The 72,089-nt window shown below is 42.4% G+C and overlaps 1 protein-coding gene across 1 annotated transcript; it reads right to left on the bottom strand.

Annotated features, from left to right (window-relative positions):
* Positions 1–22,341: 22,341 nt before the first annotated feature.
* Positions 22,342–57,973, bottom strand: LOC148036245 (uncharacterized). The gene is made up of 12 exons (XM_087678902.1): positions 57,913–57,973; positions 57,678–57,809; positions 54,805–54,813; positions 53,680–53,867; positions 53,398–53,602; positions 52,956–53,204; positions 52,352–52,596; positions 45,950–46,249; positions 44,661–44,897; positions 23,156–23,400; positions 22,583–22,862; positions 22,342–22,359 (listed from the first exon to the last, which is right to left on the bottom strand). Exons 1-12 carry the CDS (start codon positions 57,971–57,973, stop codon positions 22,342–22,344), a joined length of 2,169 nt encoding a protein of 722 aa, XP_087535028.1.
* Between the last annotated feature and the right edge of the window lie 14,116 nt (positions 57,974–72,089).

The following is a 72,089-nucleotide window of genomic DNA, read 5'->3' on the forward strand; positions in this document are numbered from 1 at the left end:
CCTTCGCTTGGGCCAAAGGATCAATTGGAGTCTGAGAAAGAGGACGATTGAGCAGAAGAGTCAGGAACTTGCTTCTTCTTTCTCCAAGCTACTAACTCTTTACACTCCTTTTGCAAGTGTCCCTTCTTACCACAGTGATAACACTAGGCCTTCGAATTCTTCTTCTTGTCACCCCTCTCTAAAGCTGCAAGAGCCTCACTAGAACCTGTAGAATGAGACACAAGCTTGCCCTGTAGACACAAAGATGCCTCATGCTCAAGCAACATGGAGGACATATGGGTAAAGCTCACAAGTGTTGCGGATGTCTATGCCCTCAAGGCATTGGCCACTCCAAACTCTGAGGGGAGCTTGTAGAGTACCGTCCCTACAAGATGTGCCTTTGGAAGGGAAGACTGCATGTGTTGAAGCTAGTTCAATACCTATGTAGCACAGAGTAAAAAAGACTGAATAATGTCCTTAGGCTCGAACTTCACATGTTGGAGCTGTTCATAAAGTGTCATTGCACACATGGTGGAAGGTTCAAGGTGCCTCGTACAACATGTGAAGCTTTGACCATACTTTTGGAGATGTCTTACAGGAGGTAACCACCAATAGAACGTCTTTAGAAATACATCGAAGGAGAGAAAAATAGACACATGCATCATCCATATCCCATGTAAGTACAACTTCCTCATGATTATGGTAACCAGCCTTCCTTCCGTGGATGGGTGGTAAATTCCTGATTACAACTTAATTACAACAGCAATCAATTAGTGCAAATCTGAAAATACAAATTTACCTACTATTGGTGCCCCTTTCGATATTTCTTTAGCTTTATTGAAGAAGAAGTTAATTTACAATGGGATTCTCCCAATCCCTTTCGGTATTCCAACTCCCTTTGCTGTGATGAATCATCAGCAAGTCTTTAATCCAATTCGCCCCTTGATTTGGGCAATCAATTGGCCTTCACCTGCTTTGATGGAGATAAAAAATGCCCCAAATTCAATTATTTGCTGGTACCTCCACTTGAATAGGCTAAAAACAGCTTCAGCCTTGTTGAATCCGTCTTGGAGCTTTCAATTTCTGGCACGCTTCTTGAGGATGCTGCTAAACCCCAATTTCTACTGTAAATAAGAGTTTACAATAGAGAATTTTGCAATTTCTCAGCCTCCAAGGGTCCAAATGCTGAGATCTTCGAAGCAAGGCTGTGAAATGGCTGGGAGATGAGAGGGAAAACTATAGAGAGAGAAAATTCAGAGTTTTGTCGCAAAGAATGATTGAAAATTAGTCAAATGCAAGTACTGCCCTACGACAACAACTTGTAGATGCAAAGAACTGAAGAAAATCACTCATTTACTGCTGCTGCCCTATCTCAACAGCCTGTAGATGCTATCTCTTGCTGTTGATTGGTCTTCTTCTGCCCTTAGCAGCCTTAGAAAGTCCTCCAATGGCTGCAAATCAGACCGACAGTCTCTCTTCTCCCTCTCTTGCAGGCTGAATTTATAAAAATGCATCTCCAACCTCCAAAGATGTTTTTCAGTCTTGCTCGAGCATTTTTGACAAGTGGCAGCCTTTCCAATCAGTATTTTCCATAATTAAATATAAATTTTCAATCTTTAAATACTAAAAATTAATCTAACTACCCAATAATTAAATTGGCTAGGTAACTTCCAATCCCGAGTGTCTCAGCACCATCTTTGACCATCAGATTGGCATTAGGTACCATTAAATACCACTTCTCTAGTGTCACCAACTGTCACTTATGGCCAAATGAATAACCTAGGCCAACAACCGGCACCAGATACCACCAAGTACCTATGCGGCATAACTTATAGCAACTTTTGTCTTTGACATCCAGTGATTTTTTCGGGTCCGGGGCTCGTAAATTTACTTTAATCCAAGTTGCACCTCACATTTTCAACATTTACTTAATCCACATGTTAAGTGAGGTTTCAAAAATGCATGTTCTTATGACAACCCTCCCCCTTGAAATCCTTGCAATCGTCCTCGATTGCACTGCCAAATGTATCAAAAGCAAAGTACTACACTAGAATTTCCATAGCATATCATAGTCAACACAACATTACACACTACTGTTCAACCATTCCTATGCCCAACATATGATGAAAATTACGAGACAAAATAACATAGCATAGGACTCACAAAGAATCTCAAAAACATTGCCAGATTATCAAGTGACATGTCCGTTTCTCATGAGCTCAACTCATCTAGCAAAACCAAACCATAGTACAGCGAAAACCAAGCATAAACCATGGGTAAAACATCAATGGCATCATAACATACGTTGTTGTCCATGGAACTAGATGTAAACCATTGAAAACTGAGCATAATCTGATCATAAACTGATCACCTACTGATCTGAGAACTAATCACAAACTGTTGCAAATGTGACATTTCATCTTTCTCTTCCTTTCATCTTTTTCACCCTTGCCTTTTCAAAACGCAACAATACATAATCAATCTTTGCAAAGTGCAAAGCATGTCTGTGGCAATCAGCTGCCCTCTTTTGTTTTTCTTGCGATCTCTAAAGTGCATATTTTATCTTTGTATAGGCTACATCTAAGTTTTTCACATAACGATCAGCCTCAAAGATCTTATCCTTAGTTTGCAGAATAGGTGGTACCTTCTTGCCACCCTCAACCACTTCAAATGGAGCTTTGCCCATAGAACTATGCACTGTGTTGTTGTAAGCAAACTCAACCAAGGGCAAATACTACTCCCACTATGTCTTGTGGTCTGAAACATAGCACCTCAAAAGATCTAGCATTGTGGAATTTGCTTCCTCAAACTGACCATCTATCTGCGGATGGAAGGATGATAAGAATTTCAACATGGTACCCATATTCTCAAACAAGCCCTTCCAAAATAAACTCGTCATCCGGGGGTCTCGATCACTAATGATCGACTTTGGCATACCATGATACTTAAAGATGTGCTACAAAAACAATCGTGCCTTTATGATCAGTCTTTATTTTCTTCCTCATCGGAATGAAATGGGCTTGTTTGCTAAACCTGCAAATGATAGTCCATATCCCATCATTCCCTATAGGTGTCTTAAGAAGCTCAAAAATAAAGTCCATTGCAATGCTCTGCCAAGGCCTATCTGGAATAGGCATGGGCTGCAATAAACTCGGCATATTTTGCAAATTGTTCTACATCATGCCTCAAAGCTGGCCAATAAAAGAAATGATCCACTGCCTTGATTGTGGCATCAATACCTCTGTGTCTTGCATATGGAGGAACATGACTTTCAGTGATAACTCTAGGCCTTAACTGCTTTGTGACACATAGTCATCCATGCATCATTAGAAATCCATCTCTTACCACAAAGTGTTCATACCTTTGGTCACTACAAAGCTGATCATAAACATTAGCAAAGTCCGAATCAGCAACATATTGCTCTTTCATGGCATCCAACTCAGTGTGATAAACCATGCTGACGGCTGAAATTTGTGGCTTACGCGACAGTGCATCAGCCACAACATTCCTTTTACTATCAATATGTACAATCTGAAAATGAAACATAAAGAGAAAATTTGCCCATCTTATATGCTTCTCTGACAACTTTGTCTGCATCAGAAAGTACCTCAAAGTTTGATGGTCTGTCTACACTATAAAATCAGTCCCCAACAAATAATGTTTCCACATAGATAGTGCATGAATTACAACCAAGAGCTCTTTCTCATAGACCTGCATATTCTTTTCTGTATCGTGGAGAATTCGGCTCTCATAAGCCACAACTTGGCCGTCCTGCATAAGAATAGCCCCAATGTTGTTACCACATGCATCACATTGAACTATGAATGACTTCCTTAGATCGCGCAACACAAGCACATGATCTAAAGTCATCTTTTCCTTCAACTTTTCAAATGCTGAAATTTCCACTGCTGCCCATCTAAATGGCACATCCTTCTTCTGCAGGCATGCAATGGAGATGCAATTTCAGCAAGCCCGCGTACATACTTCCTATAGTAAGAACATAAACCCAAGAAGCTGCGGATCTCATGCACATTCCTCAAAGATGGCCATGATCGTATTGCCTCAACCTTTGCAAGGTCCATGCGAATACCATCAGTTGATACAATATGCCCTAAAAAGTGAATTTCATGCAAGAAGAATTCACTTTTCCTGTCATTGATAACCAGTCTATATTCACGCAATTCATTGAATGTCCAAGTGTTTTCTATGCGCTGCCTCGTTCTTTGAATAGACAATCATGTCATCAAAGAAAGTGCCCACAAATCCTCTATGTGGCCTGAAGATACAATCCATCATCCGATTAAAAGTGGAAAGAGCATTTATAAGTCCAAAAGGCATAACATGAAACTCATACAATCCAAAAGATATTCTGAAAGTTGTCTTAGGCACATCTTCCGGTCTAATGCGAATTTGATGATACCCACTTTTCAAATCTATACGGCTAAATATGGCTGCCCCTTGCAATCTATCCATAACATCATCAATCTCAAGAATCGGAAAGCAATTCTTTATTGTGATCTTGTTCAGAGCACGATAATCAATGCATACATACCATGAACCATCCTTTTTCTACACCAAATGCACTAGAGAACAAAAAGGAGATGAGCTAGGCTAAATCAACCCTTTTTCTAACAACTCATTTACCTGACTCATAATCTCCTCCTATAGGGCTGCACTGGCTCTGTAGGTGGCGTATTAGGTGGCCTACTTCCAGGGATAAGATCTATGCCAAGATCTTCTAGCCTTTCAGGCGGTAGATGCCTTAGAAGTGATTGAGAGAAGCAATCAACATACATTTTCAGAAATGGCATGCGATCCTTCCCGAACTTAGACATGTTCCCAACATTCTCACTATCATCTTTATCCTTAGTAAAAACCAAGTACGTTGAAAGATGATTTTTCATTACTTTAGAAATGGCAGCTCTGCAGATTGCACAAGAATCAATCACTGCATGCATACGGTAACACCATGTCATACCAAGCAAAATATATCACAACCCTCAAGTGGAGCAATGAAGAACTCTTCATTGTCCATGTATCCTTGTATGTGCAACCGAAGATTTCCAATGAGCGGTGTTAAAGGGCTCTGCATGACCTTTACATGCCATTCCAACTTCGCCCATGGGTCCCATCTCATCCTCTCAATGCCTAGACGGGCGGCCATGTCAAGCTGGTGTACCATTATCAAACAAAATCAATGCATGTTGATCCCTAATTTTGCCCCATGCTCTCCACAACTCAGTAGCATCATCATTGGACTGATTCCTAATAACATCAGGCACCAATCCCACTAATGTTTTAGGCTTCTTTCCTTTAGAATCTCCCTGATTTTCTAGTTTTCCGATTTTCCAGCTTGCTGCCTATTGGGATAGTCCCTTGCAATGTGACCCTCCTATTCACAAATAAAACATTTATTTGCAGTCATCAATTCCCTATGTTGTGCCAATGCTTTCGAGCCGTTTCTTTGTTGTTTTTGCCTCTTTTCAGGCTGATATTCAGATCTGCCCCTTTTCTCAACCTTAAACAACTTTTTATTCGGCTTCTCCCCACTCTCTAGAAAGCTCGAATCCTTCCCATGCAGCAAAGCATCGGCTATAGCAACAGTCTCTATAAGCTGAGACATGCTAGATACGGTTGATTTTATGCAAAAACCCCTGATTTCTTTGGACAGCCCACAAACATTATTTTCCACTTACTCATGAAGGGGTACGGGACGATAAGAAGTAATAGGTAGCAATGCATCCCAAAACTTCTTATTATATTGCTCCAAATTCTTACGACAGTAGGTTCAAATGACTTCGAACACATCAACACCAATTCAATCTTGAGAACAACCTATGCCAAGAATCGAGCGAGAGTGGGTAGAATAGCTTGCTCCACAAAGTTCCGACATGGTGGAAGACACTTTTGACAACACAAAAGAAAGGCTATACAAGCTTTTCACTGAAGAATATCATGTGATCATGGACTTTAGACGAAAGAAGATTGAGGAGCTCGATTGAAGGATTGCTCGAGACCTCCCTCAGGGATGGGCCCCGGTATTGGAGAAAGAGATCCGGAGTATGTTCCATTTTTTCATCCTCTTTCGTCCACTCTGGTGCAAGGTACTTTAGATTCGTCTTTTATTCCTTTGTCTTTTACTTCTACTCTGCAATATATTGGTAGAAATCATAAGAAAGATAAGAGTACAATTCGTTGACTACGGAAAAGGTTCTCTTGAGGACCGATTGTTGTATGTTAACACACGTTATGGGGATTATAAGAAAAAGCCAAGTATCTCTTCCTCTGCTCTTCTTTTTAGTTTACTTCCCAAAATTAGAATGAATTTGGTATTCCTATTTCTACATTGCATGGTGCATCATCATCATCATCATTTCATTTTCAATCATTAAATGGTAAAAATGAACAAAATACATCTGCACCTTTCACACCACAAATTCAAAACCCACCACATTCTTTCACTATTTCTCCACTTCCTTTCATACTATTTACATTTCCCTTTCAAACACCTCATGTTGCAGAGCACACTACACAGGGGGGTTATGGAAACATAGGCTCTTTCCTCAGTCGGGTGGTGTTCCACCTTTTTCTTACACACTTTCGAGATCATTGCAGCTTGGGTATCCTCCCCAGTCTCTCCCAAGTGTGGATCAATTGGTACCACAACTTGCCTCTATTCCATTACCTAGTGGACCTTCTAGTCATGCTATTGTCCCCCAGCCGAGCTTTGGACAGGGCTTCCATGTCCCACTGCCTCCACCTCCACTGGTACCTTATGGAAACATTCATGTTCCAATGCCTCTGCATCAATCGTCACTCATTGGAGACTCCCAACCTATTTCTGCCTATCCACCTTTTCCCCCTCATTCTTTCTATCAAACACACTCACAACCACCATCTTACCCTCCACCTCCATCTTATCCCACTTTCCCGACACCTCATGGTTCCACCTCATCTTTTGCCAAGGATGCTTTCAATGATAAGACTCATTTAATGGGTCAAACTTTACCACTTGGTCGAACTTGATGATGCATGTCCTTGACTCCTAGAACCTATGGGATCTTGTGCAGGGGTTGGAACCCAACCTGATCCTGCACTTGTTCCATACGAGGTTATCCGCTTATGGAAGGCTAGGAATACCTCTGCTATTGTCGAGCTAATGCGGGCTTATTGCCTAAGTTTCATTCTTAGCTTTAGCATTTTGACTTAGTGTCAGAACAACGGACACACTTGATTGACCGCTATGCGGCTCGGGATAGGACCCGTCATATAAATCTTGACCATGAGCTCAAACTCTTTAAAATCACTAACTGGGATAACTTGAAAGTCAAGTTGGTTGAGTATTGGCAACTTCTTGCCGAACTCTCCACTACAGGGACTCCCAAGCCCTTTAACGATCAAGTCATATTGTTTCTGAACCAATCCCCAGGAAATACTTTAATTTTGTGGAAGGTATAGTTTCAAAGCCTACCATGCCTACTTTCTATGAATTTGAGTGTCAGCTGTTGCGTTATGCACTATTGTTCGATCAATTTCATATGAACTCTTCCTCAAAGGAGGCTCTTGTTGCTCATTCTCAGAAGGGGCAACAAGGCAAGGGCAAACAAAATCAAACCTCTACTCAAAATCAAAAACAAAATCACTCAGGAGAATCACAAGGAAATACATGTGGGGATAATCAAGTTACATGTGGGTGTACTTCCTCAAGCATAAGTCCAATGCTTTTACCTATTTTTCTGCTTGGGTGTGCTGCTGGTTCATAACCAAACTGGTCGTCGTGTTGGTTGCATGAGAAGTGATAGCGGTGGTGAGTTTATCTTTCATGAGTTTTTCGAGTTTCTACTAAAGCATGGAATCTTTCGCCAACTCACCTCTACTAACTCCCCCTCTCAAAATGGAGTCGTAGAGCGTAGGAACAGGACATTCATGGAAATGGCACGCTCTATGCTATTTGTAGCAGAACTTCTTGAGCGCCTTTGAGTCAAGGCTATTAACACTTCGGTGTACATTCTCAATCGGTGCCTGACTACGGCTCTTCCTAAGAAGACCTTGTATGAGGCATTTTTTGGCTCTCAACCTGTCATTTCCCACTTCAGAGTCTTTGAGTGTCGTGTCAACACACATATGCCTGATGATAAGATAGAAAAGCATACTCCCTAAGCTAATCTCCTTGTTTTTGTCGGATATTCCTCTAAAGCAAAAGCCTATCATTTAATCATTCCTCGAACAAACAAGGTGATCGTTAGGAGGGACGTCGTTTTTTACAAGAGGGATATCGTGCATTCCTCTGTACCAGATTCTGACCCTATTCCTCCTTCCACATCATCAGAGATTGTGCCTCCTGAGCTTGGTCTACTTCCCGATCCTGACATTCCTGCAGATTCTTCATCTCCCAAGCCTCCTCCACGAGACCCATTACCTCATTGGTACCAGCAAACCATGCAGGATTCGGGGATCCTAACACCGGATTTCACTCTGAAGGGACGTAGAAGATCTGTCCGGTTTTCTCCTTAGGCTTCATTTGCGTCACTGTTTATAGCCGATTACATCGCGCATTTTGAGTCGGATATATGGCAAGAGGCTCTTCAGCACCCTCAATGGCGAGCGGCCATGGAGAAGGAGCTAGAGAGTATTGACCGAAATGAGACTTGGACATTGGTGGATCGTCCAAGCCACAAGAAAGTCATCGAGACACAAAGTGGATTTTTGAAACCAAGCTAAAACCTGATGGGGCTTTAGATAAGTACAAGGCTTGCCTTGTCCTGCAAGGGTTTCAACAGAAGCATGGCATTGATTATGAAGAGACCTCTGCTCCTGCATGGTTGATATCTTTGCGATTGCTTCTCATGCTAGCCGCTTACCACGGTTGGCCAATATATCAAATGGATGCTAAGAGTGCCTTCCTAAATGGTTGCTTGGAGGAGGAAGTCTATGTGGAGAAATCACCGAGCTTTCCTTTAGGAAACTCGAGGGATAAGGTATTCCGCTTGCAGAAAGCTCTTTATGGGTTGAAACAAGCACCGCGATCTTGGTTCCATAGGATGGATGAGTTCTTACGCACTCATGGATACCATTCTACTCCTTATGACCCGAACTTATATGTTCGATCTACTGCAGAGGGGGTCAACTATATCCTGCTATACGTTGACGACTTACTCATCACAAGCTTAGATTCTGCTGCCCTAGCAGACATCAAGGCAAAGCTTAGTGCTACTTTTGAGATGACAGACCTTAGTTTGTTGTCTTATTTTTTGGGGATGGAGGTAGTTCGTTCTAGGGGATGCATTTTTGTGTCACAGTAGAAGTACGCACTTCAGCTAGTGGAATAACACACTTCGGATCAAACACGGCCAATGGTCACACCTCTTGATCCTACTGTCCACTTGTCGAAGGATGCCCTAGGACAGTCCCTCGATGAATATACCTATCACTCTGTTGTAGGAAAACTTCTTTGGTTAATTCATACTAGGCCAAATTTAGCTTACTCAAACAGCATACTCAATCAGTATTTCACAGCACCTAGGATGTCGCATTGGATTGCATGTCTTAGTGTGTTGCATTATTTACGGTATACTTATTCTTATGGCCTGACATATGGTTTTGGTTTATTTTTGTAGGGGTACACTGATTCTGATTGGGCAGGAGATCCCGACACCTGGCATTCCCATGGCGCCTACCTCTTTACCTTAGGCACAGCTCCCATTTCTTGGGGGTTCCACGGCCAAGGCTGAGTACCGGCTCTCTTCGATGGCACCACTGAGGCCATCTAATTGAGGATTTTACTGGTAGTACTTCATTTCCTATGCGACTCTCCCACCGTTGTCTATTGCGACAACCAAAGTGCCATTGCCCTTGCGGGCAATCTGATCATCAGACCACAGACGTGGCATGTGGGAGTCCACTTCCACTTTTTCAGAGAGCAGGTTGAGCTAGGCACTATCTGCCTAGAGTTTGTGCTTACATCTGACAATTTTGTAGATATTTTGACCAAAGCGGTCAACAGGCCAGTTTTTTAGTACCTGTTACCCAGGATCGGTTTGGATACACCATCCTCTACTTCTTCAACTTAACGGGGAGAGGGTGCTTCTCTCTTGCTTTGCCTTCCAGTTTGAGAGGGGACGACTTCTACTCTTGATAGTGACAATGATGATGCTTACAGTTTTTAGACATTCATTCCTTTATTATTTTATGGACATTTGTAACTTCATTTACACTGTCCGGATGATAGGGCACTATCCAAGTGGCACCCTTGCATTGCATCTTGCGTGAGCATGACATCTTGCATCACCCTTTGCATTACCCATGCATTGGTATTTTGTTCATGTGAACATACATTTGTGCGTATTTATCCCTTTTCCACCTTTTAGAGTGGTTGACTCTAGATCCACCATATTCGTGGCATTGCCCATGGCAGTCTCCAAGGCAGTTTTTCCTTAGCTTGCTTGCTTGTCTTTCTTGCTTCACATATTTGCTATATCTGCACCTTAGCCTTATTCTTCTTCATCAACACCCAATAATGGTAGGGATAGTGTGCTTGTTTTGTGAAGATCTTGGGTCTGACCATCCTTTATCATTCTCCCGTTTGGGGCACGGATACTCAATAGGACGAAAATTGATTCGAACCCCGCACTTAATGCTAAATCTATCAAAAAAGAAAAAAAAAGTCCATAGTTGATTCCATCCGCCTTTATAGGGCTTGGTAGGCCATTAGACACTCAACGTGCACCCTTTGTCTGATGCCTTATCCTCTCTGGGGTTATCACTTGGGCTCCCTCAGTAAGATAACCATCGCCTTTGTAGTCTTAGTATGCCACTGGGCAGTCAACGCACACCCTTTGTCTGATACTCTGGCTGCTTTGGGGTGAGACGCCTTGGGGCAAAAGATCTTTCTTGTGGCACCGTTGTTAGAAATGAGAGGAAGTGTTGAGCTAAAAATGCATTAGTTTTACTTAAACAACCCCAAAACTTGCTTAATTAATGAAGAAACCTAGTTTATTTAAAAGAAACACGGAGAGTTTCTATGTCCCATAAGCACAAACCCACTTAGGAGGGCCCAAACTTTCTATAAATACATATGTTTCCCTCCATTCACTCCCACAATCTCATTTTTGTAGATTTCAAGTGTTTCAATTTGTTGTCCACACCCCGTTCATGAAGGATATCTCAGCTAAAGCTGTCCATTGCTGTCTCCATGAGTTGGCACCTGATTACCAATCCTTTTCACGTAGTTTGGAGCTGATCCTAGCCAGGCAATTGCTGTTCCTGCACAGACCTATTGCCATACTGCTTGCCATGTCATCTACACCTTGTGTTTGGCAGTTTTCTCTCTCCTCGAGCTATTGCTAGGCTGTCCAGCATGCATTTAACAGATTTTCTCTCCTCTGCTGTAGCCCAACTTCTACAACCTGCCTTTGGCTGTTTTTTCTCTCATTAGTCTGCGTTTACTGCATATTCTCTCTCCTCACTACGGTTTACATTAGATCTAACTTCTCACTGCTGTGTTTGCTGGTGTTCGACATCCGGAGACTGCCTTGTTGCGATTCAGGATCTGTTCAGAGTACGACACTCTCTCCAGCTCATTACCCCTACCTTGATCCTTGAGATACAAGAGTTCGAGGTTCAGTATTCATTCATTGCATAGTGTGTTTGCTACATGAGCATTGTATTTTCAACAGTTATATCACTTTAGTTATTTTCTGTGTTCATTGTCTTTGAGTTACCCTAACCCTAACTGTGGTCTTTTATCAATCTATGCTTTGTCGTACGATTGTTATTTGTGCTTCTGTGTCAGAGTATTTCTTTGCACTTAGGGCCGTGTAACTTATCATTAGTAGAAGTGCATGGAGGAGCCATCTAGAGAGGATAGAAAGTGAACTAAGAGAGAAGATAGCCAAACCAACAACAAAGACTGCACAAAATGAGAGTTCACACACAGTGGAAACCAAAATCTGATCAGAAGATGAGGGGGACTGCTGCAAGAAGTGGAAAATACAGCCAAAAAATGCTAGAAACAGCAAAAACGTCCTGTACATAGTCGCCCAGCTAGTAGTCAAGGCTAGAAAACTAAAATGTAGGCTAAATTAAGCAATAAATGTAGAAAACTGATGAAAACAGGGCTGAACGCTGATGAAGGCTGAAAATGCAAATTCTTGGGCAGTAAACACAGGCTGCACTAGACAACAGACAGGCTGGAAGCAATCAGCAGCAGGTCACTTGATCAGAAGAGGTATTATAGACATGTAATCAGCCGAAACACATCAGCAATAGTATGGATCCTATAGTCCGATGCCATGTCAAAAGTGGATGCAGCAATGGAAGCGTATACGTATGCTGAAATAGACTGCTAAAGACAGAGAGAAAAGAACACTGCAAAGGAAGAGAACTTAGAAGAAGACTCGGGAAATGAAATCCGTATACCAAGACATGAGACAGAATAGAACCAATGTGCATCACTAGCTGTGAAGGAACTAACATTGGCTCCTCTCTCTAGTAGAACTTGTAGATAATAGATGAATGAATAGGAGTGTGGAGGAGGAGCTTGAATAAATAGGCAGAAAAGAATGTCATAAATGGTAGCAGGTTAGCCAGCTTTTAATGCTGGTCAGCCAGCATAAAAGGCCAAAATAGCCATCATAAAAAGCCAAATAAAATGCCTAGATACGCAGGATAATATCTTGGTGCCCTAGCCCATTGAGTCACATGCACAGAGTCAACCAGGAATTGGCATATCTTCTAACAAGATCAAACTAGAGATGGGTTTTTATAAAGTTGAATAGATCATGGTGAGTGTGGCTTTTGCACGTTGAAGATTTATGGGGTTATATTTTGCCTAAACTTATTGTGTTCTTGACAATTTAGTTGCTTTTATCCCAACTAATAAGCAATGCTAAATGATTGCAAAGGATTTTAGTAGGTTTTACATGAGGAGAGAAAAGTGGTGCCTGCAGCCTAAGCAGTAGGGTGGTGAAAAAGATAGAAAAGCATACATGAAGAGGAGGATGCTTTTTTGGGAGAGAGATGACAACTGCAAAGAAGCTGGGGACAAAGGAAGATCCCTGGGGGTTTTTAGACAGAAGTGGCATTGTTTGTCTAATGCGTTGGAAAAAGATTTGGCTTCTGGAAAGGGACAAGGTATCAAAGATGATGTGCAAGAGATTTCAGCTGTGCAGGAGGAACAATCAGGGGTCTGCAGATTGCCATTTTGGGCGACGTCTTGTATGCAGGTTGACGGGACCATTTGGAAGAGGAAAGGTGTAAGGATCCGCTCAAGAACGCTACTTTCAGAAGGGGTAGAGTGGTTTTCATAAATGCAGAGTAGCTTCAAAGAGGAAGTAAATGCTGATATAGGGCTGGCCAAGTGCTGTGGAGACGAAGCAAGCCTACATTAGAGAGATGCCACTTGTTTTGCAAGAGTGGAAACTGTTCATGGGCCAACAGTTCATCATTATTGAGCTGTATCAGGCCAAATAGTAAGGCAACTGCCTGTCACATAGTGCTGGTACAGGTGAAGTGGAAGACCTTAGGTGGCCAAACTGCAGTTTTTTGTTTTTCACCACCCCAAACAAAGATCACTGCTTGTACCACTCTCTCACCCTTTACAATTGTTGTTGCATTAAGAGATAAATTGCTTTTGCTAAGTAGTTCATCCTTTTCGAGTCTTGTCACTTGTCGAAGGAAAGGTCCTATGAAAATGAAATGTGAAAAAGTCTTTTTGTATAACGTGAATGAATTGGATTGTGTTTAGGTAGCTAACATATCCCTAGGTTTGATTTCTTGGCTATACACTCGGAGATTAGCAGGATTGATTTTGTGAAGTAGAGTGAGTGTGGGTTTTAAAGTGAAACCGTGTGGTCATCTTTGGTTCAGAATTCTCTTGTGGTGTTGACAGTGTATAATTGATGAAAAATGCTATTTATGCATTCAAATCTTATCTAGTAAGTGGGTTGAATGTTTTGGTGATTTAGAGGTGGTTGTAGAGCATCTGGCTTGTGGCCTTTAATCACACTAAACTCTGAAGAAAGAGCGAACAAACTTCAACAGGAAGGAAGAAATTTAACCTTGTTTAAGTCACAATTAAAGGAAATCAAAAAGAGCAATGTTGAGAGTTGGGCTCTCAAACCCGCCACATCGCTGCATGCCGCCATCGCGCCTCCCCCATCTCTCCTGCCGCCATAGCGCCTCCCCCCTTCTCTGACCGTCATCGCGTCCCCCTCCCTGGCCACCACTGTGCCACTCTCCCACTGCTTGGCCACCTCTACGCCTCCCCCCCCTTCCGTCTGTCTGTCACTGGGCCCCTACCGATGTACTGTCCTTCCACCGCCTGGCAGCTTGTTCACCACTAGGCCCCCTACTCCCCTCCCCCCACCTTCTACTCCCCCCCCCCCCCTCCCGAGCGACATCTCCAACTGGCTCTGGTCTCCCTCCCCCCGCACCTGGCCACCCATCTACTCCCCCTACAATAGCCCTCCCGCCTGCCCCATGCGATAGCTCCCCACCCTCCTCTGCTTGACTCACGCCTATCCCGCACCCTTGGCCCCAGCCCTGCGCAGAGTCCCCCCCCCCCTCGGCGCACTGCCTCCATCGGCAACCCCGAATGTGTTCGCGGTGTGTCAAAACAGAAGCGGTGTCCCCCCCCCCCCCCACCCCGGCCATTGATCCCCCACCCTCCAAGTTGCTCCCTCGATCTGCAGCAACTTCCCCCCCCTCAGGTAGCACCGCAACGTGATTGGTAGTCCTCGCAGAAGGTACGCGCAATGGAAACCTCTGGTCAGACACCAGCGCACTCAGCGAGTGCCCCCTAGTCAAACACCTTGCGCGTCGTCCTCTCTGAGGAGCAACTCTTAGCCGTCTGAGCTAAGGAGCTGGAGCTAAAGGAAACAACGATTTATGGTCAGGTAGTAGGACATTCCCTAGCCAGGGCCTAGCTTCGGGACTGGCTTCACTCCATGCTGCGCATCGGCACAATGCAGATCGTGGAGGCGGTTCTAATGGGCCAAGGAATCTTCATGGTCCGGCTCAGTTCGGTGGACACAGCTCGCGAGTTACTCGCCAATTCACCATATGCGTCCACGAAGGGGGTCATATACATAGTCCCTTGGTACAACAGCTTTACTGTGGAGGCGTTTGCACTCCACAACAGGTTTCTCCGGCACCCAGTCATGCGTCCACGAAGGGGGTCATATACATGGTCCCTTGGTACAGCGGCTTTACTGTGGAGGCGTTTGCACTCCACAACAGGTTTCTCCGGCACCCAGTCACTCTTCTTTTCCCCGGCCTGGCGATAGAGTATCACCAGTTGGTGGAAGACTTTGGTCGGCTCTTCGGCACTATCCTTCCCGCGTCCTTCGTGGATGCAGTGACAACCGGCAGGAGTCCCAAAGGTACGGGTGGCAATGAAAGAGGTCAAGAATATCCCACAGTTCCTAGAGATTGAGGCGGGCGGGCACTCCTTTAGGCAGCAGGTCATTGTGAGAGGGCAGCCAGGGCAGTGCCTACGCTGCCATGACTTTGGGCATCAGGCAATAGGTTGCACGCGTTTTGGAGCCAAGGTGGCTCCACTGATAGGCCTACAGGTGGATGTTGATGGCTTTACATGGGTCCATAGACGACAGAGAGGGAGACAGAGGGGGGGGGGGCACAGCCAACGTCTCAGACCTAGCCTCGGCAGGGAGTAGGAGGGTGTGTGACGCCCCCTCGGCAAGGCACTCCACAGGCCCCACCTACCCGCCCCACCTGGGAGGACCAGAGCCCCGCACATCCACCACCCGCGCCACAAACTACCTCTCCTGAGTCCCCACAGGCCCCACAGCCACCGCCCTCCACATCCCATGCGCCCCCCCCCCCCCCCCCCCAAGTGATCCTGGCCCACAGCCCCCCACTTCTAGGACCACCAACCCCCACACCCGCCATGTACTTCCGTCCATCCCACCATCCCTCGATCATCCTCCCCCCCACCACCTCCCGTACTGAGCACCCCCCCTGATCCGCACCTGGTTCAGGTGATCCCCCCCCAGACCCACCCCCCCTCCACCCACAGGACGTGATGAGCCACACATGCCTACATCCTCTTCGCACCAGCAGTCCTCCCCTTCCCATACAGCCACCAACTCATCCACCCCTATCACCTGTCGCACGTTCCCGAGACAGAGGCACCTGTTGCCACAGGAGTTCTTCCATAGTGGCCCATGGTCTTACTTGAGAGTTGCGGAGTGCGGAGTGTTCCCACTACCTCTAGAGGTGGGGATCTTCGTGGTTCGTAAGTCAAGGAGGGGCAAGGTCCATCTTCTAGCACCACCGGATGGACCAAACTACGCTTTTTTTCTTCAGTCCTTTCACTCAGAGGAGTGGACGACGACATAGATAGAGGAAGAGTTGAAGAGTCAGGTGGCAGACCACACCTCCCAGTGGATGAGAGAACAAGGACTAGCATTATTTGCACAACAGTGGCCTAGTTGCATTATGGACATTAACTGGTGGGCTGGTACCGAGGTCCCTCACCTGAGCATTATCTTTCAACCCCCTCCATAGTGGAGGGCTTCGAGGGATGTGATCGAGTGGCCCCTGGCATAGGTGGCCCATTTCTACCAGTGCACAGAGTCTCAACTCTCCGCATGGCTGATAGATGCATTGATAGTACCACCTGGAACTTCTATCACCCCTATGGTCCGGGCCGAGAGCCACCATGGGGGAATGGAGCTCGCCGTCCAGACCGGTGGCAAAGCGCACTTGTATGCCTCATAGCTCCTCCTTGTCATTAGCAGCCTACACACCGAAGGCAATCACAGGTTTCCCTATGAGCTTACACCTTGCATCCTGGTGAATAGCCTCCACTACAGTGAGGCACGTGGTTCCAGGAAATTGATTGTTCAACAGGACCTGTAGCCTGCCCTGGGCGGACGGATCGACATCTTACTTCTACAGGAGTACAAGCTCTCCCTCGCCCAGGCCCAACAGGTAAGGAAGGTACTCCCAGGCAGCTCGCACACTTATTGGGAGCACACCGTAGGTGCCCACGGTAGGAGTGGAGACGTGTACACCTCTATTGATCCGAGTCTTACCGCTTGTGTTTAAGACTACAAGACGATAGTGGCAGGGAGGGTGCTATGGATCAGATTGGATATTGGGGACTCGTGCCTTGAGTTCTTAATATCTATGCCCCTACAGAGGTTAGGGCACGCAACAGGTTCTGGGTGGAGATCGCGGAAGGACTCCCAGAGGTGGACTCCTGGATTGTTGGAGGAGACTTCAACAACCTGGAGGATTTGGAGGACCAACAAGGCAGAAGGAGAAACTACCAGGGCATGGCCGGGGAGGAGCAGGAGGCATGGGAGGTGTTTCTACTGGCAGTAGGAGCACGCTATGCCTGGAGAGACCCTGCCTTCCACAGGAGGGAGAGGTCACTGGACTTCTCTTGGGAGATACAGACGGATAGGTTGAGCCCTATTGGAGCGGCTGGACAGGTTTTATGTGGGAGAGTGGGGAGGCTCTTGAGGAGGCCAGATTGGGCAGTTGGCGGGGTACCACGTTGTCCAATCATTGCCCGGTTCTCCTGACACTAGATCCCCCAGCATCTGCCCTAGATTCATGTTCTTGCCGGATCCTTGACTTGATCTACAGGAGGGAGGAGGTGACGAGACAGATAGAGCAGATTTGGACAAGAGAGTGGGGTAGGAGGGGCCAGATCGCAGAGGAGGTCGCAGAGGCCCTAGCTGGGTCGAGCAGGATTTTCCAAGAGACAGCCATACAGGCCAGGCAGCAAAGCTGGGAGGAGGAGAGAGCACTCCGGCGGGACCTTGCAGCCATGCAAAGATTATTACAGGTGGCACCAAGGGATCCCACTCTCCAAGCACAGGAGATGCGTGTGCGAGCAGCCATTGCTAGCCTAGAGGACAAGCGCTCTGAGTTCTCTTTCCGCACCTCAGCAACTTTCTGGGTGGGAAGGGGGACACAATGTGCAGGGAGCTTTTTCAGGTGCATCGGCCTCGCACCTCAGAAGAGCAGATACGCAGCCTCCAAGATCAGTATGGGAGGATCCGTTCTAGCCCAAAAGAGGTGATGGAGATTGCCACCGACTACTATCGTCGCCTCTTCCAGCACGAGACAGCCTTAGCTAGAGGACAGCGAGGTAGATAGCAGATCTGGGATAATATCCCGTCCCTTGTCACGGAGGAGATGGGACACTCCCTCCTAGCCCCCTTCACAGAGAAGGAACTAGAGAAGGCTTTCCATACACAGGACAGGCAGTAATGCCTAGGAGAGAATGGCCTCTCTAAGGCTTTCTTCACTACCTTCTGGGAAGTGGTGAAGGACCCCCTACTGTTGGCCTTTCAGGAGATTTTTACTATCAGTGGCCTATAAGGCATTGGCAAAGATGATTGGTAGGTGACTACGCCCCTTTCTTCAAGACATCATCCATGACACACAGACAGGCTTTGTCCAGGATAGGAGCATCCTAGACAATGTATTCACCTTCTTTGAGGCGACAGAGTGGGCCTAGTACAGCGGGCAGCGACTGGCCGTACTACTCTTGGATTTTGAGAAAGCCTATGACAGGGTGGACTGGGATTTCCTAGAGGGTACCATGGTGAGGTTGGGTTTCCCGTAGGCTTGGATTTCCGGGGTCTCCACACTTTACAGATCGGCCACCAGCAGGGTTCTCATAGAAGGGAGGCGAGGGGAGGAGTTTTGGTTGGAGAGATCGGTCCGACAGGGCTGTACCTGTTCCTTCTCTTTGCAGAGGCGATGTCTCACTTCCTCAGGTCACGTGTGAGTGGTTTACATGGCCTCCGACTTCCAGTAAGAGAGAAGACGAGTTGTTAGATTCAAAGTATGCAGATGATACAGCACTTTACATAGAGGATAATGAGTTGATGCTGGAAAGAGTGAGGTTGGCTCTTGAGGTGTTCTGTTCTGCAGCGGGAGCGAAAATCAACTGGCGAGAGTCGGTTGGCTTCCTCACAGACTCGGACTCTAGCACGGAGTGGGGCGTCCACCTAAGATTTAGATGGGTGAGCAGAGGACAGACCGTCCGGTACCTAGGGTTCTAGGTGGGACTCGACATCACTCCCACCCACCAGTTTCTTCCAGTCCTTGATTCTATTTGGAGAAAGCTGACCTACAGGAGCACGGCTCGCCTCTCACTAGCCGACCGAGCCCTGGTAGTTAACCAGGTCCTCCTAGCGACGGCCTGGTACATCGCCTGGTGTTGTTTCTTCTCCTCCTCCTACGTAATGCAGCTTCGCCACCTAGTGCGGAATTTCCTTTAGTCCAGGTCAGATGGCTCCAGGGATTCCAGGGCCAAGGTGGTGTGGGCGACCATTATACGACATCGGTCAGAGGGAGGGCTTGGGATCATAGACCTAGAGTATCAGAGTATGGCCCTCCTGGGCAAGCTAGTTGTCCGCGGCCTCACACCGGGAGGGCAGACCTGGAAGGTTCTATTGCAGGAGGGTCTTCAGGACTGTAGACCGAGGCTTGGCGGTGAGTGGAGGCCGTCCCTGAGATGGATCTTCACGTCAACCCATCACAAACCCCCCCCCCCCCCCCCCCCAAGATCACCCTTCCTACACAGCTTGCTCCGTGTGTGGTAGGGTCTCCGTAAGGCCCTTATCCAGAGCCCCCCAGGCTGCCAGGAGGAGATAGACCGTCAGCCGGTGATTTGGAACCCCAAGGTTAAGGATCGGGAAGGGGCACAGATTGGCGAGCACCCCCACATCCAATGGGATGGTTGGGAGGATGGCCCGGCTCGTACCATCAGGACATGGTGGGAGGTATACAGGATGGCGGAGGAGGAGGTGCTGAAGCAAGTATCTGGTTGCCAGCGAGGAGTGGAGCTGAGGAGAAGGGAGATAGACGTAGCCATACCTCAAGAGTGGCTTGCTTCCCCGATTCGAGAGCCAATAGAGCCCAGGGAGGTATGGGCCACTAGGTTTTCACCAGCAGTCATCTCCCTACAGGTGGCAGGAAGAGTGGGTGGCGCTCCACCTGGGACCTTTTTCACAGTGCAGGAGGGGGGGCATCTGGCTCTTGGCAGAGGGCAGTAGGATGAGGGGATAGCTGTCCTTTCATGGCCCGGGTGGTTGGCCTTCAAGGAAAGACATGGCGGCTAGACCCTTTGGTCTTTTGGCAGGAGCTCAGGGAGTGGCATCTCTGGATCTGGAAAGGAAGGCCACTTGAGGAGTTGGAGTGGGATCTGGGAATGTGGCTTTGGCCGGCCACTACGGTCGCCAAGAAGCCATCAAGGTTCTTGGAGTACACCGCCAGGATTGGCAAACACATACTGATGCAGGAGGACATGGATTAGGCGCCGTCATGTAGCAGGCACTGGGCGGAGCACAGCATCACGGAGCCGTTCCGAAGGACCTTCTGGCGCCGCCACCTATGGGACAGTTGGAGGCCAAGGAGGGTATCATATTTTTTATGGCTGGTGGCACATGGAGGCTTGGCAATGGGAAGCTCGCTTGCCCAGATGCAGAAGGGAGTTTATAAGTGCTGCACACAACAGTCAATGGAAACCCCAAAGCACTGCCTTTGGTCGTGTGAGGCGGCACAGCTTTTGTGGAGAGGAGTATGCCGCATCTTGCGCCGCATAGCACCCAGCCTTGGATGTATCTCTTGGGGTGTTTTCTATTGGCAAGCGGTCAGCCAGGGCCATCACCTTCTGTATGAGGCGGGGATGCAGGACACGATATTCATGATCGAGGCAGGGTCGTGCATAGTGGTGGGTTTAGAGGCTCTACCCATCCGCCAGGTACTAGAGCCCACAGCAGACCGCTCTGAGGTATGGGACATCATAGGGAGTCTTACTGGTTGGCATATCTGAAAGGCGCGGTGTCAGGTGGCTTTCAGTGGAGAGAGACTTTTAGTATAGGCGACCCTAGCGGAGCTCTGGACCTCCATCATCCACTCCCTTCAAGGCCGATGGGATCAGATGCAGGGCGAGTCCAAGGCTCGTCAGGAGCTCCGAGGTCATTTCATGCACACTGGGGGTGGCCAAGACTTGTTCTTTGTGATGCAGGCAGGCAGCCCCTGATGGCGATACACCCCCCTCCGTGGCTTCTTGCCCCAATCCCCCCCCAAACCGCCTTGAGAGGCTTGTATATATGATGTATCTATGACTTTCACTAGCTCCAGCTTGGTTTGTTGAGCATGAGCACTTCTTTGTATTCCGGTTTTTTTCTGAAGTAATATAATTAGCCACACCTTATTTGCAAAAAAAAAAAAGGAAATAAAAAAAATCCTAGGATACTTTGAGACAAAAAGGAAATAGACTAGCATATGGCAAAGTGGATTGAGGGTATCCAAAGTGAGACACTATACATACCATCGTAAATATTTTGACAGACAGATTGTATCCATGCAAACTTTCCTCAGAGATGGACAATGGTGTGGGAACCCTGATTTTGTTGGGACTGTCAAACTGAGCTCACCGAGCTTTGAGTTTTCTTGGGTAAAAGGTGCTACCAAGTGTTAGACCACTGTAGATTACTTGGCTTGGTTCGAAGTAAGTCTTACAGATTGTGAACTGACAAGCCCACATGCTTGTAGGATATCTCGCTTGCCCTAAGAAATTGAGAAGGATCCTTGAACTTCTGCCCTCAAGGTTTAGGAGTAAGCTAAACTAAGCTTCTCAGTTGTGATTAGGAAGGATGGTTGCTAGAGCTTTCACACTCTCAACTCGGGTCCTAGGGTTGAAACAACTCACATGTCAACATCTCGGAAAGGCCCATGTGGCCTGTGAGACAGCCCAATGCATACAATAAAGTGTATCTTGACAAATTCAATCATTTTTGTGCATGATGGTGTAGGATATTTGTTTTGTTCAAGGGCTTCAACAAATTTTATCTTTCCTATTGTCCGACATTTGACTTGTGTTAGGTTTTGTTTCTTCCAATGGTGAATATGGCTTTGGCATACGTAGAGGACATGAAAGAAGCCAGAGCAAAGTGCAAGTACCTGGAAGTAATTTCTTCTAGAGCAGGTGGCTGATAGAGTTACAATCAATTTGATCTTCATGATGAGCCCAAGGTAGTGAAGGTAGGGTGTGAGATGTTGGAGGATACATGCCTCTACAGGCGAGATACTCCCAAGGGTGGGATATGTGGCCAAAAACTATCATACTTATTATTATCTTGCTTGCTTACAACCACCCTCAAGGTTTTAGGAGGTTCATGCATAAAAAATCAGAGTCATTGATTAACTTGACACTTATTTTCAAGTTGGAATGATATTTTATGAATTAGGTTAACAAGTGTTACCTATGACATCCATGCAAATGAAGCCTAAGTGTCAACATCTAATAAATTCACAGAGGAGAATTGTAGTAATGATCTCAAGCATGAGTATAGAGCTGGCCTGAGACATCTAGGCAGTTTCCAAAACCTAACAAATAAAAAATTAGACCATGAAATTCACACAGACATTTCTGCCTTGAAACCTGAAGTTAAGGCATTACTAGTGGCTCTTAGGTTTCAAAAATACCATTTTCTTAGAACCTATTTTCTCTCTATACTTCTAAAAAATATCTTAAATGACTGTCAGAACAAGTTCAGGAAAATGAAGAGACTTCTGAAATACTATCAATATAGGAAAGTTTAAAACATACCAAAAGTCCATTCTTCTGCCAGGACTCAAGGTAAGGTTTCACAGGGTAAGCTTCATCTTCTGACAGAATCTTGGTAATTCCAGCTTCAGTCACAGGAAAAACTTTTTCCTGATTTTCTGCAGCTAACAGACAAAAAGAATGTTTGGCTGCTTCCACCTCAGAGTCTGAAAAAGGCACCTGCTTATTTAGCTTGCACTGATCAGGCACAGCCGAAAAAATCCTTGAGTTCAAGTCAATATCACGGCTAAAGCTGTAGCCTTGTATCCAAGAAAGCATCTGCAAGTTGTGGGGCCAAGCATTCTATCAGTCAACAACCATACCACCATATAAGGAATAATCTCACTGCTGCTTGCACCTATTAGTTATACAAATACAATGACTTCATAATTGTGATTGTCATCAAACTTGGGACTCTGGAATCAGTATAGGTACTAGCACGCCCCTGCAGGAAACCCACAAATATTTTTTCATACCTGACTAAGTAACAAACCATATAGGAGGCAAGTGGTGATTTACAGATCGATTTAACTGTTGGATTACTTAATACCAGAAGACTTCCATTAAGGAAGGTGGTGTACCTGTTCTTTTGAGTCAGCAACATGTTCAGACCCATTCATCCTTTTTCTAGATCTTGGAATTAAGGTAGCAAGAACTTGCACCACAAAGGTCATTGATGGTCTAGATTCAGGATCAAATTGCAAACAAAGCCATGCCAAATATGACATCTTAAATAGATCTTTTAATGGTATGTCATGCTGTAAAACTGGATCAACTAGTTCATTCATAAGTCTCGTGTTGTTTTGTAGTAAAGGAAGGGCCTGCACAAAGTCATGCACCACGATAAGCATTACTTCATTTTGAAACATAAACTTGTGAGGCAGGTACTTAAATAACGATTCACACCATATTTATATGATTGAGAGTTTATTGAGGTTCTTTTAGATGAAGATTATGGTAATGGCCTCCTTTACCCATGACTCTTACCATTTTCATAGAGATATGATCACACAAGTTCTTTTGGATAAAGAGTTGTTGAAGAAATATACCTTAGCTTATGTTCATATCCTATGTATGCATCAAATAAAGGGAGACTGTGTAAAGTGACCTTAAAGTCAAAAGAGTATCTATCCACTTTGAGAGATATTTGGGGTATTGAGTGTAGAGAATGGAAGAAAAAGAGAATAAAGAATGAAGAAGAAGATGGATTAAGCCTCCATATCTTGTGCCTATTTCCCTTCCGTTGCGCATCTATCTCAAGAATTTTTAGTTGGTTTCGGAGAGTTCTATTGTCCACTTTGGATGCATTCGGGGAGCCATTGAAGATTGAAAATCATGTGTGACAGCAAGGTTTTAAGCAGTTTTGGTTTCGAATCAGGTTATGTATGGATGCTGGAAGCAAGGGGGTTTGCTTAAGCTCAGGGCTTGCTTAACCAAGGGGCTTTCTTGAACCCAAAAGCATAGGGGCAGCTTGCAAGATAAACACAGGATGTGCTTGTTGAAAGAAGTAGGGGGCGGCTTGCAAGATAAGGATAGGGCTTGCTTGTTTGAAAAAGTATGGGGTTTACTTATCAGAGATCCGGAAGAGAGGTCAGAGATAGAGGAGAGATTGAAGATTGTTTGTGTAGCTAATAGTAGAGCTTGAAGCTCTTGTTCCAATTGAGTGATACATAAGGACATGCTTGACTAGAATGGTGCCATCAAGTACATCTTGAAGGCCTCGTGAGCTCAAAATGGCTGCGTGCATTATCTTTGGATTATTAAGCTTTTACAAGCTTAATCCAAAGCCTTTGGTTACAAAGGTACATTCACACTAGACAACTAAACTAGATACTTTGAGACTTGTGTTCACACTAGATTTTAGTGAACCTGAAATTTTGAAGATTATGTTCACAGTTGTAGGGCGTGAATTGGTTAAAACTGAACGGGTTCTCAAATCTGAGCATTCACATCGTAGGAAAAGAGAACTAGTTGTTTTGAAGAGGAGAAAAGGCAGTTGCTATGCAATTTTTGGATGCCATTTTGAAAGCCAGAGGATTGTGAGAAAATTTCAGAAAAATTATTGTGTTGAGCTTTGCGTGGGCTTCATTTTCAGTACAAAATTTTGTATAAACACAATAGGGAAAATTGTGATTTTTTGACTCGTATTTTGATGCTTTTTGGGTTTTATGAGCACTTGGGCTGCCTTTTCAGCACAAGATATTGCAAAAACACAGTAGGAAAAATTGTGATTTTTAGACTTGTATTTTGATGCTTTTTGGGTGTTACGGCACCGTTTGAGCTCCATATGTAGTGTTTCTTGTTGGACAATAGATGTACATCATGTGGGCATGCTGTATTGATATTTTTCGCTGCAATTGGACACATTGTGACACTTCATTGGATTTCAGTCTACATGTATTTCTTGGTCCTATTTGCTGGTTTTTGGCCTTGAACCTAAGCGGATGATGATTGATGTATGCTTCTTGAGCAGTGATTTGGCACATTGTATATTACTAGTTTTTGAAGTTATTGTAGTCGTAATGTCTGAAATTACACAAATAATACAAATCATTGGGGACAATTGGTTGACAAAGAACAACTATAGTGTTTGGTCCTATCGCATAAATAATTTTTTTATGGGAAGAGGTCTTTGGTATCTCATTATAGGTTAGGACGCATGTCTTGAGCTTCCTAAGGAGCCAATGGAGAAAGAGAAGAAGGCCTATAAGCATTGGACAAGGAAAAACATGAAGATACTGCATCGGATCTCCATATGTATTTCGGAGACTTTGATTTTGTACATTAAAAATGCAAGTATATCTAAGGATGCATTGGAGATAATTGAGGAGATGTGTGGCACTTGTATGGATGCAAGAAAAATGGACTTCACCTTTGTATATAAGTCCTTGGATACTTATATTTTATGAGAGGTGGCTCTATGTCTAATTTTGAGGATTTGATTGCTCTATTGCTTACAGAAGGAATAAAACTTAGTCTTAATGTATTCAACAATGGCAAAAGTACTAGCGTTGACATTGCGTTTTATCATTAAAGAGGATATGGTAATTCTTTGAGGGGTAGAGGATCTTCTTATGGTTGTGGAGATACCTTTACTCAAGGTCATAGCTCTTTTGGATGCAGACATTTTATGCCTGGAGACAAGGGGGAGCCTTCTGTAGAGGCAGAGGATGATCTAGTCCTCATAGAGATGGTGCATGTCATTCTTGTGGACAATTTAGTCATTATGATAAGGGATTCTATCATAAGTAGAATGCTATGTCTAAAGGTCATGGAAGGACTCAATATGATCATTATTTGGGTAGTTATGGAGGTCTAGGTTATGTCTCTAGAGGTTGATCAGCTAGAGGATATTTATTTGCTATGAAGCATGTACTTGGCAATATGACTCATCCACCTAGAGATGAGAATTAGATTCAGGAACTACGAACCACATGACACATTATGAAGAAGGGGATTGAATGCTAATGTTTGGAGCTGAAAACAAATGTATTGACATGGCCTTGGCCGTTTATGAACAGTAAATGCATTGTTTGACACTAGCTCTTGAAGACAGGACCTCTTTGGATGATGAAATGATCATGTATTGATTTCCAATTGTGGTGGCATATGTATATGACACTTTGAGGAGTTTTTGGGCTGAGAGACACATTTTTTTTACTGTGTTTGAGCTGGCTGCAACCTGAAGGAAGGTCATTTGACTCTTGTACTTGCTGTACATGAATTACTCTATGCCCAGATTGACATGTATGGACTCCCATATGCAGAGGTAACTGTCTGAATTGCTGTAGGGGTGTTTTGAGGCATATATACTCCGTTTTTGACTGGAAAAGGATTGCAGGTCACTAAAAATTTCTGCTCACAAACTGCTTGTCTGTTTACTCTCAATTAGCGTGCATGCATGCTGAATATGCAGTGAATGCAGTTCAAGTAAACAAGTTACAATACCTAGGTGGTTTGTCACTTGTCAGGGATGTATGTGATAGGTATTTGGACTGAAATATCACTGATCTGAGCAGGGGTTGATGTTGAAAACTGTCATTGCATTGGAAGGCTGAAACTGATCAGTTAAGAAGTCTTGGTTTGCAGGTAGTCAAGAAGTGTTTGCAATATGGCAAATGCAAACAGAACCGACAACATAACCCAGATAGTGAGGAAAAAGCTTGACAGCAATAACTATGCCATATAGAAGTTCCGCAAGGAGAACTTCCTAATAGGAAAAGGATATTGGGATTTGGTAACAGGTGTTGAAGCTGAGCCCGAGCTCCCAAAGAGGAATCCTACAGCTAATCAGAGATGGGTTCCTCCTTGGTTACACCCCTGATTAGTGGCAATGAACCCCGGCATCGATTGTTGACACTTGGCATTGAGATTGACCACCATATCTTCAGTTTTGGACTGTGAAGAACAGTCTACATGCTATGTAAAACAGGGCATCCATTGTCTTGATGCTTCATGCTCCTTGGATATGCTTATTTGATGCCCGAATGGCTATGATTGATGCTGGATACTTAGGTTTGATACGAAGCAAAAAATACAAAGTGAGATACGAAGCAAGAAATGTAAAGTGAGGAGTAATGCCTAAGATTAATTAATGGGGGTGAATCTGTGTCTACTGAGTTTTTTGACTACTTGAGAGATCATGGGATCAAAAGGCAAATTATATGTCAATATACAATACAACAAGAATGGTGTGGCAAAGAGAAAAAATCACATTATTGTTGAAGTTACTAAAGCCATGACTCATATGCAACACTTAAGAGCCAATATGCTTTGATAAATCAGTTGAAAGCAAAGATTGAAGAGAGGCAATGGATGAAGAAATGAAAGCTTTGAGCAAGAATAAGACTTGGAATTTGGTTGAGTTTTCTTATGGAAAAGAAACCATTGGCTACAAGTGGGTATATAAAATCAAATGCAAGTTGACTAGCTCACTTGAAAGATATAAAGCAAGGCTCATTGCAAAAGGACATGCTTAGACCTATAGATTGGATCATGAGGAAACATTTAGTCCAATTGCAAAGATGAATACAATTAGATCAGTGATTGCCTTGGCTTTGATTTATGATTGAAATCTATATCAGATGGATGTTAAGAATGCAGTCTTAAATGGTACATTGAAAGAGGTGTACATGGAGTAGCTAGAAGGGTAATGTGCATCCAAAGTATCCACATTATGTATGTGAACTAAAGAAGTCATTGTATGGATTGAAGCAAGTACCTAGAGCCTGGTGTGATAGGATTACTAAATTTCTATGTAGCATAGGATTTTAGTAGATTATGGTTGATTGCTCTTTCTGTCAGGCATTCTAAGGATGGTATGGTTGTTTTGGTCATCTGGGTTGATCATCTCATCATTGTGGAGAATGCTAGGGTTTGCATAGAGAAAACACAAAATGTACGAACACAGTGAAACACAATAATTTAGACAGTAAAAACCTAGCATGAAAGGATTCAAAAAGAAACTTGCATACTAGATATTTCATATTGAGATGTTGTGGATTGTATTTTAAACAAAATCTTAAGTGAGTGAGCATAGAATGCAACGGAATCACTCCTTGTTGTTTCCTTCAAAGAAGGAGATGAATCATCAGCATAAGATGGGTATTCATACATTTGAGCAACCAAGGAGGGCAGTACAATGTGCAAGAGGGGGATTTCCCACACAATAGGACCCGAAGATAGAGAATAATGCACTTACAAGTGTGTGTAAGGCACAATGTTAAAGGGTGGCATTCCCACTAACGATGTACCAGGATGCAGAGTGGTATACCTTTGAGTGTCTAGAGATGGTTTAAAACCTTGACGTGCATCAAAGACAATGTGCATTAAGATGGCACCCACTATTTGAGTAATGTTATTAGTCCTATCACCAATCTAGGTCTCTATGGTAACTTATAGTCAGTACCTATATAACAAAAGAAGCAATATAGGCAACAAAATCAGACTCACACAAAAACCGATTGTACAAACCTACCACTAGGCTTGATTTTGAAGAGTGTAAACTTTAAGTTGTGTACCAAGTGGATAGTCTTTCCTCATTTTAGAAGTGCACTTGGAGTACTATGTTTGCAAGCTCATTTTGAGCTTTAGGGGGAGTGTTGAAAAAGATGTCTTAGCTCCTATGTATGCATCAAATAAAGGGAGACTGTTTGTACAATGACCTTAAAGTCAAGAGAGTATCTATCCACTTTGAGAGATACTCAGTGTGTAGAGTGTGGAGAATGGAAAAAAAAGAGAATGAAGAATGAAGAACAAGAAGATGGATTGAGTCTCCATATCTTGTGCCTATTTCCCTTCCATTATGCATGTATCTCAAGTCTTTTCAACAATGTAGTAATCGACCCCTTCATGTCTTGTTTGGTTTTGTGCAAGAGAAAGCATGCAAAATACAACATAAATGATTTTGTCCTATATAACTATAGCTTGGCTCAGCATTTTTTGCTATGGAGAAATAATAAAGTGAAAAAAAAACATATAATAATGGTTGGTCACTTAAATCACTAGGAGTAGATGAAGCAACATTTTCCTTGAAAGAAGAATATTCTATAAAGACCCAAAGAAATACAAGGGAGTTGTGAGGATACAAGTAACTTTCTATGAAACCCATCCCTATAGAGTTGCCCCGAAGAGAGTCTAGTCCATATATTGTATACCTTCTCAAAGGCAATTAGGTGCACCAAGAGATCCCGCACTATAGCACATCCCAAATCCATCCACTTGGAAAATGCAAAGATATTCTTAGAGATACTCCCACCTGGATAAACCAATTTGAGAGGTGTTAGTAAAGCTTGGTCAATGAGACTGGACTCTAAAAATAATGGCTTTGGCCATGATGTTATAGACTATCCTAGAATCATGATGGGTTTCCTTGATGTTTGGTTTGTCCCTCTGAAGATTATCGGCTGATCCTTGGACTAAATTTTCTAGTATATTCCTTTATCATTATGGTGGGAAGATTTACTGATGTAGGATCTCCTAGAATTTCTCAAAGATGACTATGGCAAGGTTGTTTATTCTTAGGAACTTCTACACCAGATAGAAGCTCTCGATCCTCTCTTGGACGATTTCATCCTTAGGGATGAACTTCAAAAGTCAACCTCAAGTAGTGCCTAAGAATGTATCTTGTATCCCTCCATTGATGACGACATCCCTTGTCCACATACAAATAGTCAATACGAGCGAAAGACTCACTCCCTTCACTTGTCAAATCTCCTTGAGACCTCTTGAACATAATAATCCTAGAAGTTCTATCTAACCTCTTCCAGAAGTCAACAAGAAAAGACAACGATATACCTTGTGTAGTCCAATGTTGAGTTGTTGCCAGTAACACTTTGATCCTTCTCCCCAATCTAGTGGTGTATCCACAAATCAAAACATCCATACGTGTTTCTCCAAATGGATGTCTCAATACCTACTCCCTAGGGTTCCACTTATGTCTCTAAAGAGACATCCTCTTATATGCCCAATGCCTCCGACCATCCATTGCCTCTGTGCACCTTAGTCGGTAGCTCAAGAAAGGCAAAGCAGTCCCACACTAAAGAAGCTACCTATGAAGAGAACCTCCCCTAGGATAAGTGGGTCCTCTCTTCGATGGTGTGGCCTCTCTCTATCTTGATTAGCTGATTGAAGAGAAGTAGCTGCCTCATCTTCTATTCAACAATCTCTAAGCTCGTATAAGAGATCCAACAAATTTGACCTCGAAACCGTTCCCAAGACTTCTAGCTTAAATGTGCTGGAAATTCTGATGGATGCTAGGTGTTGGGTGTAAAGGCCCTTTACGCTCTTCCGTGTATCTCCCGTGTATATATTAAGTATAAATACATTCTTTCATTCTTTGTGTGTACCACACTAGTACACACCTATCTGTCGACTCACTCTCACACTTTCCCACTGTTCAGTACTGTTCAGAGTAGTACAATTGAGCACCTTGACTAATGTGCTTGCCCACTCTCGACTAATGTGCCTGCCCTCTCTCTCTACTTCCATTTTCACTCATCAAACTGGTATTAGAGCTGTTAGTTACAGCATTCGCTCACAGGTCGCGACACAAAATCCAACCAACAGACAGCTTTCGACAAGTGTATCAGGTCAAGCTGAAGTGAAGAGCTGAGCAGAAGTGACCAACACAGGTCGCACAGGCAACTAGTGACACCAGCACCGACTGGCCAGACGGATGGCACGATAAGACCAGCTGGTGACCTGTTACAAGGGTCCAGTGGGACTAATGAGCAGCCAGGCATCAGACGTGTAGGCGCGACGGGCTGACAGGCTCGACAGGGGCAGGTGGCAATCGGGTGTGATGGGCTGACTGGGGTCACGCGACACGAGGGCTGCACACTGCACGGACTAACGACACAAGGGCTGCACGGACTAATGTCCGTCAAACGGGCAGGTCAACGGTCCCTTTTCTTTTTTTAGTTCAGAAAATTTCAGTTCATTTTTCCCCACTTCCAAGTGTTCATGCGAGCAAGCACAGAACACGAACCTGTGCAAATTTGCTCCTTAAAATTTGGGACTTTTCTTGGATTTGGAGTCAAACACATGATTTATGATTTTTGAACCATAAATTGCAAACAATGAGTGCACGAGTCTTGGAAATTTTGGGGATTTTCCGATTCAAGTGAAATTTTCGCTTGGTTGAGCCAATTTCTTGGAAATTCATACACTCTTGGACCCCGAAAATTGGGGCTTTTGCAGAATTCATGAAATTTCTGCAACATTTACCCGTAATTGATGCTCGGGAAGATGTATTGATGCAATTGGAGCAGATTCACTGCAAAAATTTTGGGGCTTTTCATATTGCTGATGTATTTTGAGTCGATTTGAGATTGGATATGGAAATTTGCAATAGATTCGCTGCTGAGTGGGAGTATTTTTTGAGCTTTGGATGCTTCAAATGTTGAAAAAAGGCAGCTTCTCTTGGTATATGTATTACTGAATACTCACTATGTAGTGAAACAGTGGTAAATACAGCATTTGGGTCATTGCATTTGAGTATTATTGTGATGTATTACTGAAGTGGGAGATGTCTTTAATGCAAATGTATCTGATTAGATTCATGAATATGATGTAATCAGTACTTGAGACTGAAATTGCAGCTAAACATCTGCTTCTTGGACACCTTGGAAGTACAAGAGTGTGTACTTGCTGTTACAATTCAGCAACCTTGCTATTGGCTGAAAGCATTCAGCCCCTTATTGCAGTTGTGTATTGTTGAAGATGGCTAGCAGTGCATATACATCTGACACAAAGAATCTCTTTGAGATTCGTAAATTCGATGGCAACGGTTTTGATCTTTGGAAAGATCGTATGCAGAGTATACTTTTTCTAAAGGATTGTGATGATGCTTTAGCAGAACATAAACCTGTTGCTTTGTCAGATGAGGATTGGGCTAAAATGAATAAAAAGGCCATTACTTACATTAAAATGGCCGTCACAGATGATATCTTGGTTGATATAAAGGGGCTTGATACTGCCTATGTAGTTTGGGAGAAACTCAAGGCTACTTATGAGAATATAACTCCTGTCAATCAAGTACATCTCATGCGGAAGTTGGTCAACTTGAAGCTTGAGGAGTCTAAGCCTGTCTCAGAGCATTTGAATGCTTTCACTGGTATTTTGAGTCAGTTTTACAGGATATAGGTTTGCTAGCTTTTGATCCTAAATTGAGGGCTATCTTCTTGCTCATGACCTTGCCCAATTCATGGGAAGCATTGGTTGTTTCATTGAGCAATAACCCCAACTTGACATTTGATGGTGTGCGTGGTTCTATTTTAAATGAAGAGATTAGACACAAGGCAAGTGGGGAAAACAGTGGATTAGCCTACAATGTAAGAGGAAGAACTGAAAAAAGATCTAATGCTACAAATAAAAACAAAAATTGCAGCAAAAGCAAGGAAAAAAAGCAAGATGTAACTTGTTATCAATGTGGTCGCACAGGGCATAAAATGGGTTATGGAGATGAAGGTGAAATGGGCTATAGAGTTTGGGTTCCAAGCATGAAAAAGGTGCTGCGCAGTCGGGATGTGGTATTTAGTAAGTCAAAGCTGCTGAAAAATGTCACATCTAATGACTCAGACAAAAAGAAAGTTAAATTTCAGCATGATCATTTACTTGAGCACCATCAGCCACTGAAAATTCAGTTCCTTATGATGTTGATTATGACAATCAACATATCATTATTGAGCCAGATGAAAATGGGTAGCAAGGGGATGCTGAACATCAGCTTGAGCACCAAAATCAGCATGCTGAAAATGAATTACAGCAGCTTGAAATTGTATTACAGCAACCTGAACATGCAATTCAGCAGCCAAACAAAGAGGCCATTGACATTCCCTTGGATGTGGATCCATTACCTGATACCACAGATCATTGGGTAAGAAGGTCCACACGTGTCAGAAGACCTATACAAAGATTTGATCCTTCTTTGGACTGCATTTTGCTCACAGATGAAGGTGAACCTCTTACGTATAAAGAGGCATTATTATGTGAATTTAAAAAAAAAGTGGGAGCTAGCTATGCAGGAAGAAATGAAGCCACTGCATCACAATGATACTTCAGATTTGGTTACATTGGCCAAGGATAGGAAAGCTATTCCTAAAAAATGAGTCTATAAAATCAAATGTGTGGATGGCAAACCCAATTACAAAGCCAGACTTGTGGCTAAGGGCTATACACAAAAGGAGGGCATGGATTTTCAGGAAGTGTTTTCTCCTGTTGTCAAAATGACCACTCTTCGAGTGTTATGGCATCTATGGATCTTGAACTTCATTAGATGGATATTAGAACTGCATTTCTACATGGTGATCTGGAAGAAGAGCTGTACATGAAGCAACTCGAAGGCTTTGTTATACAAGGAAAGGAGCATTTGGTATGTAAGCTTAAGAGAAGCTTGTTTGGTTTGAAACAAGCTCCTAGACAATGGTATAAAAAGTTTGATGCTTTCATGCTCTCAGATGGATTTAAAAGGAGTAGTGTAGATCACTGCTTGTATATTAAGAAGGCTGATGATGGAAGCCTTATTATACTTGTGCTTTATGTGGATGATATGCTTATTGTTGGTAAGCATAAAAGTCAGATTAATGCATTGAAAAGACAACTGAATTCAGCCTTTTCCATGAAGGATTTGGGTGCAGCTGAACATATTTTGGGCATGCGTGTAACATGAGATAGAGAGCAATAGCTCTTATTTCTCTCACAAGAAAAGTACATCAGCAAAGTACTTAATCGTTTTTCTATGGCTGATACTAAGCCTCTTGGTGTATCTTTTCCACCTTATCTTAAGCTTAACAAAGCAGATTGCCCAAAAGATAATAAGGCAGCCAATACTATGAAGGGTGTTCCTTATGCTTCAACTTGTGGTTCACTCATGTATGCTATGGTTACCACTAGACCTGACATTGCTTATGTAGTGGGAGTTGTAAGCAGGTCCATGTCAAATCCTGGCAAAGCACATTGGGAAGCAATGAAATGTATCTTACGGTACCTTAAGGGTACACAAAGAAAATGTATTTGCTATGGCAAGGGTACGTTAGATGTGCAAGGGTATTGTGATGCAAACATGGTAGGTGACTTGGATACTTGCAAGTCTACTAGCGAGTACATCTTTACCTTGTCTGGTGGGGTGGTTTCTTGGTGCTCTAGATTGCCAAAAATTGTAGCACCCTCTACCACTGAGGCTGAATATATTTCAGCCACTCAAGCTTCAAAAGAAGCAGTTTGGCTTGGTCGTTTGGTCACGGATTTTGGGCTGCCCACCAAAACACCTATACTTGGATGTGACAGCCAAAGCGCTATATGCCTGGCTAAGAATGCCATGTTTCATGCACGCACCAAACATATTGATATTCGGTATCATTTTATCATACATGTTCTGGATGATGGTCTAGTCACCCTGACTAAGATCAAATCACAGGAGAACCCTACAGACGTTCTCACTAAAAGTCTTGCAAAGGCTCAACATGAGCATTGCATTAGACTTGTGGGATTTGGTTAAAGGTTCGCTTTGGACCTTTAAGTGGGAGGTTGTTGGTTGTAAAGGCCCTTTACGCTCTTCCGTGTATCTCTCGTATATATATTACTTCACACACATGAACTCACTAGATTGCCATGGTCCTTCATTGGGAGAAACAATGACCTCTAATCTCCGCAGTAGTAGTTTCTTCCACGACTCGCCTAGAGGCTAGAATAAAGCCCCTCACAATAAGCTTCACCATGAGCACTCTACTTCGACTAACTATGTCAATGGTTCCCCAAACCACCTGTAGATCTAGGAGGAATAATGATATCCCATGCTACCTTAGCCCTCACAGTGTTGAGAAACCACTTCTTTAGTTTACACACTTCATTTAGGGTTTTGCACTGATAGCCCAAACAAGGGCTAGTGTCCACATTTTGGCCATTTTTTTCAGTGGGGCACCCACATAGTGATATGCCATCCTAGACAGCATATGCCTATAAACATGCAATCACTTCATTCATTCTTCACCACTCTCTTTAGTCATTCTTCACCACCTTTTGTCACCACCACCACTTCCTTTCTCTCACCAACCCCTCCACTGCCCTCACACCCCTTCAGGAGGACATTGTAGTTCATGGCTCGGGTGGCTGGCTTCTCCCTTCCCCTTCTACTCCAATTGCCATGTTTTATCATTAGGCCTTGCGTTTGGAGCATCTTCCACCTAGCGTCACCATCCTCTGCTTGGTGTCAGCACCCTTCTCTTTCATCCTCCACCTTCACCTGTGTTTTTCAGTTTGAAGGTCTTCTCCTTGCTTGGCATCATCATCTCTAGCTTGGTGTCAGCATCCTAGCCTCCGGCAGTAATCTCCATCACCGAGCGTTAGTGATTTCATCACTCGTCTATCACAGGGGCTGCTGGGACTTGCATCTTTGCAGCTCGGCTCCTCCTCCATCACCTGGCATCACTTGTTCGTCATAGAGGTTGCTGGAACCTGTGTTTTTGCAATCCAGCTCATCCTCCATCGTCTGTCATCATCATTATGTTAGACAGTCATTTCTTGGACAGTCATTGGACAGCAAAGTATTGCAATGCCACGTCAGTAGGATGCCATGTCAGCAGGCGCCATGTCAGCACCTGCAGTCGGTCAATTTTACTGCAGTTGGCTGGATTTAATGTAGCCGACCTGGTGCAGTTATTTCCTATTTTTCTGGCTATTTATAGCCGGTTTGTGGCACACTTCAGCATCTATTCACTTCAGATTCTGGTCTTGAGATCTGTTGGCTGAGACAGACTGTGCTCGGGCTAACAGAGATCGAGGTCATCAAGTCAGAGACATACGCAGATATTTCCTCTGCCCCCGTGTATATTTCTGCACTCTTATACAGCATACTACACTGCAGATTTTCTGCATTTACACTGTCTCCTTTTCTCTCTCTCTTCTCTCTATGTTCACTCTCTCTCAGTCTTTGTCCTACGCTTCCGCATCGCTGCACTCTGACATGGTATCAGAGCGGTGAAGATGAACTGACTAAGAGCTGAACCTATCTGAAGAGGAGATTTTAGCACGATACAAGGTTGCGTTTCCAAGATTCGAGGGCGAGCGGGAGGGCTGCGCATTGGATCAAGGCTGAAGCGAGCGTGGGCGTGCAGGAAAGGAGTCTAATCGGTGAATTTGCTGCAGGTTATTGCTGTTCAAAGGGGAGGAAGGGGTGAAGAAGGTTTGGGCAGTGGAGGAACCAGCCCTAGAAGACTGCGTTTACACAGTCAGAGGGGGCTGATTTTGCGTTTGTGCAGGTATTGCAGGTTAACATGTCTACAGAGACTGATTTGGAGTTCCAGGCGATAATGAACAGGAAGGTGCCTCCTACCAACTCTTCCATCGGATCAAAAGCTTGATGGTGACACCACATTTGGTAAGTGATGATGTTGGCCATTTTGGAGTCTTATGATTTGGCGGAACTGGTGATGGAGGAGATTCACAGGCCCTCAGTGAGGATGAGTCCAAACTCTCTTCCAATGATCGTGCGAAGTTGACCAAGGCCCAGTCTCATTGGGACAAACTGAATGCCAAGATTCGATCTTTTCTGTTTCTGTCTTGCACTACAGTCGTGATAGCTCACATCGAGCGCTTGACGGTGGCTCGAGAGATATGGCTGGAGCTCAACCAGATGTACAATCGGATGACCCTGATGAAGAGGGTTTCTTTGGAGGTGTAGATGCGGACTTTGTTCGTGAATAAGTCTTCTTTGCTTTGGGAACACATCAACAAGCTTCGGCAACTTCAAATGCAGGTTCAAAATGCGGGGAAGCCTATTTCCTCCGAAGACATGGCGATCACTTTACTGTCCCAGTTGCTGCCACGATTCAGTACCTTTTATTCTGCCCTTATTGCATCAGGGCCGGAGTCAACTCTTTGGTGGGAAGAGTTTGCTCCTATGGTCTTGGACCAAGAGGAACAATTGAAGGAACAGAATGCTTTCAAATCAGAGACTTTGGTTGGTCAAGCCTCTCAGAAGAAGGGGAAGGACCAAAAGAAGAATAAGGAGGACAACAAATCCAAGAAGGACAAGGAGAAGGAATCGACCTGCCATATTTGTGGTAAGATCGGTCACTGGAAGAAGGATTGCCCTGGCAAAGACAAGAAGAATACCAAGAAGAAGGACACAAAGGAATCTCGAGCAGTGGCTGCACCCTCATCAATTGCTTTTCTACACTTAGCAGTCATTGAGAACTCTACATCGAAGACTTCTAATGCTGCAATGATAGCTCCCCAGGCTCGAGAGTGAATTGTGGACAGTGGTGCCTCACGGCACATGACTCCTTCCAATGGTGTTGCCCATTTGCGACCTTTGCATGGGCAGATTCTCATCGGAGATAGCTCTTCTATGTCTATTGCTGCGCAGGGTGAGATGCAGCTTATTCCAGATGGATGTGGTGGTACCTACACTTCCGAGGTGTTGCATGTGCAAGGCTTGGGGTATCATTTTCTTTCGGTCCATAATATTTGTGCTCTTGGTCTCTTGGTGAAGTTTGACAGTGATACTTTTCGCGTCCTTGATCATGGATCGAGGAAGGTTCTCTTTGCAGGGTATGAGGAGGATAGCATCTACAAGTTGAAGTCTTCCCTAGCTCTTACCTCTCTTCTTCTTACTTCTCATCAGACACAGTCCGAGCTATGGCATGCTCGGTTTGGCCACTGGAACTACAAGTACCTTTAGAAGGCGTCGCGAGGGTCCTTTGTTCGAGGATCGCCGGACATAGTGGTGAGCCATCAACCATGTGTCTCCTACATTTGTGGGAAACTGCATCGGATGCGATTCCCAACAAAGCTTCTAGGCGGTCTGCTTTACCCATGGAGCTTGTATCTACGGATCGTTGTGGCCCGATGAGGACCGAGTCCCTGAAGGGGAGCTTGTACTTCATGTTGATCTTAGATGACTACAGCAGGATGACTTGGGCCTATTTCTTGACTTTGAAGTCGGAGGCTTTTTCTCACTTCAAGGATTGGCTTCTCTTTGAGGAGAACCGTTCTAGCCGGCAACTGAAGACCTTGCGTTCAGACAAGGGAGGTGAATTTATGTTTAATGAGTTTGCTCGTTTTTGTGTAGATAGGGGCATTCACCAGGAGTTTGCTAACGCCAACACTCCCAAGAGAATGGCATTTTGGAGCAAAAGAACCGAAGTGATCGAGATGGCACCCACCATGATGAAGCACCGACAGACACCTCAATTTCTGTGGGCCGAGGCAGTGGCTACCGCAGTTCACATCCTCAATCGATCTTCCACTTCGGCCATTGACACGATGACACCTTTTGAGGCTTACATCGGGACTAATCTTGATGTCTCTTATTTCAAAATCTTTGGGTGTGACGCTTACGTGCACATTCCGAAGACGCACGTGATAAGTTCGAGGCGGCTTCCCGACGACAGGTTTTTATTGGCTATAGCTCCTAGTCCTAAGGTTATCATCTGTTTGATCCCGTCAAGCGGGATGTCTACACTAGCCGAGATGTGCGGTTCGTGGAAATTCCGGCCACAGAGGGGGTGAGGAGCATCCCGTCCTTGGAGATCCAGGGGAGAGTTGGGCTCCCGAGATAGTTCCTTTGAAGCCAGAGCCTCTTGATGGAGATTATTCTTCTGATTCAGAGTTTTCTCTTCCACCGGCCACCCCTGAGGAGCTTCCGCTGGTGGATGTACTCGAGTCTTCAACGGATAGAGATCGACGAGGAGAGGTTTGTCCTCCTCCCCATTGGGCCCGTGACACACTCTGAGATTCAGGGATCGAGGGGATCCCTGAGGAGTGGAAACCGCAGGATGGACCGTGGAGGTCACGGAGGAACCAGGCACATTCTTCGGAGCTTGTTTGCTCCAAATATTGTTTGCTGACCCGTGTTATGCAGGATTGTGAGCCCACTTCCGTGAAGGAGGCTTTGTAGTCTGATCATTGGCGGAAGGTCGTGGAAGCCGAGTTGGAGGCTATTGAGAGGAATGACACTTGGTCTCTTGTGCCTCGTCCCTTTCACAAGAAGGTGATTGGTGTCAAGTGGGTCTTCACGGCCAAGTACCTTAGCGATGGTTCTTTGGACAAGCACAAGGCTCGCCTTGTTGCTAAAGGTTTTGCTCAGCATCCAGGCATTGATTTCCATGATACTTTTGGCCCCACTGCTCGTATGGCGACTATTCGAGCTGTTCTTGCCTTGGCTGGCCATAGGAGGTGGCCTGTCTATCAGTTGGATGTGAAGTCGGCCTTTCTGAATGGTGATTTGCAGAAGGAGATCTATGTTGAGCAACCTCCTTGCTTTGGATCCTTGGATGGGAAAGTTTCCAGGTTAAAGAAGGCCTTGTATGGCCTCAAGTAGGCTCCGCATGCATGGAACGAGAAGATTAACTCGTTTCTTCAGTTGAAGTTGGGATATCGGCGCTCCTAGGCTGATCCACAGCTTTATGTGCACACTTCCGAGATTGGTCATGTGTTGTTTGTGTTGTATGTTGATGATTTGATTCTGACACGGGATCATGCACAGAAGGTTTGAGGACCAAGATGGCTTTACATCAGGCATTCGAGATGACGGATTTTGGGCTTTTTCATTTCTTCTTGGGTCACGAGATTTATCAGTCTCAAAGGGGGATTTTCATCTCTCAGCAGAGGTACATTCAGGAGCTCTTGGCGACTTTTGAGATGAAAACTTATCGGCCCATTACTACTCCTATGGATCCGAACTGGAAGGCCACTTCACACTCAGATTCTCCCATGATGGATGCTTCCCGCTACCATTGTTGGAGGGGTTTTTGTCGAAATGTCAAATCCATCGGGGATCAGAAGTAGAAGGAAGTAGAGATAGGAGATGGAAGAGAAAATAGAGAATACCCGAGTGGTAAACACGACAAAAAAAAATCACAATGAATTGAATCAATATGTATTGAAAGAACCTGAAATCTTCGCACTACTCAGAAGTAATCTCCAGGCATTAGTTCTCCTAGAGCTCCTTCGTAGACCAAAAACGTGGATCAGAAAAATCAGCTCTTTCTCTGCTGCCCGGAACCCAAATCTGATGGCTCTGAAAGGGGGGTAAAACCTCAGGACACCTGATCACGGATCTCCCAGATCACTCCTTCTTCTTCTTTCCGTTCAATCTGTAGTTTTCAGCCTGTTTACAGCGATCGCGATGCGCGCTATTTCGTCAATCTGTCTTTTTTGTGAAAATCCCCTAGCTGGCTGAAAAAGCAACTAGCTTTTTACATGCCATCCTAATCTAGAAGCTTTTTCTAACTTTTTAAGATTTTTACAATAAATAATATCAAAAATATGCTAAAATTATCCAAAAATCTAGTATTTTCGAATAATCCATGCAACTCACACTAGTACTAATGGATCAAATCACAGTGACTCTTTAGATCAATAAAGAAGTCGGATGATGATGCATTTCATACTTTTTCACACTATGTCCTCATAACATCACGACACCGTCAGTTGATTGGATCCTTGATTTGGCTTCTCAACACTCGTGTTGATCTTTGTTTTGCTATGGGTCTTTTGAAAGGGTTCATGACTGAACCCAAACAGGTGCATTGGCAGGCTGCCCTGAGGATTCTTCGGTATTTGAGGGGGATCTCTGACTTAGGGATTTCTTATCCCGCCGGTACAGATGCTTCCGATTTGGTTCTTGTAGATTGGAATGACTTGGATTGGGCTGGCGATGTGGACCATCGATGGTCTACTATAGGCTACTGTTTTACCTTAGGTGCAAGTGTTATCTCTTGGAGTAGCAAGAAGTAGCCTACAATAGCCCTTTCTTCTACTAAGACGGAGTATCGGGCTGTGTCTTCCACCACATGTGAGGTTGTGTGGCTTCGGAGATTGTTGTTGGAGCTTGGCTACTCCTAGACTCGTCCTACTCTTCTATGGTGCGACAATGAGAGTTGCATTGCGTTGGTATGGAATCCTGTATTCCATGCCCAGACGAAGCACATTGAGATCTAGTATCACTTCATTCGGGAGAAGCTTCTGGATGGGACCATTCATGTGAAGTACTGCAAGACGGAGGATAATCTTGTAGTTTTGTTTATGAAGGCTCTTCCCCAGTCTCTTCTTCGGCAGCATTCCAGATCCCTCAATCTTTTGGCCCGTCCAGGATCTGAGAGGGGGTGTTAGACAGTCATTTCCGCGATAGTCGTTGGACAGCAGAGTACGGCAGTGCCACGTCAGCAAGGTGCCACGTCAGCAGGCGCCACATCAGCACCTGCAGTCGGTCAATTTTACTGCAGTCGGGTGCAATTATTTCCTATTTTTCTGGCTATTTATAGCCGGTTTGTGGCACACTTCAGCATCTATTCACTTCAAATTCTGGTCTTGAAATCTGTTGGCTGAGACAGATTGTGCTTGGGCTGACGGAGATCGAGGTCATCAAGTCGGAGACATACGTAGATATTTCCTCTGCCCCCATGTATATTTCTGCACTCTTATACAGCATACTACACTGCAAATCTTCTGTGTTTACACTGTCTCCTTTTCTCTCTCTCTCTTCTCTCTGTGTTCACTCTCTCTCAGTCTTTGTCCTACGCTTCCGCATCGCTGCACTCTGACACATTATCCACCTAGCGTCAACATCTGGACTACTCTCCCTGCATTTGACAGCTTCGACACTCTAGGATTTGCGTCTTGCTGCCCAGGTTAGTACATGGCAACAGAGGACTGCGGTTCACTCCCTCAATAGGTGGTGTTCATCTTCCACATCTTCAATAGCATCAGAGGACTCCGGTCCGCTCCATGGACAGCTATCTTTCACCTTCTAATGATTACTTTGATAGCCCACTGCTCAGAGGACTGCAATTCGCTCCCTTTACTATAGATTTCCCACAGGTGTTGTCGCTTGATTTAGACAGGACAGTGCAATTATCTTCTAAGCTTCAACTCCACTCTGTCAGCTTTTCTTCTCATAGCATGATTCAGTGCATCATCACCGTGTTCTTCTTGTTTCTGAGTTTCTCTTCTCTCTGGGTTTGCCATACACACTTTGTGTTACTCCCCGCAAACCCTATTGTCTATTTGCACTGTTGCTTATTTTGACATGGTATTAGAGCATACCTGTTATTTTGACATGGTATCAAAGCATAGGAGTCTTTTTCTTCTCATAGCATGACTCAATGCATCATCACCATGTTCTTGTTTCTAAGTTTCTCTTCTCTCTCAGTGTTTGCCATACACACTCTGTGTTACTTCCCGCAAACCTACTCTCTCTTTGCACTATCACTTATTTTGACATGGTATCAGAGCATACCTCTTATTTTGACGCGTAGGACCACCATCTCCACTTTGACCAAATGAAATTCTTGATGAGCCGCTTCACTTGGCCAATGCATGACCTGGAGAAGACCCAGCAGGAGGTAAGATGATACATGATCGCAAGAAAGACTTGGTTAGCCACTTTCTTCCTCCCTTGCTAGTGATAATCTTGTTGTGCTCCAATGCAGTGGCTTTGAAAAATTTACCATCTGTTTTTGCTGATTGTCATTGTGTTCTCTGTGTGCTCAGGGTTGGCGATGCCATTTGTAAACTATTTTCAGTCGCAGATTTGCAGTGTTGGATTCTGGTACCAGAAAGCAAACAACTACTTCTTGAGTTTCTTGTCAAGACACTGTAATAGCAATGTCAAGACTTAAAGGAGATCTAGAAGACTTAAAACAGCAGTCTAGGTACGCAGATAAGTGTAGAAAAGCAGAATTTCATGGTTAATTTAAAGATGCAAGAGATTTGAATTAAGCATTTTGTGCACAAGCTTTCACCTCACATTCAAGTTGTGGAAAAGTTAGTAATTTTGCATCAGGATTGAGCTGTGACCTACTTGAAAGTTGTTACATGCCAGATACTGTAATGATACTTATTATTGACAGTCTAGTGGAAGGTCATGTTTCACAAATGGATGGGTACAACTAGGATAATAGCCAAATTGATTGGAATGGATGGACTTGTGCTGCAGCAGTTAATGCAGGAACTAAGTGGATGGATGGGACTTAAAAGAGGACATGAATGAATAGAAGAGCAAAAGATCATGGTTATCCAAGCCAACCATGAGCGGGTCAGACCAAGTTAGATTTGCACAAAGCCACGGACTAGCACAGCCAACACAGCATGTGTCTTGGCCCTTCATCAACCACCAGCAGGTCAGACCAAGTTCGATTTGCACAAAGCCATGGACCAGTAGTCAGCCAACACAGCACGTGCCTTTCTAATGGGAAGAAAGATCATGGGGCTGTGTACATGACAACTCTACGTCCAATTTTCTCTATTATTGCTCCCCATACCTGTCAGTCGTGTGTGGTTAATAAGGTTTGTGTGGCTTTTCGTTGTCTTGGGGTTGACTTAATCCATTTCTGTTTATGTGGGCACATGAATGTGAGTAGAAGAATTTGAAAGTGAGCACTAACTAGCCCTAGGGAATAGGAGAGAAGATTTAGATTACTTGAGTGTGCAGTATAAAGTACCACGTGTTACATCCACATCCATGTTCAGTACAACAACGTTTTCAATCAGTCTTCCAAGATTGCCAGATAAACTGTGAATAAAATGAGAATATAAGATGTAAATATTGTCTTCTATACATTAATTCAAACTTTTTCACAAAAAAAAAAAGATGTAAATATTGCCAACTAAGCTCTTGATATTGTGAGACTAGGTGTAAATCCTAGGAGACTGTAGCATCATCCAGCAAGTCCAATTAAGGAAAAAGATTCTTGTTTCAGAAAGAGCAGTCTTTGCCATAGATGGCTAACACTTAGCTTGAAGGGTCACCTCATCAATCAATTTCTGGGTCGAGAGTACATAACCCAACCCAGTTTGGCAATACCTGGCTAAGGTTTGTTTCATAATTAACCGAAAATTGTGCTCCTTGCATAGGCAAACTGGTGTCATAATTTAGTTGCACTCATCTTTACAACTTGCAACAAGAGATTTATCCCTGGTATCCGCAAATTCAGCATATATGCAAGCAGCTTTTCTTGTGCAAGGACTATTCAGATGGACCTATCAAATCCTGCATAATTGAAATACAAGGCTGTGCATTCAAGACCAGAAATATCCTAAAACGACATTATTAATGATGAACAGGTATAGAAATATGCCATGTGAGCAATTTCCAGTTATCTTTGAAAGCTTCACTTGAATTTACCAAAGCAAGAGTCCTGATGGAGTCAATCACATGGCAACTTTAGTGAATTTTAGATGACTTTACCAAAGGAACAGAGTCCTGATGGAGCAAATCACATGGCGATTTTTAGTGAATTTTAGATGACATTTTATTTTACGATGTGGCCTGTAAAAACATTATGTATGCTCAATCGTGCAGCTGCATGCATGTCCATAAATGTAAATACCTCTGCATATGCAGTCATTTCCTCATACAGGACATATACCACAACACACCTCACTGACTTTCAAAGGAAGTTCATGCAGGATGGACCTGATTTGTTATTTGATTTACTTGTTCCTCTCTGGAAATGGAAAGTACAATCTTGTAGAATCCTTGAGCAGCTATGGTTCATATCTCATCATCTGAATATTCTAACTTACAATCATTTGGCTACTCACAATTAAATGACATCTGAAATCTTTATGGACTCACCCATATGACAAGGCTATCTTGTCCCATTGGAAGGCTTTTATCCACAGCCTTCCGGCCACTAATGAGCTCCAAGAGAACCACTCCAAAACTGAAAACATCTGACTTTGTAGTAGCCCATCCTGTCATTGCATATTCTGGTGCAAAGTATCCAAAAGTTCCCAGCATTTGTGCTGGTGAGCTTGAGCATCCATTCAACTCTACGTCCTTGATCACTTTCGCCATACCAAAGTCTGCAACCTATCAAAGAACAAATAGAAATACTAAGAATGTGACCATGCTAGCCATATCTCTCTCCCTTTCTCCATCCTGATCTTTGCCACCCTACTGCCATCCCTCGCTCCTCCCTCTCCTTTCCACTCCCCTCCTCCCTCGCTCCCAACCCTGTTCTGCCTCTCACTTTCTTGGGAATGGTTGTTTCAATTGATTACAGAAAAGAAGGATGTACAGAAGTCGCTTGACCCAGTAAGAGCCTTCTACATGAACAAAATGAGATGAAAGGTGGATGCTTTGCATCATGAAGCCAAAATTACTCAAAAATGGAAGGCCCAAGGATCAGCATGATTGCACGCTGCCTGGTTAAAATACCAACAGTGACATATGATGTCACTTGCCAAGGTAGCATATCCCCCAAATGATGAATGTGTCCCTCCATTCCGCTACTGGCCTGAAAAGCAAAGGCATTCTGCGACTAGTCCAATCATTCCACAATCTCCTATATCAAAGGATTACAAAGAGCAACCTGAAGAGTAATGGATGGTGAGCAGCAAGGGCCTTCCAAAGACCCAGCTTCATGAGATAATGGCCTCTCCAGCTACCCTTCCCCAGATGGCTGAATATACTAAAGGGCTCTCTGCTTGTAGTACAAAAGAAGCATGTCTTATCTGAGATTCATCAGTGAAGTGCATCCCCAATCTCCCACCATAGCTTGTCAATATGAGAACCTTCACGTAATGTGGGGTGCCAGTCTTGAACGATTGTTGCCTTCCATCAAAAGGATGATTTATGTGAATGCCATGCCTTAGTGGCCTGTTTCTTACTCTACAAAATCCAAAGCATGAATGAATCTTGAACAGTTACCAGATAAACCTTTCCATCACATCTTCTTTGCTTTGCAGTGACAGATTCTATGAGCTTGTATCATTATTCGCCTCTTGTTTTATATGTTTTGCACTAAAACGACAAAATCAGTTACCTCTCTATGTTTATTATTGGCATAACATTATTTTCCAGGTTGCTAAATGTAAATGAGCAGATTTGAGTTGAAAATTACTAAATTAGCTGCACCAAACCTTGGCTCTCCATCTATCATCAAGCAAAATATTGCTGGATTTGAAATCACGATGTAGAACTCTTGGATCAGCTGCTTCATGAAGGTACTCAAGTCCCCGGGCAGCCCCTAAGGCAGTCCTCAATCGTGAAGTCCAATTTAAAACTTTTTTGCCAGAATTTTTGTTCAAAAGCTCCCGAAGAGTACCGTTTGGCATATACTCATACACAAGAAGCCTTTGTAAACCAAGTTTTTGGGACTCAACACAGTACCCAACAAGAGGGATCAAATGAACATGGTGAAGCCTCAAAACCAGCTCTACCTGCCAAGTTGAAAGAGACCTCAGATACATTTCATAAATTTGGAACAGGACTGACCTCTTTGTTTGAATTCTCAGCATAAGACCGTAATTATGAAACTTTACTGTAGTTAGAAAGTCTAAATTCAACACCATACTCCATGGAAAGCTAAAATGATTGCATGATTGGGTGACCACACTCACTCAATTCAGGTAGGTGCTCAAATATACGACACTCAGATTAAGCAGAACGCGTATGCAATCCAGTACCCAAGCTGTACAAAGATTGAAAATCAAATCACTCTCAGGTTTCTCACTTGTGCACAGAACAAGACAAATTTAAGCAAAGTGCTTGGAAATCAGATAAATAGCCCATAACACTCAGAGATATTGCATTGCAAGCCAAAGGGCATGACCTAAACAGATGACTATTGTCTTTAACCTTCAAGTCATGCAAAGCTATAATGCCCGCACTGATTTTTCCTTTATCTATCCCCAGGCGAAGTGACCCCACCATCACTCTCCATAAGGGAATTTTAGAAAGTTTAGTCATTCATTAGCCAGGTCTTCCGCCATCCTGGTTTCTGTTTCAATTTCCAAACTATATTGACTTTATCTGTGATCCAATCCTTATCCTGTACTGCAACTGGGAAGTTGCATTTGTTATTCAAGTAACGAGAACTTTGAAGCCCCTTAAAAGCCCAGTTTGACCAAGCCTAATGTGCATCCAAATAATGAAACAAATCCCAAACATGCCATTTGGGGTAAGAAGTGAGAGAGAACTGGAGAGAGAAAGAAAGAGATGAAATAGTGATAGAAAAGGAGAGTGGGGAAAACAGAGAGTAGTAAGAGAGAGGGAGAATAGAAAGCAGAGGTAGTGAGAGAGAGTGTCTATAGTGAGAAAAGAGAGAGTAAATAGAGATGGTGAGGAAAGAATAGGAAGGGCTAAAGAGAGAGAGAAAGAAAAGAAAGAAAGAAAGATCTATTAACGTCTCTAAAAGGCCAGAGTGGCCTATGAGACCATAACCAATACAACTGCTATCATCATCTCTCACAAGATAAGAAGAGATAAAATTAATGTGTAAGTTTACATGGTATATTGAAATGAGATGTATGGAAGCTGAAAAAAACTGAAAATTTTGGAAAAAGACCTAAGCTTAAAAAGACCGAGTGTAGGGTATCTCCCCCCCAATCTATGGAATCCACCAAGACTCTGCAAGCTACCTCCGACTGAGTCATCATGCCAATCTGCCTCTGTACCCAGCTAGCATGATGCGAATGTGGCTCATATGGGCACGTCTATGTTGCCGTATAGGTACTCTAGGGCGCCATGCTCTGCGTAGCGTTGTAGCTCTGTCAACTGTGATGCCTCCTGATGTTGTATCTCGGTAACGCCTATCAATAGGAGATGTGTCTGGGGTGGTCGCGGCTGGGGGTTCAGCTATGCTGAAGTAGTCTGTAACTGCTCTCTAGAGGGGTGGATGATGCTAGGGTCGCCTCCTATCCTGTAACAATAATACTCTGCATTGTTGGAGCTCCAATAAGAAAAGGCCCAAAATCTTTGGTCCTCATAGTCCATCACCCGTCTTAGTGGTCCAAACCCCTCCTTAAAGAGAGAGAGAAAGAAAAAAAGATCTATTAACGTCTCTAAAAGGCCAGAGTGGCCTATGAAACCATAACCAATACAACTGGTATCATCATCTCTCACTAGATAAGAAGAGATAAAATTTATGTGTAAGTTTACATGGTATATTGGAATGAGATGTATGGAAACTGAAAAAACTAAAAAAATTGAAAAAAAGACCTAAGTTTAAAAAGATCAAGAGTGTAGGGTATCTCCCCTCAATCTATGGAATCCACCAAGACTCTACAAGCTACCTCTGATTGAGTCATCGTGCCAATCTGCCTCTGTACCGAGCTAGCGTGATGCGAATGTGGCGGCGTCGTGCTCTGCGTAGCATTGTAGCTCTATTAACTGTGATGCCTCCTGACGTTGTAGGTACTCTAGAGAGAGAGAGAGAGAGGGGGGGGGGGGGGTAGGAGGAGTGTTAGTGTGTAAGAGGGCAGCAAGGGAGAAAGTGTGGGTGTGGGGGGAGAGAGAGAGAGAGAGAGAGAGAGAGAGAGATTGAGATTGAGATTGACCAAACAGGTGTAGCTTAGTTGGTCAAGTTGAATAGGATGGTGATAGAAGGTCTTCAACTCCTACATTCCGCATGGTCATTTAGTATAAGGTGTTACAAAAGGGAAGGACTGAACTGAGGTTAGTAGGTTAATAAAAGTAATTGGCTTGCTGCTAGGGTAGCCACTTGATTATGAAGGAGAGAGAGAGAGAGAGAGAGAGAGAGAGAGAGAGAGACCCTCCTCTAGTTGGTATTTGAAAATTAATATGAAGCCTAAGAGAAGAGATTGAAGAATGAATCCACGTGTAGCAAAGATATCGTCCTAATGCTACAATCACCTCTGCCATGGAAACCAACAACAGATATAGGTTGAGGCTTTTCATAGTGTTGGCATGTTATTAAGTCATGCATATCATTAGGATTGTTGAAAAGGATTGTATGCACTGCGTTGGTATGACTGCCTTATGATTGTGCTTGTGATTATAATTGAAAGATTGAAGTGGGTATAGGGTAATTGGCTGTTAAGGCACAAGCTTTTATGCAAGAATCATAAACTACAGTTGGAATTTTCACATAAATTGGGATTTGTTGTTCATACCATCTTCTGCGAAATTTATTTTCTTTGTACTTCGAGCTCTTCTTACCTGAGTCTTTGCAATTTTCGGCCGTACACACTAAATCCCCCGACATTGGACAACTTGACACGAATAGGGTTGAGAAGAGAGAAAACGCAGCTCACTGCTATGCAGCTCAATACATAGCATTTGCCAATGATACCATGTGAGAGTGTGCAATGGAAGCAAAGAACATAGAGAGAGGAGAAGAGAGAATGAAGTAAGAAGAAATGCAGATGAAGCTGAAGGAATAAGACGTTGATCTGAACACAATACATAGCTGTCAATAGTTGGCCTCTATACATGTGAATACCACATTTGTGAGGATGCTGGGCATTGATGGCAAAGAATGATGAGAATGCAGGTGTTGATGATGAGACAGGACGCAAATATTTGCTGTTAATGCTTGGAGGCAAGGAAATGGTGACCTATACAGGCAGTCTGCTGCAAAACTGGCTAAATGTTGCATTAAAAATGAGCTGACTTGCTGCCAGGGATAAAACTGGCCAACCTTCCACTTTATGGGATGCCAGACACACAAAACCGGCTGCCCACAGAAGATGATGCTGCCCAGACTGCCACATGGCAAAACAGATGAAATATGTGCCTCAATCAGGCAGTGCAAACAGACTGAGAACTGCAGTGAATGACAACACCCTACTGCGTGCACTCATACAGAAAGCATGTCAAAGCTCCTCCATCTTCGTCAAACTTTGACAGAACGCAACTAGGCAATGACAGCATAAATCACATACTACTAATCAAGAAGTATATCTTCTGTCCAATGGTGTGGTATGTCTTTGTCATGAGCAGATGGTTGAAGAGAAGAGGCTACCTCATCTTCCTTTCAACAGTAGCTAGAGCAATCTGGTGAAGTCTTGTAGGTACTAATCTCCAAGCCTGGATAATGGCATCTGCAAATCTATTCTAAAAACCTCTCCCAAACTCTATATAGCTTGGATCTGCTAAAACTCCAATGAATGCTATGCTGGAGATGGAAGCCCAGCAAGGACTAATGTAGCCTGGGATGTTCTCATTCAGCCAGATCTAGGGGTGGTTTGGGGATCATAGACAGAGAGAGTCAAAGTAGAGCATTATTGGCAAAGCTTACTGTGAAGAGCATAAAAACTACCATACATCCTATGCAACTTCATATTACATATGCAGCAGTCATCCTGGGAGTATCCAATACGTGAATTTTATTTGCAAAACTTTGATAAAAGGCTTAATACTGCAAAGTATTTTACTCAACTAATGACAAGTTAGAAGCAAAACTAGTTTCATATTCATTTTCATTCCTCACCAAACCAAGTTAGTAAATGAACTTTGAGGATGGGGCTTCATTTATTAACTACAATCATGAGTCCCAATTAGGGGCTTTTGGTGGTCTTCACGAGCTGTATATGAGAACCTAGACATACAATGCCTAAGCTTTCAAAGCACACGATGTGGGCTAGCGCCAAACAAGCATAGCTTGTTTGTCTAAGCCACACCAAAACAATGGTTCCAACAAGGTCAGTAGATGCTCCATCTAAGCCCAATGGTATCTAAACAATTAATGTAGGGTTAGATTGGGCCACTTACTATTTGCCACTCAGAATTGACTCATTAGCAAATCCTATATGGAGTAATTGAAAATCATGCAATGCACTTAAGGCTTGAGCTTACAAAATGATTTACTGGCTATTACTTCCTACGAAATTCCTTAAGTTGACACAAGAATCCAAGCATTCCTAACTCTCATTTAGCACTTTCATGCTTAAAGATGGAAGAATCCCGAGGGGTCCACTAGGGTTTACCGTATGATACCACGTGAGTGTAAGGGAGGAGGGTTATTTAAGGGAAGGAATGTACATTTTATAAAGTAAGGTCCCATAAATAGGGGATAGATAAGGGGTATTTTCATATATTTCTTGCACGCAGGTGACTCCTTATTACTATTAGTGAATCCCCCGTGAGAAAAATTCATTGCTTAAAACACAATGTTAGTGAGTTTGGGAATCTCCTGATTCTCATTTTTTGAACACTAAAAAGGTGACACCCGAATAACATGCCCATAAGTTTCTCAAAACCATATGATATGACCTATCATTGGCACAAGAATCCAAGCATTCCTAACTCTCATTTAACACTTTCATGTTTAAAGATGGAAGAATCCTGGGGAGTCCACTAGGGTTTACCGTATGATACCACGTGAGTGTAAGGGAGGAGGGTTATTTAAGGGAAGGAATGTACATTTTATAAAGTAAGGTCCTATAAATAGGGGATAGATAAGGGGTATTTTCATATATTTCTTGCACGCAAGTGACGTCTCCTTATTACTATTAGTGAATCCCCCGTGGAAAAAATTCATTGCTTAAAACACAATGTTAGTGAGTTTGAGAATCTCCTAATTCTCATTTTTTGAACACTAAAAAGATGACACCCAGATAACATGCCTATAAGTTTCTTAAAACCATATGATGTGACCTATCATTGGAAAGCACTTTAAAAACGGAATCTATTGAGCTATAGAACGCTCAATTTAGAGTTAAGTGTTCAAGTTATGAAAAATCCAAAGATTTGACCATGTGTCCCAAACTTATGGGAAATTCCCATATTCCCCAATATGGTGTTCTAATATTTATCCTGAATGTGTGCATGCTATGATTGCCACCAACCCAGTCTTCTTGCTTCAGTTAGGCTGTGTTCTGCAGCTCTCATCAATCAAGGTCTTGCCTAGCTAACTTAAAGCCGTTTACTACTATTTGTGTGCGTGTCTACACCAATGCTATCTCTATGTTTATGTGGCTATGAGTTGAGCTGTTTGTGATCTGGATCTGTTAAAAACTAAAATTACACTGTTTTAGTTGGACATGAATAGATATGCTTTGCATGTTGGATGCAAGTTGGTTGTTTCCAGGGGTGCCGTGTGATTGCACTGCTGTGTTTCTCTATGTAGTCCAGTTGGGGTTGCTTCATTTTCCTTAGCCCAATATTTATGTGATGTTAATAAAAGCATCACATGCTCATTCAGGGGTAGAAGTTAATGGATTTTGATAAGAACATAGCGTCAGCTATCTACAATTCTCTAATCAGTAACTTTTTATTTAGATTATTCAAGTTACTGGGTTTGCTGTTCCTAAAGTGTTTGGATGCAGTGTTGTTGAGGAAACTTCAATTCAGTGAAAGCATAAAGAATTCTTTTCCAAACAAAAGAACTATGAGGATAGAGGTGAATTCAAGATTGCCTCATATCGTGCGCATTTAGGACCTCACTGAGCAAGTATGATGTAACAAAGTAGAAATGGCTTCAAGAGTTAATACACATCCCATGAGTAGAAATCTACAACCTGCAAAGAAATGGATTTACGATGCAACATGAATCCATGAAGAGAAAGCCTCCTACTTACTTCTAGAAGAAATTCTTGACCAAGCGTAGGACCACAATCTACTGGAAACTTTTTGATAGCAACATTCCTCCCATCTTTCAAACGTCCTTTGTATACCAAACTACTTCCACCAATACCTATAAGATTTGTCTTGCCAAAGCCCCGAGCAGCATCCTGTAACTCAGAATATGCAAACTGCTGTATCATGGTGCCAAGAAGAGGATCCACCTTAGAGGGAAGTCGAAATGACTGCCTAGCTGCACAACCTGCAAAAGGCATTGCATGAGCATAGACAAATATACGTCATTGTTCTGTCAGTAGAATCACAGGAGCACTCAAATCCGTCTATAACTTAATTTTCATGATGTTTAAAAAACTTGAATGCATAATTTTGAAAAAAAATATCTATTTTCCTGGTTAACAAAAGCAGTTCCATCAGATCATATCAGAAATCACTGTTTGTTCGATTGAGGTTCTAAGGCAGGTACTTCTACTGGAACTAATATTGCCAACACCATAACTTGTCAAGTTTAGATGTATACAAATATTGCCCTTCCTTTGATTTGAAGTACTCATTTCTTGTGAAGGAAATGAACAGATAAACTAGAATAACGAATGGGCATACCTGCAGAACCAGCATAGCATGTATTGTCATACACTTGATATTTCCCAGAAAGTGTGGAGTGACAGCTTAGTAAAGTTCTGAAGCTACTAGATCTGCTGTTTTCTTCGATGCTTGCAGGTTCTAAGTTCCTTGTCCTATTGTACAGGAGGAATACAAGGGAGATCACCAGAAATGCGACAGTTATTGCAGCAAATAAAACAAACATCACCACAAGAAGTTGATTGTCCATATTGGATTGTGAAGAAGCACCTGCATTTGTATCAGCTTTAATGTTGTACTATACAAAAATGTGGGAACTGAGCATTAGTACCATTTCATGAGATGAAATACAAAATATGACATAATGGAGAGTTTCCATTATCATCCCCGCAGCAGAAAAGCACTCAGAAAGACAGCATGAAGAAGCTCCACACTTGGACAGAAAAAAGAGGCATGAATTGACAGAAATCACCTGTATCGGAGGAAATATCCTTTAGATAAAGCACTCTCCAAGACCCAAAAGGAGACTCTTTTAATCTGGCTTTTTGAGTGGTGTTATGTTGTAACAACATTCTTTCTAAGGTTTGGAAATAATCTGGATCATTGCTTGATGAGGCAAAGTAAATATTCAGTATTACACTTCCATTTTTCCTTGCTCCAAGTATCACCTGTACTCGCCATTTACCGATTACATACTGTTTAGAATTCAGCACTAAAACAGAATGAAAAACTCAGTTGGTAGTACCTGAGAGGGAGAAAGATGCAGATAGGAAGCTAAGTAGCTGAGAAAAGTTTTCTCCATGTTGCGTGTAAAATTTGAAAGCCTTAAATGAACCAGGCTGATAATAACAAAAAGTGACCTCAAACACACACAACTGTCACCATGTTTATGTAAAGGGTCCAAGATCTTGTCAGTGGGACAGAAAGGACAGTCTGCACATTAGATAGGGAACATCATAACAATGTGAATGTAAGTGCATTTTGTAGATTCAAACAAGTTTCAAATAAGTGGAAATATAACTTTTGATATTAGAGCAACATTTAGAAAAGATGCAGCACCATCCATAATGTATAGACTGCTTTGATGCATAGGCAGTAGCTAAGATGATGATAATGCTGAGATAGGAGGATTCAATGACTACTCTCCATCAAATTATCCGTCATACAATTGGTCCTCTGCTTGATTAATAGCTCAAGCATACCCATGTCTAACTGGTGCAGCTGCTGTCTACTTGCTTTATGTGCGAAACCGCCTGGCCTAATGGCTAGGGCTAACACAGAGAAACTCAAAAAGTGCAACACAATGAAGATAGTCTGATGAATGCTCAACGAAAATGAATTGAGTATAGGAGTGTAAATGATACAATGGGGCCTCAAACCTCCATGTCTGGAGGACCGAGAGGCAAAGGTGAGCTGAGAGTGGTGTTGGAGACACCACTCCAGCACCATGAATAACTTAAGAGTGTGTTATACTTGTAATTGATCCCGAACTGTGATAGCAGCCATCCATCAGCACTGATGATGTCATGGGCAGCAAAGAAGGGAATGAAAACGCAATCCTCCAAGTAGCATGATGTTGTGGGATGACTGGAGGCAAAAAAACACAAGGTATGCTCGATGATGACGGCTCCACGGGAAATAGGTGTTGATAATGAAGATGCCACCTGGCTGTCCTCTTGGACATGAAAATGTAGGCTGCCAAGTTGAGAACACAGGCAGCAACGATCATGACAATAGTGGCAGCAGCTGGCAACACTGCTGGCCATGGTGAAGATCAGCTCAGTAGCAGCTCCAAATAACTGGCAACCATGGCAGCAGGCTAGGCAGCAGCTATGACAGCTGGGCCGACCTCCTCCATGCTGGTGATGACCTCCAGAGGCTAGGTGATAGCAGCAAACAGGCTAACCAAGGGTGTCATGATGGATTGCCCAAGCACCTAACATGATCTCTTCTTTTAAGTAGCCCAAGTGAAATGGTCTTGTGATTTTTTTAGAAAATAAAGGGAATAAATGGATAGCAAGACAATACTAGGATCTTCCATAAAGAACCATTATATGGCAATAGTGAAATGTCCCCCTAGGATCTAACTTGCATAGGAGACATGACATAAGTTGTCCCCACAACAAAAAATATAAAAGAAATGTACATCAGACTCACCTCCCAACCATGGAGCCAAATGGGCTTACCTCTTTAAGTGTGGGAACTTGCAGTACATTGAATCACAACCACATCCCTAGAGTTGACATCTCATACCACTAACCTACACCATCCCAATGTATGGAGGCATTCACCTACTTGCCAAGAGTCCAAGAGTGGTGATCACACAATGATGTGTAGGATAGGGCCTTGAGTCCTATAAATAGGACCTGGCTGCCCCAACCCTAACATGCGCCTAGTACATTCGCAAGTCTAGATCACATTATAACCTAGTGCCCTAGCCCAAAAGTGCCCCTAGTGCATTCACACTAGGCCACATTATGACTACTGTGACAAATATTGCCAGGGTTCATCTAGATGTCCAAGAGTATAGTACTTCCCCTTATGAACAGTTGCTGTCCTTGGCAATATCCTCAGGGAGGATAAAATGACTCTTCAACAAATGTAGCAGTTGCCAAGTTGCCTTCATCTCCAAGCTGTTCTTCCACTTGACTAAATATTGGTGTAAACAATTTGACAGGATTGTTTGGTCTTACATTCAAGAACTAGTTCGGGCTTGAGTGGAATGCAACAAGCAACATCTTCTAGTTACCTGGTCATCCTCCCTTTCATATTTCCTTCTAGTTCTTCTCATTGGGATACCGTAAAGATGATTTATGATTGGGAGCTTCTTAATGCACTGCAAACCGTACACTGTTCCAAGGCCCTAGGGAAGCCGGCCTCACTACTGACCTTTTTCCTACATCTTTAGGCAGACTATGAGACACAACTATTGGTTTTCAAGGAGACAAGTTACATACATCAGCACCTTCTCACTCGAAGAAAATACAACGATCATGAATTCAAGCAGCAACTCATGATACAATGACATCCCTCTCCTCGTACAATGCAGGCCAGTGCATATGCTGGATGCATATTCCTAACCCAGTGATTCCATCATGGAGCCCCATTATCAGCCATTCCAGAGTTGGGTGGACTGTGATCATAGCCACCCTCATTGCATGGAGTGGACTATGAATCATAGCCAGTCTCATTGCCTGGCATATATGTACAACTCAGTCGAGTACTCTCATGATCCATCAGCTCAGACACCAGAAAATTCAATGCACTATATTTGGCTTGAACTTATCTATCCAGGGATCATTCAAAGAGACTGCAAAATCTCTCCAATGCAGCTGCAACTTGCTGGCAAACTTTTGTGGTTGCATAGTTGCACCAGGCCCTTCCTTTGAAAAGTACCATAGTTTTTACTTGCCATTATCTGATTCTCAATGACTTTCCTCCCTCTCCCCCCATGTACAAGAGACTCTTCCTATACAGCAGAAAGCCAGGGCTCAGGCTCTCATGTTTCCCTTTGAGTATTTATTTCCCTTGTTATATGCCTTACAGACAACCCTACAATCCAAGGTCGAGATAATTAAAAATGACAAGAAAAAGGTGGTTGTCTGAACTAATTCGTCCAATTTAAGCAAATCATGGTCCTTGTAGCCCATCAAAGTATACAGCATTAGTTGAGCTCTCTGACTCTCCCCATCAAGCTCACTTTCTACTCACAAGGAAACTGATGAGCTTGCAAGATAGTCCATCACGGATAAACAAAGCATGGTAGTGGCATTATCATAGAAGTCCCCTATGTATGTTATTGAGGTACACAGAATTAGTTGATCCTAACATTGAACTCTCCCCCTCAAGTTCACTTCTCTATAGCCAAGGAAACTTATGAGCTTGCAAAGTATCTATGTTTCTAGTATGTCCATGGAAATATAGATAGCTACTCTATGCTTGTCAAGTATGTTCATGTAGCTATCAAAAACCTCCTTCACATTAACTTGATGCATGGGTTGCCCAACTAAATGCTGCTGATGTGTCACACTAAATTACAACAGCCTTATACACATAATCACCCATATCATAAATCTGAGAGATTATCCGAGCTATCAGTGAGACATTAATCATTTAAAAAGAATGGCATATACTTTTGCCAATGTGGCGTATACTTTTGTCATTGGCATATTAACTTTTGTCCACAAGCTGTCCACGATTGCTCAAATGTGGCAGTTCAGTGCTCCTCTAGGCTGAGAAATGTCTATATATGCCAGAATTTTAACCATTCCCCGGGACAGGAAGATGATACTAATGAGACTTTGCAAATGGCTGGAGGCATCCCTTAACAGGTACAGATACTATGGATATCTGCATCGCTACCTAAAAGTGGATGCCTTCCATCATTATGCTTATGATACATACAGGGGAAGACTAGACCGACTCGATCTTCTCAACACTGCATGTAATGGTGATACATACAGGGGAAGACTAGACCGACTCGATCTTCTCAACACTGCATGTAATGGTTAAACAATCGCAAATAACAGTGGATTACTCCTTGGAGCTCTCTTACAATGACTCTTTAAATCAAAGACACATATTGAACCTCGTTTACTTGCAATAGAGCTGCCATTAGGTTTCCCTCAGATAGAAAATCCAAAGTGTATGACTCAGGCACAATTCTAATATCCACAGCAGAATTATGGAGTGTCTCAAGGTTCATATAGACAAGACCGTCTGTAAAAGCAAGGTATCATCTACCTGTTGGGCAACTGCATTGCGTGAAGCCATGCTTCTCACTACCAGAGTATACTTGAGTTCCAATCAAGCCACCTGGCTCACAGACACAAGGCCAAGATACAGGAAGTTCGCTTGATGAAAGGCTTCCTGCAGCTGCACAAGTACACTTTCATGGTGTATTAATCTCTTTGATCAAAATGAGAAGGCAAAAGTCATGTTACCAGATGTACTCTGTTCCTTTCTAAGGGCCAGTTACCTTCCAAATAGATAGGAAGCAAGGTGGCAAGTGCTGCCCAAAACTGCTGAGCTTTAATCATTTCCCCAATCTGTGAAGGAACTTGGTAGGCTGTGATCAAGGGTTCAATCAGACAGAACTATGTTGATGTAGGAATGCAAAGCTCAAGTCTTTACAAAATGTTTTAGTGCCTTTGCCAAAATAAAGAGCAGTCTCTGCAATTGTGCGGTGGGTGCATATAAATGTGGTCTCGTATGATGGTGGGAATAAGTGCGGGTCTATGGTAATATAGGAATGCCAAGCAAGGTTATACAGTCTCTGCCAGAGTATTTTAGCAGTCTCAGCAAATGCGCATTGCATACGAGTGTGGCTCTACTATGCTATAGCAAACCAAAACTCAAGTCTCTGGGGTTGTTGCACTGCCTTTTGCCAAATTCAAGCACAGTGTGCATTGTATACGAGTGGTCTACTGTAATCAAGGAATGCAAAGCTCAGGCCTCTATAGAATGTTTTTAAAACAAAAGCAGCAACAGTCTCTTAAACCTCTGCATTTGCATAGGTGTGTGGTCTTGTGAATCACTAATGCTGTCACAGAGCACAGTTCTACGGAACACTGCACTTGGACAATGGTGGTCTGGTGAAGCTTCATTAGTGTTAAGCCACCCCAATTCTGCAAAGCCCCTCTTCTAGTACGAAACTTTCCGAGTTGGAGTAATCAAAAAATGACAGAAAGCCAAACCAAGTTTCAAGAAGGCAAGAGCTTGCAAGGACTTGATTGCATTGCATGTGTCCTCACAAAGGAAATAAACAGCACCAACTTCTCCTTCTTGTGGTGGTGGGCAGGCCATGCATTGTTGCGGACGGCCGGGCCGTGGTGATACACGTGGCAGCAATGGGTCTGTTGGCGGGTGGCCAAGCGTGCATGTGTTATGATGGAGAGAGAGAGAGAGAGAGAGGGGGGGGGGGGGGGGGGGGCAAGTGTACACGTATCCTGATGCACAGAGAGAGAGAGAGAGAGAGAGAGAGATTGTCTCGACTCTTCCTCTCCTGCACTGGCCTTTTCCCTTACACATCAATTACAAGCGACAGCCCTCAGCCTAAGACTCGAGAATTGACACTTGTTAGATAGAGAAACAAATCAAAACGTGGAAAAGCTTTGGCCTTTTACACTCCCTACGTGTCAACCATGCGAGTGATTATTGTTTTTCCACATAGTCATGACATACAGACCACCCCACACAAAGAAGAGGTTGCTTTGCATTTATTCCCTATTTTGTATGTGTAGGAGACTGTGTGTTTGATGAGAGTCCTGTTTGACGAGGGTCCTCTGATCTCATTTTCTTCTTCTCTTTGAGGATATTGTAAAATTTATTAGGGGTTCAAACGGTAAATAATTGGGGTACTTACATAGAGCTTTTTATCACAAAGTCTAACTCGGCTAATTGTTCATGTAGAAAGCATCATAAGTAAGCCATAGAGGCATTCCATTAATGGTTTATTCTACTGAAAGTAGTGTGGACAATACCAAGGCAGCTAGAATAGGCATTGGGCCTAGATTGTGTCCAACGAAATTGAGATGTCTCATCTCTTTATAACACTTCAACGCATGATTAGTGTAGATTTTTAGCTTGGGCACAAAGCAAGCTCTCCCAAGTTTTGGTGACACTGAGCTAAATTTGAGTGTTTGCACTACAAGTACTCATCTTAGCAAATTTGTAAATTTGATAACAACCTTGTTTCCTATGGAGTCCTATCTATGATTGATGTAACTGGCTAAAAGCATATCTCAAGAGCAAAATTTGGATATGTTAAAGCATATATTTGTATCCTTCAAACTTGCATACAAAATAGGGCTTCAACTTTTCAAAATCCCTCTGTTGTATAAGGACTTCTAGATGTTCCTTTTTAAATTGTATAAACAACTCCACCTGCAAGGAAATGGATGAAATTTTAGTTAAGGCAAATATAGGTGAAAGAAGCATATGCATTCTAAAAAAAAAGACAGCATATATTAGATATTAGGTATATATTAGGTAACAAATGAGTTCTATAAGAAATGGGAACCTACAAACTAGCTACTAATGTTAATGATGCATTGTACCTTGATATCAAATTCTACTGTACCATGATTATGCATAATGCTCCTTCTACAAAATGCTTATGCTAGTGATTTGTTAACTTATAACTAGCAAATTCTACCCTTTATATGTAGATGGTTTGGCATAGAGTAAAGGAGATTTCAAAACTCATATTCACTTATATTTGTATATGGCCTCACAATCACAAAAAAGGGGTATAAACAATGCAAGCTTCTATTTTGGAATGAAATGTACTTTCTATTTCTTGCTTTAAGTTTAGACAAAATGGTGCAATCTACATAGGAAGTACATTCCCTATTAGACCCATGTAGATCTTGAGTGAGTGACTATATAAGTGCCACCTAGTCAGTTTTCAATGTGTTTTGGTGAGCTAAGCATTGATTGACTAACTAGGTTCCTAAAACAAGCTTCCTTTGACTGGCTACTGACAAAGTGTCCCCTTACTAACTAGGTAGTTTTTGAAACATAGTTTATGACCTAAGCATTCACTGACAAAGCATCCTCTAACTATATAGGTAGTTCTTTAAATATAGTTGACCTAAGCATCCCTTGACTAGCTACCACAAAGCATCCCTTGACTAGCTACCGTAAAGCATCCCCTCACCAACCAAGTAGTTCCTAAAACATAATTCCTAACCTAAGCATCCCTTAACTAAAGCATCCCCTAACTAACTAGGTAGTTCCTAAAACAGGCACCCCTAACTTAAGAATTTCTTGACTAACTAGGTAGTTCTTGAACTAAGTATTTCCTAACAAACTATGGATTTCCCATCCCCTACCCTAAGCATCCCTTGACTAATTAGGTAGTACCTTAACTAGGTTTCCCTGACCTAAGCATCCCATGGCTAACTAGGTAGTTCCTAAAACAAGTTGCCTAACTATGATTAAGCTACCCATGACTAACTACTAATCAAGCATCCCCTAACTACCCCCAGTCTCTCATAGTATTCTAGTGCTTGGTCATATGACAAATACTTTGTAATCAATAGAGAGTGAGAGTCGGCAATCACCATAGTTGGTTTATAGTAAGTGAGAGATGAGGGAGACTTGAACTCTACACCTCTACCCCTAAGGCCAAATCTTATCTCTATTCTCCTAAAATGACGTGTAATCATATTTTAAGACCAAACCCTAGGAAAAGTCAACAACTAGCCCTTTGTCCTAAATTTTTTCATATGAGAAAAGCACCCAACTCACATTAGGTCCATTCACCCTTCGATTGTTTTCCATTGGGAAAAGATGATTGCCCGCTTCCCATTCAAAATGTGGTTTTCTTTAGTTTTCTAAACATAGTATACTAACACACTGTTTGACATTCAAAAGTACATTCTTTACTTATCTTTACCATTGGGTTTGTTTCATGTCTAAGCACAACATGAAATTAATAAATACGATCCTTTCAAAACATTTATATTAATATAATTTACAATTTTCACATTGGTTTTTAACTCATAAAGCCAGGTAGTACAAGAGTCTTCTTTCTTCTTCTTTTGAGAGATATCCAACCCATATTTTTTAGGCTCTCGATGCTTGTTGCATTATATATATATGGATCTATTCTCCATTGTAGGACCAACTATGTGATTACCATTTCCAATCAAAGTCCTATGATTTCGTGTTACCATAGGTTGGAACCTTCCCTACGGGATCTTCCTTCCTAAACACTAGTCAAGCACTCTTAGGTAAAACAAAAGTGGCTCAAGAGTTGAGCCCCAATAGTTGCCCTTGGGGAAGTGCAAACTGCTCAAACATATTTGTCATCTTGGCATGAGTAAAAGTTTTTAATCAATTTTCAGACATCAATCGCAATCAACCCAAGTAGTAATCAATTAGTCTTTCTCAAACAATATCTTATTTATTTATAATATATCCTTTTGATATATTTACTAGTCTATAATGATAAAAGGGTATTTACACCTTTTTCAAGACTTCACTTTTTAATTTAGTAGTCACAGTAAAGCCAATCCAAAATCTCACTACTCGATTCTTTAATAATATCAAATACATGCAATTGGCTAGAATTGCATACTTTTAGTGTTGTTTGCACCTTGTCATGTACGAGGACTCTCGACTTTTTCTTTCCAGCTATTCTTATTGTACGTAATTTGATAATAATTTTAGGTTGTTTAGGCCTCATTTTATTTGACTAATGAATAGACCTAGCCATTTGTCTTTTTTACATGGTATGCTTCTAGTTATGAATTTAGGTAGACTTCTATACATACCCTATGGTTCCATTTGAAATGGTCATTCATGATTACAAGTGTAATGTGAAATTATAACTTCCATAAGGCTTCAATTTATAGGAAAAGGGTTTATGAGGTTAAGAATAACACCATAAATCAAATGGTATGGTTATGTGTATGTACAAGCTTTGAATTAATAACACGACTAAAACTACTAATGAAGTTTTTATATTTTGGAAGTTCGTTAGGTTTAAAATTTGTCTTAGAGTAGATTCGAGAGTTGGTTATATTCTAAGTAAGATAGTTGATACTTGTTCTAAAAATATTATATGCTTCTTTAATCCTTATCAAACCAAACTCTCAATGGTAGCTATTCAACTTATGAAGGAAATTTAATAATGCTATCCCTATGGTTTGCCTTTCTTTACTTTGCGACCCACCAATGATTGAAAATGTTAATACATCAAGTTATGATTTAATGAAAATCAAGAACTAATATTTAATTGATTCATCACACATTATACTTAATATGTGCTACTTTGAACAAGTAATTAAGTCATGGTTTTTCCCTTTCATTCATAAATAGGATAAGTAACTTGAGCATGTGCAGATGTAGTGAATTTTTTCTAATTTGATGTTAATTAAGTTTTTATAGTATATTTATGAAAATTTTTATAAAAGATAGTCTAGAATTTATTATTAGCGATGCAACTACTCTTTTTGTGCATTATTTTAAAGAACTCAAGTATATTCATTTCTCATTTCATAATCAAGATTAGGTTGTGTAGATAATAAAAGGAAAATTATACCTAGTTATGGGCATTTGAGGTGTTAGTGTCATTGGTTGTGTTCATCTCTACATTAAAAGTCGTTGAAGATGGGCCCACCACATAGGAAGGCCCCACTTTGTTAGTTGGACTAGCCACATTTGAATGTCCCGCTTTGTTAGATAGTCCTATCATATGGAACTTCCTTCACAAGGGCATTATGGGTTGAGAAAGATAAAGGGACTGGACAAAAGGAAGAGAATGGGTTTAGAAGTGGGTAGCAATCTTTCATCTTAGGGATGTACTTGGTTGAAATTTTCTTTGTGTTCACCCTCTTCACACCGTCACCCTTGCACACTCTTCTATTATTTTATTCATTTCTCCCTAACTTGCATAGTTTTTTTGTCACCTATCTCTCATGCCCCACTCTACACAATTTTTCTTTTATTTGTAATTGAGGGAGAGAAGGGGGATCTCTTACCTTTGTCATGGAATTTTGAGGTGTCTTATCATGGAAAAGGGAGAGAGGAGTTTATTTTTCTTTGGACGGCTTATGTGTCAACTACTAGAAGAATGCTTTTTTTCTTTGAGTTATATTAGGAAATTCCAAGTATTATCAAATATCTTAGATATATTTTAGGGGTGGGAGAAGAGTCGTTTGAATGTTGCTTTTGAAAACAAAAACAATAGGCAGATGGGGTTGACATCTCAGTCTCAAAAGGGAGTAGAGTACATATAAAATCTAGGATATTTTTTGAAAAAAAAAAGAGGAGAGGGCACTTTTGAAAGGGAGGAGGAGGGGGGGAGATTGTAGTATAATCTTCTCTCTCATTCCTATTTTTTCTACGTGTGTGTGTGTGTGTATGTATGTATGTATAGGGGGAGGAGGGATGGACATGTTTTGTTGTGAGAGAGAAAGAGAGAGGGGGTTTGTTCACACACACACACATGGAGGGGGTCGGATGGTGGTTGTGGAGGGAACAAGGAAGTTTAATAATTTACTTAATATTTAATTTATTTATTTTTTAAGGAGAATGGTCCTTTGATGGTGTGAGAGGGGAGGGGATGGGGTGGGATGGTGGCAGTGAGACAGAGGGGATGGGATGGTGGTAGTGAGATAGAGGGGATGAGGTAGGGGAGGGTTAATAATTAAATAAATATTACTTTAAAAAATATTTACAGGTGTGCCATTTTATGTTGGTATGTCAGGCCACCCCCCTTCTCCCCTTATCTTCTTCTTCTTTTCTTCTTTAAGGTTTTGTAAACCTTATAATTTTTTTTTCCACATCTCCCTACTTCACACAGTGAAAGGAAGAACTATGTATAGCATTGAAGAAAATTCAACAACCCTAGTTTATGCATGGTAGAAGGGAAAATTTTATAGATAGATGCGAAGGAAATTCGACGATCTTGGGAAATTCATGTGTGGTTGGGGAGAGCAATTCGACAAGCCTAAGGAGAATACAATGAAAAGAATTGCATGCATGGGAAAGGAAAAGAAACATATATTTTAAATAATGGGTGTATTACATTGAACCAAGTATTCCCTAGCTAACTAGGGAGTTCTCATCCCCTACCCTATGCATCCCTTGGTTAGGCAGTGCCTTCAACCAAGAATCCCCAGCCTAAGCATCCCATGACAAACAAAGTAGTTGTTAAATCAAGTATTCCTCCCTGACATAGCCATCCCCTAACTAGCAACCTTAGTAGCTCTCAACTTGAAAAACACTAAATAGCTACTAAGATAGTTTAGACAACTAGAATATTAGCAAGGTAGCTAGTTTTTCATCATTGAACTAACAACTGGCTACCTAGCTAGCTTCACACTTGGAAGTACGGCCACCTAAGTAGGTGCTCATCTAATAATTATCTATAGCGAACTAGCTAATTGCACACTTAGAATTGTAGCCACTAAGCTAGGTGTTCTAGCTATAATTGGGATTTCCAAGTAGTTCTTTAACTAGAACTGTAGCTAATTAGCTAATTCATCACTTGAAACCTACCAAATTACTAGGTAGTCATGAGGTAGTCACCTGGTGATCTAGCTATGGTGAAATCTATCTACTTAGGCCTTATCCATGTAGGTTGATGAAACACAAGTCGAGATAGTTTTTGGTCTAGAACTCACCTAGCTATAAGGTGAGTATTGAATAGATATTGCATGGTTTTGTTGGATAGCAAGATCAAATGTTCCTCTATTTGTCCACATGGTATTTGCACATAATCTTCTGGACTACCAATAGAAAATAGGCGTGTGCTTTGTTGTAAGCATGATATTCTATGCACACTTCTTGGATCCCCAAACAAGAACACATACATTCTACTAACTATCAATAAATCATCAGATTGTTTTGCTTCAAGAAGCAAATATTATACTTATGGAGATCATGGCTACTATATTTTGCAAACACAAAAAAATACAACCAACCAATCAAAAAACATATATCCAATCACTTGGAGATTTCAATTAGTGACATAGTCAAGACTTTCTTGAGACATCTCAAGATGGTGAATTGGATGTTTTATGTATGATTTTATTCCAATGCACTTTTTGCATATACCCTTCTTGTTTGGAGAGAATCATGTGTTTACAACCCAATATTGGAAAACTAAATTCTTTACTTCATTGGTGATGATTCTTGTTCGTCCTTTTCTTTTGTATACATCCCAATGAAGATCTCCATCATCCATGGTAGCAAACCTTGTTCTTGTTCCATAAAGGTTCTTGGGATGTATATTTTGTATATATCCCAATAAAGATCTCCATCATCCATGGTAGCCAACCTTGATCTTTTGGCCTACCATGACTCACCTAATAGTTGACTCATCCATTCCTCAAACAAACGCTTGCATTGGTAAGTAATCTTTGTTTTCTTCAGAACCTCACATGAACCAAATAAATGTGCAAACAATGAAAATAGAATAAACCAACTAAGATGCACATATTTGGAGCCTGTGGTAGGTTTCATAGTACTATATCTTGGACTTACAAGCTACTAGCAACTCTAAGCTACTAGTCAACCATTCACAACTAGATATGGTGGCAATGGGACATGCTACAATCTCTAACTTTCTACTACATACAATTGAGAGTGACTTTTATAGACCATTTTTAAAGTGAAAAAGAGCTCGAGGAGCCGTAAAAGACCACATTTTTGTGCGAAATGAAACAATTGCGGATCGATGAGCTAGAGTTTTTCTAGATGGAGTTTGATTCCAAGAACCCAACGCAAGTCTCGGTTCGTTGATCCAAGTTCATTTGACACCCCATTTAATCCTTGCAAGGTTTCACGTTATGAAACAGCTACATGGTCCGAGAGCCAGAAAGTGTGTGGTGGGTGCCAAGTTCATAGATTTCAACGTCACGAAGCCAGCTGTCTAGACATATGTCGAATCCGAGCTTGTTTGCCCTCCCGAAAGTGAAAAATCCACTTGCCTACATTATGAAAACTTGAGGATTGAACTAGATATTTTAAAGTTAAGCCCTAATAACTTGATTAAGGGCCATAAACACAAAAATAATGTTTCTGGGGAGGAGGGGGTGCCATTTTTCGATGCATCCTTTCATGGCCAAAAAATGAGTTTTTTAAATCATGGAAATCAAGATGAATGCTCTAGGACATGAGATCTTGAAATTTTTCACCTGTCATCACTCTAGAAATCATTGAATTTGATGCATTAAACAAAGAAATCTATTTTTAGTCTTTCTCTCTCCCCTTGTGGATTGTTTTTATGGATCAATATAAAAGAGAGGGAGATGGGCTGAGATGGACGTTGTTTATAGAATGATGATGTTGGAGCAAAGGAGATCGTAGATCGGGCTATGAGAGCATCAATGGCCAAGAATGAGCGTTCGTGGCCTCCCATCCATGAAATATGTGTCTCCAAAAGCGTGATTCTATGCGTAAGCGATAATTCCATTTGTTTCATGATAGATGTTTGATGAAATTGTTTGGAAATAGTTGCCTTTGATTCTTAATGCTGAAATCTATTAGAAATATTGAAGATGACCAGAAAATTTAGTGATATGATAATTTATACCAAAACATGCAAAACCCGCAATTATATGGTTTTCATAGAAATTATAAATTTTGAGTGTTTTGTTGTGATTTTGGGATTCATATGGATTAGGAATAAATATTAAATCAATTCTCAATGATTGTGATTATTCCCAACCTATAAATCAATAATATCATATTTTTATCTAAATAAATGAAGAAAAATAGTAAAAAATTTAGAAAAATTAGGTTTTTTTGTTAGAAAATTAAGAAAAAATATTATTTATGTTCATGGAACTATGACATGGTTGGAGCATGAGGGATAAGCCTCAGTTCAACCTTGTCTCTATGTTAAAGTATAGTTTTATCTCTTTTATACGAAAAACACATTAAAAACCCGCTTCCTACACCTCTATCACAACGAATGCATAACCTAAACGGGTAGGGAGAAGGAGGGGTTTTGATGGTGGTTAGTTGCTGATAAAATTTGAAATTTTGATCTATTTGCTTGTGAATACCATATAGGATGTTTATAATTTAAGTTTAAGAGGGTCAGGCAGCACGAGAATGCTCGGTGCTGACCCCTAGCACTACAGCAGTACATGTAGGTTGAAGTCATTGAAAGAAATGTCTTTGCACTTCACAATGCTGATTTTTAAATCATAAAATGATTGAGCACCATAGTTCATACACAATCGCATTGCACACAACTCATGGTGTTATTCTTGGATGCATTGCAATTGTTTTCTTATACATATGACCTACGTGGAGTGTGTGAGATGCCTAAGCTGTAGGTTTAGATGATTGGTTTCCTTGGGAAGTTGTTAAGTGAGGAAATATCATATCTCCTAGAACGTTTGAAAATAAGAGTGGAGTTTGTGATGTCCATGTTATTTTTGTGTTAGCGGTGCATCAAGGGGCCAATCCCCGAGAGGTGTAGGAGAGCTGCAGTGGGGCCATGACATTCAGTCAAGGGGTGCCTCCTTCTATCTATGCTTACGATGTGTTTGCACATTGATATATGTGACGGGACTCCCTCTGAGGAGTGTGGGGAAGGCTTAACCGTTGGACTACAATTTAGAAAGAACGTGAAATTTATGATAGAAGTTAGGTTAGGGCAGTGTGTCCTTTAGATACTACGAGTTGCAAGGCTAAGGGGTTGTGTTCTTTGAGTGTAGAGAGGCCCACCAGCTAGTGCTTAGAGCCGCCAATGTCAGGCCCATTTTAGATCCCGAAAGGTGGTGCATTTTCCGGGAGTCGCTAATAAGTGGTAGTTTTAGAATCTTGGCTATAAAGAACCCATTATTATTTTTAGTTTCTAATTGGGAGCCACCTTGAAGCAATGGATATTAATGCAGTTTGATTAATACTTCGGTCATCTACATGATGCTTAATCCAAGGACTCCCCATAACCCGAGAGATACTTTGTCCATCCCAAATGGTTTAGTGGGATCTTTGGTTAGTCATGTGGTCCATGATTTTATCCTTTGCCCCAAAAGTGACACCATGCTCGATTTTAGGCCACTATGGGAAAGTACCCATGGAGCGACATTTGAGATTAATAAGCCATGGGAGTTAGAGAAAACATTAGAAAGCAAAAGTGAGGCTAAGAGGACACAGTCATCCACTAAGGATGATAACCCTTTAGATGAAAAGATTGTGATAACAATGGTTAATATTCACATAATAATACATGACTCCGATTCGAGAATACATCTGATGCTAGTCTCTAACATAGTTGGGTACCGTAGTACAATTGCTAAGATCCATAAAGCATTGGATGATGTCTATGTGTGTGGAAGATCATTATTAGCAAGAAAGGTTCTATTGGGACCTATTCTAGGTTCTAGCAAAGTGGTGGTAGATGAGAATAGCCTTGATAAAGTACCACTAGTTAGTGTGGGATAGATTCCCTATTGCATCATGTTGGACTCCCTAGACCACTAGCAGAAAGGGAAGCCCAGGAAACTAGTGACTCTTGTACATCGATAAAGGTGGAAATAGAAGAGATTAGAGACCTTGACACGTGGGTATTAAGTCAAGATGAATATGAAGATTTTGATGACCCCATCTTGATCTGAAAGAAGAGGACTAAATGTCCTCCTTGCAGGGGTCTCCTAGTGTTTCATGGGCTACTAGATGAGGATCTGATGCTGCATTTGAAAGAGTATGGCTTGACTTGCCTTGCAAGTGGGTTTGATGATCTACATTGGATGCTTTTTTTCTTGAATACCCTAAAGCGAGAGGACATGAAATGGTATTGGAGCCTCCCAAGAGGGTCAATCAAATCATTCGAGGAATTATGTGATAGATTTTTGGATGAATATAAGAAGGTTCCCATGACTTAGGTCTTGGGATAACTTATGCAGACTCGGCAAGAATTGTATACCTCCATCAAAGAGTACACGAAAGCCTTTGATGACATTCTGAAGCTTTGGCCAAGGAAAGTTAGTCAATTACCAGAAGACATGCTTGGTGCTCTTTGTCAGCGACTTGGAAACAAATATGTAGGATGAGAAACCCTAAGTCATTGAAGGAGCCAAAGGTTCAAGCAGAAGATTATGAGATATGTATTCAAAAATGTTGGGAGAGCTATTGGAGTTTTCCCCGCACCCTTGAAATCCATAAGGATTGGCAACATTTGTTGAATGTTAGTCATGTTGGAGGTGCAAACGACAAGTATATACTAGGGAGAATCCTGGCATTAATTATAATGATCTTGAGGCCCAGGAATCCTGGCATCCTAATGTAGCCAATCCCATTTTCCAAAGCCATGAGCTAGATAGAAATGGGTGTAAACCTAATAGGGGAAGCAGAGTGGTTAAACAACCCATCAATGGTCTAAGTTTGTAATAAAGTCATGTCAATGAGATGATGCCCCACAACATAGCTACTATATGCTACCATGTGGATGCTGTCTCAACCATTGAGAACCAGGGTAATAGGAAACCTGGGATTTACAATGGTAAAGATCCAGCTAGAGTTGAATCTAGTAGAAGGATCTACTTCAAGGGAAGTGATAGGCAGCAAGTGAGCTGAGATGGATTGGTCATCATGAAAGAATGCCAAAATAGGAGTGGTGGTAGCCAATCAAGCCATGCAAAGATTAGAAAGAGATGGGTTTGGGGACCCAAAATCTCTAAAAGTATGGCTAATATGTTGGATCACAAGCAAAGAGTTCCATGTGGATATACAATGGTGAATTCCCAAGTGGATGAGACTAGAGGCTACAATGATATATCTAGCAATGCACATCACTCTGGGATGCATAATTGTGATGGGCCTAGCATTGAATCCCTACCTAGTTTGGGTAGTAACAATGACACATTCAAAAATCCAAATAGGAAAGCGTCAAATGAGCTAAAATCCACGAATCTCTCTGTTGAGACTCAAGCTCATTAGTCTTCTGTCAGTTGTTTACCTTAGTGAATAAGGTTAAGTCACACTGAGTTAACCATGATTAGATCTAGGTCACTTGATCTTAGTATATGTGTTGTACATACAATTGACTTTTGTGTGTGACTATGTGTTAAAAGGAATGGATTACAAGGAGCATGTCTGCTACCCTTACTGCCTGTGCCTTTGTCATGGTCTACCTCTCTCTCTCAAAATGTGAATATGGTATCAGAGCTTCGAGGTGAAGGGGTAGTTGAGCTGTGATTTTCATGTCTACTGTTGGAGAAGGGATTCGTAAGGAACATAGCGTGGAGGAGAGTGGCTATGCCTGTGCATAGATGGCCGCCCTCTATCAGAATGGAATGTTCTTGATGATAATAAACACGAGCATGGTCCCGTGCTTCTTCATGCAAGCATGTCGCTACCCGTAGCTCCACCGATGGACATACAGATTCTTACTTCAGTATGGCATTAATACATTGCCATACATTCCTACTTGTCTAGCAAGTTTGATATAGGAAGTAACGGTCCACTTGAAGATTGGTTTGGCATTGACTCCAGAGGCCTACCACAGAAAAGCCTTATACACTACATGGCTAAGTTAAGGGGACGCGCACTAGCATTCAGATAAACTGGCAGTGTGGACTTGTTTCGTTTTTTAAAAAAAAATCGAACTGAAGCTCCAACTGAGTGAGCATCTCAGTGTGCAGGGGTGCAAATTTGATAACGGAACACACAGATTTATTGGTACGTAATTTTTTCGGTGCAGACTTGCAGATTTAATGGTGGATCTGAGCCTTTAAGGGCGTTTACTCTGTATCCTGCACACAATTCCTTGGGATAACAACAATAATGCTTCAAGAATGAGGGGTTGGGCTCACAGGGAAGCCATTTCGTTGTGAATCTTCCTCAGTCATGAAACTATTAAGAACCTTTGCAAAGCTCGTGGAAAGGGTTCTTCGCTGAAGGATTGTCCATTTCACTCTAGGCTGAATGTTTTGCCTCTGTGTCATTGATTGGAAGCAGGATATTGCAGGCAAAGAAGGATGCCATAACTGAATGAAATTTTTTGTGTCTTGGAAATCTGTGGTGCTCAACATAGCAGCATTACAAGAAAAGAATAGGCATATGTGTCTTTGTCTTCAACTATAATTGGACATCATCAGAACCAGTTTTACCAAGCTTTAAGAGTTGGGATGTATGAATGCTCAAGATTGGATTTTGTGCATCTTCTGTATTGCCATTCAGAATGCTTTCTGAAGATTGGATCTCCATTTCAACAGTCTCTGTGATAGCAAAAGTGGTATAATGTTGCTAACAAACAGATGCCAAGTTCACGGTTTATTCAGTTGCACTTGTAAAGAGGTGCTAAGGCATAGATAGAGAAATACAAAGCAAGAAAGAATTGTAGTTTTTCATGGCTCTCAGTGTGGCTACTAACCCAGAATGTACATGTCATGTATGCTTGGCTGAACAGTGCTCAGTTTGACACTTCAAATATGAGTACTTGCAAATCCTTGCACATAATCCTAAGCTTGTCAGTGGAGATGGTTCAGATTTGCCAAAGTAGATAATACATGCAGGTGCATTGGCTACAGACCCATTGTTGATGCATGTAAAAGCTTTATTGGAGACAAATTCTGCAGCAATAGTGAATGTATCAAGTGAAACTTTAATATCTATACTTGATGCTCTCTTATGCACTAGCAGTGATTAATGGCAGCCATTGCTGAGAGTGGAGGTTGGAAAATG

The sequence above is a fragment of the Lygodium microphyllum genome, chromosome 5 (genome assembly GCF_053477565.2).
Source record: "Lygodium microphyllum isolate KBCC chromosome 5, Lygodium_microphyllum_v1.1.10, whole genome shotgun sequence".
Lineage (NCBI taxonomy): Eukaryota > Viridiplantae > Streptophyta > Polypodiopsida > Schizaeales > Lygodiaceae > Lygodium > Lygodium microphyllum.

Coding starts and splice junctions, on each gene's coding strand:
- LOC148036245 (XM_087678902.1), bottom strand. CDS start 57,973: ATGATTAAAGCTCAGCAGTTTTGGGCAGCACTTGCCACCTTGCTTCCT. Junction 52,597..52,955: donor ATGCTATGCTGGTTCTGCAG/GTATGCCCATTC, acceptor TGCCTTTTGCAG/GTTGTGCAGCTAGGCAGTCA. Junction 22,863..23,155: donor GACTCAAAAGAACAGGTACA/CCACCTTCCTTA, acceptor GCCCCACAACTT/GCAGATGCTTTCTTGGATAC.